General features: G+C 36.4%; 3 protein-coding genes across 3 annotated transcripts; all 3 read right to left on the reverse strand.

Annotated features, from left to right (window-relative positions):
• Positions 1-26,010: 26,010 nt before the first annotated feature.
• LOC141601651 (uncharacterized) lies at positions 26,011-26,771 on the reverse strand. The gene is made up of 2 exons (XM_074421947.1): positions 26,669-26,771; positions 26,011-26,567 (listed from the first exon to the last, which is right to left on the reverse strand). The coding sequence occupies exons 1-2, from the start codon at positions 26,769-26,771 to the stop codon at positions 26,011-26,013; spliced, it is 660 nt and encodes a 219-aa protein (XP_074278048.1).
• Positions 26,772-43,954: 17,183 nt separating this feature from the next.
• On the reverse strand, positions 43,955-44,344 carry LOC141601653 (uncharacterized). Its single transcript, XM_074421948.1, has one exon. The coding sequence runs from the start codon at positions 44,342-44,344 to the stop codon at positions 43,955-43,957; it is 390 nt and encodes a 129-aa protein (XP_074278049.1).
• Positions 44,345-44,511: 167 nt separating this feature from the next.
• LOC141601654 (uncharacterized) lies at positions 44,512-46,299 on the reverse strand. The gene is made up of 4 exons (XM_074421949.1): positions 45,742-46,299; positions 45,467-45,559; positions 45,258-45,329; positions 44,512-45,159 (listed from the first exon to the last, which is right to left on the reverse strand). Exons 1-4 carry the CDS (start codon positions 46,297-46,299, stop codon positions 44,512-44,514), a joined length of 1,371 nt encoding a protein of 456 aa, XP_074278050.1.
• Positions 46,300-72,089: the final 25,790 nt, after the last annotated feature.

Here is a 72,089-nt window from a genome sequence, read left to right on the forward strand (position 1 = left end):
AGTCAATCTCCCTTCATAAGAAAGTTTCCTGGCCCCCAAATTCCTTATTCTCTGAACAATTTTATCAATTAGAGGTTTGCAATCCTTAGCAGTCAGCCTTGTGGTTTTGATTGGAACTCCAAGGTATTTAAAAGGCAGAGAACCTTCCACTATACCTGAAATCAAAAGAATTTCCTGTTTCAATCTATCCTTGACCCCATTGAAATATGCATTTGATTTGCCTTTACTCATATTTAGGCCTGATATTTTGGAAAAGGTTGCAAAGGTCCTGAGAATAGTCATAATTGAGCAGGCATCTTCTTTGCAGAATAGGAGGAGGTCATATGCAAACATTAGGTGAGTGAGCTTCATTTGTTTGCGCATAGGTTGATATTTGAAATCATTATTAGCAGTTGAATATGTGAGTAGTCTTGAGAGGTATACCATACACACTGTAAAGAGCAAGGGAGATAGAGGATCTCCTTGTCTGAAACCTCTTTTTCCTTTGAAAAAACCAAAAACATTGCCATTAAGATTAAGGGAGTAGGTAGTAGTTGTCACACATTGCATTATCCACCCTTTAAACTGAGCTGGGAACTTAAGAGCACTGAGCATTTGATCTAGGAATTTCCATTCAATAGTATCATATGCCTTCTGCAAGTCCATTTTGAAGAGACATCTAGGTGAGACTGCCTTTCTTTCATAGAGCCTAATGATGTCTTGACAAATGAGAATATTCTCCATAATGCTCCTCCCTTGTATGAACCCTCCCTGATTTTGAGCAATCAGATCAGGTAAGATGCTGGCCAGTCTGTTGCATAGAAGTTTGGAGATGCATTTATAAATGACATTACAACATGCAATTGGTCTGTATTGGAGGACACTAGTGGGTCTAGCAGTTTTTGGGATAAGAGTAACCATAGTAGCATTAATCTGCTTGAGTAGAGAGCTTGAGTCAAAAAAGTCCATGATAGCATCATTAACCTCTTCCCCCACTATATCCCAGCTGTCTTTAAAAAATTTGCTTGAGTAGCCATCAGGCCTAGGAGCCTTGTCATTAGGTATATGAAGAAGAACATCTTTTACCTCCTCTTTAGTGACAGGGGCCAGCAATATATTCCTGCGAGCATCTGAGCAAACCCTCCCTTGCCTTACCATAGCTTTATTGACCTTGATGGTAGCAGCACTAGATCCCAGTAGCATTTGATAGTAGCCCAAAAAAGCATTTTGGATCCCTTCTTGATCCCTATGAATTTTATTCCACTGATCATTAATCTGGCATAAGAAATTCTTGTTTCTTCTAGATTTAATTACACCATGGAAATAGGTTGTATTAGAGTCACCATCCTTTAACTAGTGTGCTTTTGCCTTTTGCTTAAGAAAATCCATTTTTGCAGTAAATAGGGAGTTAAATCTCTAATGAGCTTCATATTCTTTAAGCGTAAGATCCTTATCACCTGGATTGTCTATAAGCTTCTCCAGAAGATGCTTCAGATTAATTTGGGCTATATCTGCACTGTTCTCAATATCATAGAACTGGTCTTTATTTAACTTTTTTTTAAGCTGAGGCTTTAGCAATTTCAACTTTCTGACCACTCTATACATTTTGGTGCCATATACCCATTGTTGCCAAACCTTAGACACACACTCCTTAAAACCAGTGGCTGCACCCCACATATTAAAATACTTAAAAGGTCTATTATGATTCCCTATCCTGGCTCCTTTACTCACCAGGCAGGGTGAGTGATCAAAATGCCCTTCAAGTAAAAAATTAGCCAAAAACTCAGGGAAAACATCCAGCCAATCTTGATTAACTAGAAGTTTATCCAGTCTGCTATACACCCTAGTTTCTGGTGGTTGCTTGTTGTTCCAAGTGTAATAAGCTCCTATAGCAGGAATATCCATAAGCCCACAGTCATGAAGACAGTCATAGAATGGTTCAGACTCAGCCTCTGAAACATTTCTTCCCAGCCTCTCATTTGCTTGTAAAACACAATTAAAATCACCTCCTATGGCCCAAGGAGTATTACATTGCTTTGCTATATTTTTGAGATTCAACCAAAGAACTTCCCTCTCCCCAATCCCATTGAAAGCATAGATGACAGTGTAATAAAATTGCATATGGGTAAGCTTATTAGTCACATGTAAATGAATAAATTGGGCATTATATTGTAAAAACTATATATCAAACATATGAGGCTTCCATATCACCCATACTCTCCCTCCTTTATGATGAGCATTATTAGTGGAGACACTCCAATCAGAAAAAATATTATTAACAATACTATGGAATATTTTGGACTTAACTTTGGTTTCTAGCAAGCGAAACAGTCCAATATTATTAGCATGAAGAAAATTATTCATAAACCTTTGCTTCACCTCCTTATTCATCCCCCTCACATTCCAAAACCCAAAATTCATTAATTTATATTGGGGGGGATCATTACCATTAACACCAATGCCTATTTTAGGAGAGCAATTTTCCTTCAAATCTCCCATGCAATGAGGGGTAGTTGATATCTTCCTGTTAACCTGATCACTCTCTTATCTGGGTTGCTTGACAGGGGAGAGAGTCCCACTGGTACTTATAGGGATCCTAGTATTAGGAGTCTTTATTGTATCCCCTTCAGTCTCTGTATTTATTGTGACAGGAGACCCATTAGGAGCAGGCTGAGCAGCAGGATTCATGCCTACTGCATTCTCTATTATTGTGACACTAGACACAATAGGAGCAGACTGAGCAATAGGAGCAGCAGGTTTCTTGACTGGGCGCCACACCTTCTGAGGTATGGAAGGCTTTGATACTTGCTTACCTTTCCTCCATTGGTCCTTCTCATGTCCAAGCTGCATGCATTTAGTGCACAAACTAGGTTTCCACTCATATTCAATATCAATAGACACTTATTGCTTCTTTTCATCTAAGAATTTTATGCTTTTAGGGAAAGTTTGGCCTATTTTTAGTTCAACCATGACTCTAGCAAAACCTAGTCTGGTTTTCAATTCAGTAGATGTATCACTTTTAACGTAATGGCCTACCAGATTTGCTAGTTTAGGTAAAATTTTACCCCAAAATTTGAGTGGTAATTTCTGCATTCTGATCCATGCTGGTACTGCTTTAATATTCTCCTTGGTAAGATCTAGATCTGGCTGCCAAGGTTTTAAAATTAGAGGCTTATTATCAAATAAGAAGTACCCACTCCCAAGCACAGATTGTTTCATTTCTTCAGTTTGAAACCTGGCCAGAAAGACCCCATTTGGAAGGAATGAGATTTTATCAATGACATACTTATTCCATATTCTTTTCAGGAAGCCATCCAAGATCTGCCAAGGAGGGTTGGCCCCAACAACAAATCCCACCACTGCTTGCTGCCAATAATCAAGTTCAAATTATACATCATCATCAGTCAGTTGCAACAGTTCAGGCTCATCATCCATGATCTGAATTATTTTCCTGCCATGGATTTGGTACCAAGTATCATCTTGATTGCTTTCATCTTCTGGGCTAGACTCTTCATCACAGTCTTCTACTACACCATCATTGAAGTCTATCATTGGGATACCAGTTACCTCATGGATACTTTTCATTTTTTGGCCTTCTTCCACATCTAGTTTACCCAAGATTCTTGACTTTTCTGATTGAATAGAATTAGAGACAGATGATTTGGTATTAGTATGATAAGAATTCGAGGATGAATTAGCAGATTTCTTTGTCATCTTGATCTGTAAAACGTGCCCTAGAGTTGACGGTTGCTTCTCTCTCTCTAGGATTCATTTTTTTTTTTCGTGAATAAGAATGATTTATTGTTATTACATTGTATTTTAATTCCTTGTTTTAAGTACAATTTTTGTTATGAGAGTAAGTGAGGGAGGGTCACTAATCAAGTTTGATGTGTGAAGGATTTGAGATTCAAGTGTGGGGAAGCTTCTGCCTAGGCGAAGAGAGAGCCTATGCCACCCAATGAAGGAAGAAGAAACTATAGATGAGCTAAAAGGAGGATCCCCACGAGTTGGCCTCGACTCGTGGGAGTCACAGCCAAGAGAGATTGAAACTTTTTATGCTGGAACGAAAATCGGGCGTCCTAACATCAGGATGGGCGTCCCGAATGCTCAGGACGGGCATACCATCCCTAGGGACGCACGTCCCTATCTGCTTGTCAAGAAGAATTTTTATCCTGATACAAAATTCAAGCGTCCCATGACCTAGGTCGGGCATCCCAGTGTTCAAGATGGGAGGGCCGAATTCAGGTCGCGCGTCCCCCTCTGCGTATACAAAATTTTTCTGAAGCGAGAAACGCCCAGCTCCCCCAATGAACCACGCGTCTCCCTCTCGTGCCGCTATGCTATTGGCTACAACGTTTCCTTCTTTTCCTAATTTCCACCACACATATCAAGCCACATCAACTTCTCTCACCTAGTAAACCCAAATCTCCCTCACAAATACACAAAATTACCTCATGTCATCTCCAAACAAACAAATCAACCTCTCTAAACTTGAGTTCACCTAATCTAGGGTTTTCCATAAAGCAAAGAGATCTAATTTAGAAGGTTTGATTTTACTCTCACACAATCACAAAGTGCTTAACCCAAATCAAAATTAAAACACCAAGAAGGTTCATGACCAAGGAACAAAGAAGAGCAAGGATAATTGGAAGTTCTTCAACATCACATCTCAACACAAGAAGGAGGGAAAATGAAGAGATTATTGATCTTTCAAGACTTGATCGATTCCTCCACATCGAATTTGTTAATGATGCACAAAGAGTTGTCTTCCACCGACTTTTGAGTAAGAACATCCTCCCAACTAAATTTTTTTGTCACGATACATTAAGAAAGCTAGGGATTTATCATCAAACCGAAGCATTGTTCGACTTGTTTGGACTATCTACCATGTTTCATATGCATGAGCTTACATATAGATCACTTGTGCTTGAATTCCTAAGCTTCTTAAAGCTCTCCACCCTTAACAATACCATATGCATAGAATTCCGGTTGGAAAATTCACACGAATGATGACATTAGTTGAGTTTGTGGATATTTTGGGCTTAGATGTATCAACCTCTCGAACATCCAAGCCTAGAAACAATAGTGTAGAACCGCTTTGGAGAGCCCTAATTGGCCATAATATGTCAAAGATTAAGGATTGTTCGGCCTCCTACATTCAAAACCCCATCATTCGATTCACTTACCGCTTTATCACGAGCACCCTACTTGCTCGACGTGACCTGGCCATTGTTAATGAGCTTGATCTTACCTTTATGGAATAATACTTGCAAATCCAAGGTTAAAGTGGCTACCATTTCAATGCTCCTTTGGTACTACTTGAAAGATGGGCACATTCGCGAAACGGTTGTGACAATGGGATGAAGCATATTGTGAATGGAGGCTTAATAACAAGAATTGCAAAGTAGTTTAACCCAAACTTCAACAATGATAACTAGTATGTGCATCTTTCGGACAACACTAGGCTTAATGAAAGGCTTCTTTTCCAACAACATCATTGGATAGCCTATGAGGGATATGAAAGGAAGATCAAATGGTTGACAAAGGGAAGCGCCTCCTTAACCCTTCCAATGGAAGGTTTGACAAGAATTTCACCGAGAATAGAGCCTCACTCCCGACTACCTTCCTACCTAGTGCCCGAAAACACAAGACAAGAGAACCAAGCCCCACCCCCTACTCAACAACAACAAGAGCATGCGAACAAGAATGAAGGGGAGAAGATCACTATTCTTCATTCCCCTTCCTTACTAACCCTACAACCACCCTAACCCGTTCATTCTTCCAAGGGATGACTTTGCCACGGGTCTAGTTCAAGCTATGCATCGCCAACAATATGATGATAGGGTGGATGCCTACTATGCTCTATATCCTAATTTTGATCAAATGGCCGGCCAAGGACGCATTAGTGAAGAAGGAATGCTTCCCTCTTAGGCTCAAGTCGATATACTCTTTCCAAATTTTGCCCATGGGAATGGTGGAGCAAGTGGCAATGGTGATGAAAGGGAGAGTGACAATGACACTGTGGAGGTCAATAGCGGCGGGGATGAGTTCATGGACTTCTATGAAAGTGATGAGTCTAGAGTGAATTGGAGCAATGAGCTTGGAGGAGATGATGAGGATAAGTGAAGAGTTCTTTTGCATGGTTGAGCGGGTAAGAAGTACCCACCATGGCTTATGTGAGCTTTTTTTTCCTCATCTCTTTGTCAAAATTTGATTTGTATTATAATTTGGTTTGAATAGTTATTGTTGTTTTGGGTTTTTGCCTACTGAAGTGTCCTAGCACCACCAAAGGACTTTTTACACCTGAGCAACATCGAGGTGATGACAATTTTTTTTCCCACTAGAAAAATCCAAAACGATAATTTCCATTGCATCGCATGCATGGCCTTGTGGCCAAACTTCCCCCATGAATTTAACCGGTTTAGGGAAGTTTATTCACAAGCATCCCGAGTTAATCTAAATTAGCTCTCCGAACAATAGAAAGCATGCATCACTTAGACTAGTTTAACTTGCATTATTTGTAATATATTCCATATAGTATGCATTTAGTGTAGCATTCATGCATATCATATAATTTCATGCATTTGCGTAGTTCCCTATCGTACTGTCCATTGAGGACAATGTCCATACTAGTGTGTGTTGGGAAATGTGTCCTCAACAATAGTGCGATCACATGATTTAAATATCATTATTAAATCTCATTTTAAAGAATACAATTGGGAAGTAATATTGTTACTGTCAACTGGTCAACATATATCGGTAATGATTGGCTGACTAGAGTTTAACATTACTGTCGTGTGACGGTGGTGATCAGTTGACCCCCTAGGTCATACCTAAAGGGAATACTCTTAATTGATTATTTAATTAATCGTATAACGTTGCGAGTTAATTAAATTACTTGAAAATTGACGGACGATTTTGGAAGTAAAATTTACGTATCAAATTGAAATGTGATTAAATGAGATACGGTCTGAGTAATTAAATTGTATAATTACTCGGATGAAATAATTGTTTAATGTAACAATTAAATTGAATGAATTGTTATAAATACAATCAGTTGAAATTTATAAATGGTAAAATATTTTGGCACAAGTAATTATGAAATTACTAAGTCAATTATTGTATGTGACGTATTTTATTAATACGTTGATTTTTAATATGTTAAAAATACATAACAAATATATGTGACATGTAACATGTAACATATAGACAATTGACAAAAATAATATGGAATCCATATTATAGAATGGGCCGAAAATTAGAAGGGGTTTAAGCTAATTATAAGTTGTTTGTAATTAGTGGATAAACACAATGATTAAAAAGCAACCTAGCCATGCAAGCCTATTGTTCCTTGTGAAGAACAATTTCTCCATGCATTGGCTCACCCATAAAGCTCCTCTTACACGGTTTTGGGGAAGAAAAATGATCATTGTTTTTCTCTATAATTTTACCTAATAATATACAAAAGCTAGTGTATTATTTTCATTCTAATTTACTCATCCAATATACAAGTTCTAGTGAGAAGAAAATCCTCTCTTCTTCTCTCTTGAAAACCGAAAACACATAAGAGTTTTATAAAGTTTTTGGTTCAATTTTCTCCTAAATTAATATTATACTAGATCAAATAATATTAATTAGATTAAGTGTTAAGCCTTGGGTATAAAACATAGGGAGAGATCTTACACTTAGATCTTTATTCTTCCATTGGAAAAGCTCAAGAACAAGAAGAGAAAGGTGATCTATCTTGTGCCCTAATAGCCGAAATCTACTATGTAAGGACATGATTTCTCCTCTATTTATATTATTGTTTGCATGCATAAGATCCGTTTTAATTTTATGACAAATTAGTTTTAACATATATGAGTATGTTTTATGTATATGAATCTACATTTCCTTCAATCGGTATCAAGAGCCACGGTTGTTTGCATGCAAATTGGTTAAAAGTTTTTCCGAGTTATATGAATAACAAATAAAACTTGTAAAAATTTGTGTTATTATGATATATCACGAAATTATTACATGCATGTTAATATTTCTGGTCCTAAAGTGTTTTAGGATATTTTGGTTAATTTTTCGGATTTTTATTGTTCATAATTTACAATAATGGCATTTAAATGTGATTTTATGAGTAAAAATGTCATTTTTGGTCTAAAAATAGCTATACTTCGAATTTTCACTTTGTTTTTGGATATGTTGTTACATATATGATTTTGAGATAACCTGTAAATTTTCATAATTTTTGGACTTGTTATGCTCGAAAAATGAATTTTTCATTATTAAATTCGGATTTAAGAGAAAAATAGGTTAATATGAGTTAAATTTCGAATCTGGTCATAGAAAATTAATATGTTGTCACATGAACTTTTACAAGATGTGTGTAAAATAATTGGCTATAAAGAAGTCTTTTAGCATGATTTATGAATTTTTGAAGAAAAATAGCATAAATAGTGACATTATTAGTGAAAAATTAATAAAACATAATCTATGACTTAGGAAAAACGTCTAATGTTGCATTTTATTATATTTTTCAGATCTAAAATTGAAAAGTTAATGAAAATGAGTTTTCCATATTTTTATGATTATTTTAATTAAAAATCGATAAACCGCAACATTGTTTTTCCGGAAAAATTTCGAAATTTTTAACCTAAAGTTTTTGAACATTATGAGTGTCATGGATTTTTCCAGAATGTTCATGAATTTAAATTTCAAATTTCAAATTTATTTGGAATTTTTGGATTTATTTGAAGTTTAATAGCTTATTTTGTAATTTTTGGTCCTTTTATGAACAATTATGTAAATAAAAGTTAATTATGGTCAAATTATTAGTGAAGACTAAATTTTGAGTCCTAAGAGGTTAGGGTAATTAACTTATGCATAAATATGAGTTTATGCATTTTTGTGATTATAAAATGTTGAAATCACGCAAATCCGTAAAAACCGAGTAATATACGATATTGGCTAATTAAAAGGCGATTTAGCATAAAATTGAGCATGTTCATACATATTATAATGCTGCATTTTTCTTTATGATTGTCATAATTTTAATTTATGTAATTTCGAATTATGTAATTTTACTTAGTATGGCCTTAGATTTTAATTGATATTTCCCGAAATGTATGGGAATATCGATTCGGTTGTAATTTTATTGTGATCTCGTATCACCGTTTTGTAATTTAATAGATTTATTTTATTTTAGTTACAAATGTATAATAGGAAATTATGTAATTTATTATGTAATTTTATTCATTCCGGAGTTCCTAAAGACGGATTTCTTCAAGATTGGCGATACATAAAGACGGTGTTACCTCGAGATGCGTGCCACAACCGAAGTTCAAGGGACCAATGGAGTTGGTTTCCGAATTTGTAATAGATTAATAGTTTTTCTATTTTAGGAAAGGCCATACTAGGATTTATTTATCTTTATGCTTGCATTTTATTTTATGTCACATGCATCGCTAAATCGCCATAACTAAACATGCATTGTCATTTTATCGAGTTTATCGACCGTGTCAATTCGAATTATCATAGTTCACCGCTTTAGTTCACTTATAACGTGATAGATAATAAATTGACATGACCTCTCGCAAAAACAAACAATTGAGACATAGCCTTACCAAATAGTAGAAACCATGAAAACCTATTTCGCGAGGGAGTGCACTCGGCCCTACCGGGGTACAAACCTTGTTACGTAGGGGAAGTGGGTGATGAGTGTTAATCCACCGAGTTCATGTTAATGAGAGTTTCATCGGCCATACCGTGCCCAAGTTGATGTGGATTTGGATAATGGACACATTTATTCGAAATTTGGATTGAGCTCAACGGAAGTATTCGCGACCGTAGTTGCATGTGTTCCGGGCTATAGATAAATATTAGAGTAATTTTATCGACCAAGAGTTCTAAAAGTAGAATCGATTAAAACGTTAATCCACCGAGTTATATTGATAAGGGTTTCATCGGCCATACCGTGCCTAAGTCGATATGAATTTGGGTCTTGGAATCATTTATTATAGTTGGGTAGAGGTCACTATATAAATGTTCATATCTTGTTAAATTTGCAAGTATGATTTAAAAAGACAAATGTTGATATTTCCTTTCCTCCATATTTGTAGTGCAATGAATCCATCAAATGCTACCGCACCAATTACTATTGAGTCATATCACCATGTTCTTGACGACGTATGCTCCAACAATAATTTCGATACAACTAGAGAACTTCATTTCGGGATAGGTTCGGATGGAAACCTTAATTTCATCACCACTTCTAAACCACCCACTACTACTAGACCTCGTGTGAGTCCGTCTCAGGAAGACTACCTCACACAATCTATAGGGTCTTTGTCTCTGGAAGATAAAGATGCCAAAGTTAGTGGGAGCTCTAGCAATCAAGTTCTTGCTTCAAAGGGCAAGAGGTTCAAGAAGAAGGGAAAGAAAATCAAGAACTTCAAGCAAGTTAATGATGAGTGCCATTATTGCTATGGCATGGGACATTGGCTAAGGAATTGCCCTATGTATTTGCGAAATATAAGGGAGGGACTCATTACTCCAAAAGGTACAATTCCTAAAGAAATTTATGTTATTGATATAAATTATACTTCCACTACGACATGGGTACTAGATACCGGTTGTGGTTCTCACCTTTGTAATCATTTACAGGGTTTAAGAGATGTGGAGAAGCTTAGCAAGGGAGATGTGGATCTTCGACTTGGAAATGGAGCTCGGGTAGCGGCCGAATCCAAAGGAACTTATGTTCTAGCTTTGCCAAACGGTTTTGAGTTGTATTTGCATAATTGTTTTTATGTTCCTACGCTCTCTAAAAACATTATTTCAATCGCCATGCTAGACATGGACGGTTTTTGTTTTGTCATTAAGAACAATCGTTGCTCTATTTCTAGGAATGATTTGGTTATTGGCCAAGCTTCTTCCATAAATGGCATTTACATTTTAGAGACCTCAAATCCGACAAATGATATTTATAACATTCAATCAAAGAAACTCAAAACAAGTGACCCAAGTGAAGCGTTCATTTGGCATTGTCGATTAGGTCACATAAACGAGAATCGCATCAAAAGATTAATTTCTACTAATGTGATTACACCATTTGATTATCAATCATTTGGTACATGCGAATATTGCCTACTTGGCAAAATGACTCGTAATCCTTTTAGTGGTAAAGGGACACGAGCTAGTGAGCTATTGGGACTCATACACACCGATGTATGTGGACCAATAAGTATCACCGCTCGTGGTAATTATGACTACTTTATAACCTTCACCGATGACTTAAGTAGACATGGGCATGTCTATTTAATGAAACATAAAAGTGAAGCGTTTGAGAAATTCAAGGAATTTCAAAACAAAGTAGAGAACCAATTGAACAAAAAGGTAAAAGCACTACGTTCCGATCGTGGTGGTGAATACCTAAGCCTTGAATTTGATTCACACTTGAAAGGTTGTGGTATTATATCACAACTTTCTCCACCCGGAACACCACAACTCAATGGTGTTGCCGAAAGGAGGAATCGAACCCTACTTGATATGGTTCGATCCATGATGAGCCAAACCGAGTTACCGAACTCGTTTTGGGGATTTGCGCTTCAAACCGCAATTAGGTCTTTGAACAATAGTCCCACTAAATCCACCGAAAAAACTCCATATGAGATGTGGACGGGAAAAGTTCTTAATATATCCTATATGAGAATTTGGGGATGTGATGCTTACGTCAAGACTAAAGCCGACAATAAGCTTGCCCCAAGATCCGAAAAATACACCTTTGTAGGTTACCCCTCGCATTGTCGAGGATACTACTTCTACAAACCTCAAGAAAACAAAGTGTTTGTGTCTAGTGAGGCTGTCTTCTTAGAAAGTCAATTTATTTCTAAGAGACAGAGTGGGAGAAATTTTGAACTTGATGAAGTTCAAGAGCCACAAACCGAGGTAGAGACGCAAGAAGATGTTCCTTCGTCGTCTAACGCGGTAGTACCTCCTCCACTAAGAAGGACGGGCCGAGTAATTCGCCATCCCGATCGATATGTGGGACTTATCGAGGAAGATGGAACACTCGATGTGTTGCTTATGGAAAGTGACGAGCCCGCCACCTACAAGGCCGCAATCTCTAGTCCTAATTCCAACTTATGGCTTGAAGCCATGAAGTCCGAAATGGATTCTATGCTTGAAAACCAAGTTTGGGACTTGGTAGATTTGCCTAAAGGGGCAAGACCCCTTCAATGCAAATGGATATTCAAAGTCAAAAATGGCATAGAAGGACATGACGATGTCTACAAAGCTAGGCTAGTGGCAAAAGGATTTACCCAAGTCCAAGGTCTCCATTATGATGAGACATTCGCCCACGTAGCCATGCTAAGATCAATACGGATTTTGTTAGCGATCGCCGCATTTCATGATTATGAAATTTGGCAAATGGATGTCAAAACCGCTTTTCTAAATGGGCATTTAGAAGAGGAGGTGTACATGATACAACCCGAAGGTTTTGTTGATTCTAAAAATCCTAACAAAGTGTGCAAGCTTAAGAGATCCATTTATGGTCTTAAGCAAGCATCTAGAAGTTGGAATCATCGATTCAATCATGTTATAAAAGAAAATGGTTTCACTCGAAATGTTGAGGAACCATGTTTATACATGAAATTCAGTGGGAGCAATGTTGTGTTCCTAATTTTGTATGTCGATGACATACTACTCATTGGAAATGATATTCCAATGTTGTCTTCTGTTAAGAAGTGGTTAGGTAACCACTTCCAAATGAAGGATTTAGGAGAGGCACAACGCATATTAGGTATCCGGATCTATAGAGATAGACCCAAGAGGATATTGGCACTAAGTCAAGAATCTTATGTTGATAAGATTCTTCGACGATTCAGCATGGACAAATCCAAAAGGGGTTTGGTACCTATGGTAACCGGAACGATATTGAGCCAGACTCAATGTCCCTCCGAACCCCATGATGTTGAACGCATGAAGTTGATCCCTTACGCTTCCGCTGTTGGATCAATCATGTATGCCATGATATGCACACGTCCTGATATCTCGTATGCCTTGAGTATGACGATCAGATATCAAGGAAATCCAGGTGAGAGTCACTGGATTGCTGTCAAGAACATCCTTAAGTACTTGAGAAGAACTAAGGACTCTATCCTTGTGTTTGGAGGAGACACTGAGTTGCGTGTTACAGGATACACGGACTCAAGTTTTCAAACAGATAGAGATGACATGAAATCACAAGCTGGTTTTGTTTTCATGCTCAATGGTGGTGGTGCCGTAAGTGGAGAAGCTTTAAGGAAGTCAGAATCATGGATTCGACAACGGAGGCTGAGTACATAGCAAAGATCGAAGCTGCCAAGGAAGCTATGTGGATCAAGCAATTCACGGAAGGTCTAAAAGTAGTACCTACCGCCGATGATCCCATCACTCTCTATTGTGATAATAGTGGGACGATCTTCCAAGCTAAGGAGCCAAAGTCTAGTAATAGATCTAGACATGTACTTAGAAAGTATCATGTAATAAGAGATTTCATTGAAAGAAAGGAAATTGCGATTTGTAAGGTTGGGACGGATGACAACATAGCCGATCCGCTCACCAAGCCTTTATCGCAGGCTAAGCATGATGGACATGTTGCGTCCATGGGACTTAAACGTGTGCTAAATTTTTGTTAGATTTTGAAATGAAATAAAAGTGTTGTTTTTATTCATGTTCATAATCGCATTTGTCTTTTATCTTTAATTTATACTTTGTTACATCCAAACGGGTTGTGGAGACAATTGAACCCCGTTGAAGTGAACACGGATTAACATAGTATTTGCCCATAGTCACTTGTATGGGGTGACGTCTCGAAGTGACTAGAGTGTGAGGCGATTGATGGGAAGTTCAAGTGCCATAGAGTCATGTGAGATGACTAGTCGATCACATAGGCAGACTGTTAGGAACATTTTGTCGGGCCTAATGACCGCTTATAGAGTTCTGGCAAATTTATATAGCCTGGTCGTGGCGAGAGCTACTATAGTGTTCTAATGAGTCGATTCTTTTGACTAGAGACTATTCGCCTAAGATGGCACAGTTTTAGATTAACTTTGATTTGTGTTACTACGACCTTCGTAAATGGGGTCAAATGGGCATATTTTGGCTTATGATGGCTGTGGCTAGTCGAAGGGAATGAGTGCGATAGGAATTGTCCACCCCTAGTCAGGGTTATAACAATATCTCAGGGCCACTCGAGGAGTAATCAACTGGAAATGCGTGGCCACGCTCGGAAGGTATCCAGAGTGGATAAATCCGGTCAATCAGTTATTCTCCAGATCGAGGAAACCACTCTCGATATGATCACTTGCAAGTACGACCTGAAAGACACCTTGCATTGAGTGGGAGATAGTAATAGGACAAGAGAATTGGTGACGCACACTTGTCGAGGACAAGTGGGAGATTGTTGGGAAATGTGTCCTCAACAATAGTGCGATCACATGATTTAAATATCATTATTAAATCTCATTTTAAAGAATACAATTGGGAAGTAATATTGTTACTGTCAACTGGTCAACATATATCGGTAATGATTGGCTTACTAGAGTTTAACATTACTGTCGTGTGACGGTGGTGATCAGTTGACCCCCTAGGTCATACCTAAAGGGCATTACTCTTAATTGATTATTTAATTAATCGTATAACGTTGCGAGTTAATTAAATTACTTGAAAATTGACGGACGATTTTGGAAGTAAAATTTACGTATCAAATTGAAATGTGATTAAATGAGATACGGTCTGAGTAATTAAATTGTATAATTACTCGGATGAAATAATTGTTTAATGTAACAATTAAATTGAATGAATTGTTATAAATACAATCAGTTGAAATTTATAAATGGTAAAATATTTTGGCACAAGTAATTATGAAATTACTAAGTCAATTATTGTATGTGACGTATTTTTTTAATACGTTGATTTTTAATATGTTAAAAATACATAACAAATATATGTGACATGTAACATGTAACATATAGACAATTGACAAAAATAATATGGAATCCATATTATAGAATGGGCCGAAAATTAGAAGGGGTTTAAGCTAATTATAAGTTGTTTGTAATTAGTGGATAAACACAATGATTAAAAAGCAACCTAGCCATGCAAGCCTATTGTTCCTTGTGAAGAACAATTTCTCCATGCATTGGCTCACCCATAAAGCTCCTCTTACACGGTTTTGGGGAAGAAAAATGATCATTGTTTTTCTCTATAATTTTACCTAATAATATACAAAAGCTAGTGTATTATTTTCATTCTAATTTACTCATCCAATATACAAGTTCTAGTGAGAAGAAAATCCTCTCTTCTTCTCTCTTGAAAACCGAAAACACATAAGAGTTTTATAAAGTTTTTGGTTCAATTTTCTCCTAAATTAATATTATACTAGATCAAATAATATTAATTAGATTAAGTGTTAAGCCTTGGGTATAAAACATAGGGAGAGATATTACAGTTAGATCTTTATTCTTCCATTGGAAAAGCTCAAGAACAAGAAGAGAAAGGTGATCTATCTTGTGCCCTAATAGCCGAAATCTACTATGTAAGGACATGATTTCTCCTCTATTTATATTATTGTTTGCATGCATAAGATCCGTTTTAATTTTATGACAAATTAGTTTTAACATATATGAGTATGTTTTATGTATATGAATCTACATTTCCTTCAATCGGTATCAAGAGCCACGGTTGTTTGCATGCAAATTGGTTAAAAGTTTTTCCGAGTTATATGAATAACAAATAAAACTTGTAAAAATTTGTGTTATTATGATATATCACGAAATTATTACATGCATGTTAATATTTCTGGTCCTAAAGTGTTTTAGGATATTTTGGTTAATTTTTCGGATTTTTATTGTTCATAATTTACAATAATGGCATTTAAATGTGATTTTATGAGTAAAAATGTCATTTTTGGTCTAAAAATAGCTATACTTCGAATTTTCACTTTGTTTTTGGATATGTTGTTACATATATGATTTTGAGATAACCTGTAAATTTTCATAATTTTTGGACTTGTTATGCTCGAAAAATGAATTTTTCATTATTAAATTCGGATTTAAGAGAAAAATAGGTTAATATGAGTTAAATTTCGAATCTGGTCATAGAAAATTAATATGTTGTCACATGCAATTTTACAAGATGTGTGTAACATAATTGGCTATAAAGAAGTCTTTTAGCATGATTTATGAATTTTTGAAGAAAAATAGCATAAATAGTGACATTATTAGTGAAAAATTAATAAAACATAATCTATGACTTAGGAAAAACGCCTAATGTTGCATTTTATTATATTTTTCAGATCTAAAATTGAAAAGTTAATGAAAATGATTTTTCCATATTTTTATGATTATTTTAATTAAAAATCGATAAACCGCAACATTGTTTTTCCGGAAAAATTTCGAAATTTTTAACCTAAAGTTTTTGAACATTATGAGTGTCATGGATTTTTCCAGAATGTTCATGAATTTAAATTTCAAATTTTGAATTTATTTGGAATTTTTGGATTTATTTGAAGTTTAATAGCTTATTTTGTAATTTTTGGTCCTTTTATGAACAATTATGTAAATAAAAGTTAATTATGGTCAAATTATTAGTGAAGACTAAATTTTGAGTCCTAAGAGGTTAGGGTAATTAACTTATGCATAAATATGAGTTTATGCATTTTTGTGATTATAAAATGTTGAAATCACGCAAATCCGTAAAAACCGAGTAATATACGATATTGGCTAATTAAAAGGCGATTTAGCATAAAATTGAGCATGTTCATACATATTATAATGCTGCATTTTTCTTTATGATTGTCATAATTTTAATTTATGTAATTTCGAATTATGTAATTTTACTTAGTATGGCCTTAGATTTTAATTGATATTTCCCGAAATGTATGGGAATATCGATTCGGTTGTAATTTTATTGTGATCTCGTATCACCGTTTTGTAATTTAATAGATTTATTTTATTTTAGTTACAAATGTATAATAGGAAATTATGTAATTTATTATGTAATTTTATTCATTCCGGAGTTCCTAAAGACGGATTTCTTCAAGAGTTTGCATTTAGTTTACATGGCATATTAGTTCATAGAAGCATATGCATTAGAGTTGTATATATGATATTTGCATCATGGCATGTAGTTGCATATTAGAAATTTTTTGTGAAAATGCCTATTTGGGAAGCTTGACAAGTGTATATAAGGCCCTTGTAGATAAGTTTTCTCCTTGAGACTTTGTTTACTAGAATACCCTCAAGACACCCTAGGAGGTGTCATACTAGTATCCTTTGATGCATGGACTAAGGCCTAGTCAAGAGTGCCTTGTGGTGTGATAACTCCTTGGCTGCCGTTTATTCCAAGGTGACCCTTGATGCCATGCGACCTTCCTTACGCTTCTATCATCATATTTTGTCAACAAAAAAGGGAATGGGCATAAAAATGTCAAATTAAGTTCAAGTTATCAAATGTCAAATGTTTGCAATTACATCAAATGAAATGAGGAGCAAAAAAATAGAATCCTATGCTTTAATAGAAGTACCCTTGCTACAAATGGGGTTACTTTGAAAAATGTTCAAAGAGAATGCAAAAGGTTTAAAATGCCAAACATCAAAAAATGGCACAATGTTCTTGATTGTCGAATGTTCAAAATTGGGGGGGGGGGGGGGGGGGGGGGGGGGGGGAATAAACCCAAAAGCAAACTACCATCATGAAACTCATATACTTGGAATCCCTTTTATCCTTTGATGATCCTTCTTTGTTGCATGGTGGAGAGGGGACGACCCTTCTTCTTATCTACGCAAGAGGGGGAATTCCGCGATCCTACAGTGTTTTCTAACACCATAGGGACTTGGCTCTTGACAAAAGCATTTAGCAACTGCGGATAAAGGTAACCTAGTTTAACAAAACTTGGAGTGACTTGTTTGTATCCTCTTGGACTTAGTAACTAGGAGAACCAATATCTATGATGGAGTGTGTGCCCTTGAATTGCTTCCCTTGTAGGTAATTTCCGCCACTTAGATGTGGAGAGTGTCTATTCCTTTTGGAGATGCATCCCTTACTTCTTTTTATGTGCTTAGATGTTAGGATGCATCGCCATTTTGGCAAGCCCCACCTTGCCTTGCAAGAAGGCATCATACCTCATAAGTGTCTTGTTGTGAGTTGAAGGGGCGGAGTGAGACCCGCTAATTGTCTCACATCGGCTAGTACTATTAATAAAAGTCATAGTTTTAGTCACATCTTTACTCGGGACGAGCAAAGGTTCGATTTGGGGATATTTGATGTGACTCGTATTTACACACATTTAGTCCCCGAACTAGCCTCGTTCCTATGCTTTCTTGTATGTATTAGGGTCGTTTCTATCTTATGCTTCCTACTTTGCATATTCTATGAGGTTATGTGCCTTTGGTAGGGAAGGAGCGCAAGCCTTGCGTGTATGGAGCAAAAACGGAGCTAAATTGATCGCATCTAACGACCAAACATCAAAGAGGAAACCGATACTGAAGGCCTAAGTAGATAGAACAAATAAATGGGCAATGATGAAGGACCCCCGAAGGCTCCTCAATGATCCCCATGGATCATGAAGCCGCCAAGTGAAGAAAAAGGTAATCTGTAAGGAGAGACGGGCATCCCAAGCTCAGCCCGAGCATCCTGAAAAACAAGACGGGCGTCCCAAGTCTCTGCCCGAGCGACCTACAAGTAGGACGAGCGAATTTCATTACAGCATGGGCGTCCAACAAGGACAGGTCGAGCGTCTTCTTGGAAGACATCTAAGGCATTAATCTTCATCTTAGGGACTTAATTGTCATTTAAGCCCTTAGTTAACCTAATACTTGCACTTAGTATAAATACCCGATTGTATTAGGGGATTAGACATCAATTCTTAATCAAGTCATTAGAGTAGATTAGAAATCTACTAGCTTAATTACATATTAACCCTTCCTTAATTATTGTTGAAGAATTCTTAGATCTAGTTGGGTAATTGGAAATTTTTTTGGGATTTATTGAAGAATTGACAACTCTTCATTCATCAATCAAATTCTCTTCTATTATTCTTTCCTCCCCCTTTGTTCATCATAAGTTTGGTACAATCTCTTTACTCTTTGCTTAATTATTGTTTGTTGTTTTACTCATCCATCATCTTTAGACTTTTTAATGTGATTGACACCCTTGTTAGCATGCTTTCCATGATCATGAGTGAGTAGTCTTCTAACTTGGGTTAATGGGGGATTAGGGGAGTTAATCATTGGGTAGATCTTAACTTAATAAGCTCATATGATTTCTTTCTTATTGTAGTTTCAACTTATGCACATGTTATGCTTAATGAAATGCTTGATTGACAACCTAGCATGAATCTCTTATCCATTCAACAAGACTTGTAAGACATAAACCAACTTAAGGCTTGTTAGACCATGCATATAGTTGAATAGGAAGAAATTACGTCGACTTGTAGGTGTTGTAAAGTCTTGACCGACTCGGCTCCGAGACCCAAACCTTTCTAAGAATTTAAAGATATAAACTAACTCAATTCCACTACAACAATAATTTGCTTGCATCTATGAAACTTGTTTATGTGATCTCACCATGATTCCCTTATGAACCCATGACACCCTAGTGGCTTTTACCAATTGTTTACATTCCCATTTACTTTACTTGCTTTGCTTTTCATTTGTTTCTGTTTACCTTGCCTAGTAGTGTAAATATCTCTCTCAATCCAAACTAAATTGTGACACCCTAAGGCATAATTACTTGCATTTGATAGCTTAATCCAATACCCGTCCCTCGGGATCCGACTTTTACTTACCACTCTATTAAGGGTAGTTTGTGGAGACTATAAATATTGTTTGAGGGCGTACAACGACACGACCCATCAGCTAATTAGGAATCAACTACCTTAATCACATTCAATTAATTTAATCTTTCCTTAATTGTTCTTTAATCTTTCCACATTCAAGCTTAGATCTAGTCTTATTGTTGAAGAATTCTTGGGTTATATTTGAAGAAGGTGACAATTCTTCATTAATCAAAAGGGTTTCTTCTTTATTTCCTTCATTATTATTGTTCATCTCCTTAAAGTTGGTACATTTCTTTACTCTTTTATTCTTTTACTTCTTTACTTGTTAAATCCTTGTTAATTACTTTACTTCGTTCATCATGTTTCCTCTTGCTTTGATGTTTGACACCATTAATTGCATGACCTTTATGATAATAAGTGAGTATTCATCTAGCTAGAGTAAATGGGGGATTAGGGAATGATTAACGGGTAGATTAATCTTTCAATGAGTATATTTGGTTGATTAAATTGTGTTTTTGTAAGCCTAGCTTTAGTGCACATGTTATGTTTTATGAAATGCATGATTGACGACCTTACATGATTCTTTACCTCTTCAACAAACCTTTTAAGATATAAACCAACTCGAGGATTGTTAGACCATGCACTAAGACTAGTAACGAGATCGGGTGTACGCCAAAACTCAGAAGCTAACCCAACTCGATCTATGGGTTGTAAGACCGAAAATTACGGCCCTATTCTATGATGACTTTGACCAAATAACCAAACGCATTCCGTTGGATCTATTACGTGATTACCCCTATGATCCCATGACACCCCAATGTCCTTAATCAATTGTTTATACTCCTATTTACATACTTGCTTTATTTTCGTTTATTTACGTTTATTTGCTAGTAGTTGTTAGTTGATCTCTTACCTTACCAATTAATTGTGACACCCATTGTTGCTACTTTAAACACTCCATAACTTGCATAATACAAAGCTATCGTCCTTTGGGTTCGACATTACTTACTACTTGCTAAAGTTATTTGTTGAGTACAAATATTATTTTGATAGTCTAATGACACCTATCAGTTGACTCACTTACATAAATGGATCATCAAGCCTCAACCCTAACCCGTTAATTTCATGTTGGGTTCATGTCATGTTTTCGTGTCAAGTCCATATTTGGAAAATTTAAGTGTATTTATGTGATGGAGGATCAAGAAAAATTAGGATTAATTTAGTAAACAAGTCATTCGTGTCGGGTTCGTGTTTAGAGCGCTCAACCCAAACCCAACCCAAATAAATATCGTCTCGTGTTCGTGTCGACCCACTTACATAAATGGGTCATTAAGCTTCAACCCAAACCTGTTAATTTCGTGTCAGGTTTGTGTCGTGTCATTGTTTGTCAGCTCTAACGCCACCCGCCTAACATTGATTGTTAGAGATTTAGAATGGGAATTATAAATAAATAGAAGAAATAACTTTTAATTAAATTTAGAAATAAGATCGATTAACATTGATTATCAATGATCTTAAATTAAACATAGAAAAATAAATTTGAAACATTTTAAATTAAGTCGGTATTTAGTCGTATGCAAGACTTTTAAGTGAGAATGCTAAAGATTAAATGATAATCACCATTTTCCATTTTTTTCTCAATTAATTTCGGGTTCTCGCTCTGAACTGCATCTATATGCCTCTGCCTTATTCGAGTTTGTTTTTTTACTATATATAAACTAACACGATTCTACCGCCCCTAATATTGTTATTATTTTTCGAGATTGTAAATTACTTGTTAACCGTGACCAATTTTAGATTTTTATGTGTTTATTTGGGATGAACTACTAGTAATTATTATTTTAGATTCATATTTAATATTTTCTATTAATAAGATAATTATATTGTTTCTGAGATTGGCGAGTTACGGATTTGACCATTGAAGCTAAGTGTAACACCCGCGATTCTTAATGGGTAACTAGTGTAGATCTTGTGCAAATACGCGGTTTTTTAGATAATAATATATAAAGACGTTAAATATTATAGCTTCGTAACACGCTTAAACGTTATAAGATAAGATAATTTCATAGTTTTCATACCAAATAAGATTGACGTTTTAATTGAACCTATTTATATAAATTACTTTATTATTAATAATACTATTACAATACGATTACATTTACCAAAAGAATGCCTTTATGTAATAAGTTAATTATACAACAAAATTAGAGAATTTTCAAATGGACATAGTCAACTTGTAGTACCTTTGTATCAAAAGACGGAAACATAGAATTATGAAAAAAATTGTGCAGAATATTTTGTCTCATATCATCCGTACTATTAATGTAATCCCACATGTATAACAAAATTAAAACATCCATTAATGTGTGTTTACAAATTAAAAATTAGTAGTAGTATCTCCTAATTATAGTATAGAATTAATATGATATAATGTGAGAAATGAGGACCAATTATAGACATTTCACCTAGGTGGGAAAAATTTAAAGGCTCTTATTCTTTTAGTAAAAGGGGGCCATATTTATTAAATCGCTAATTTAATAATACTCAATTATATTTGGTATATTATTTATTTGGCTTATACTTTCAAAATCGTACTTTGGTTTTCGAAAATCAATTTGGTTTTATTTCAATCTGGAAACCCTCTTAAAAGTAGAAGTATGGGCCTTTTGAGTGCAAAACCGAGTCACTGATTTGGTTTAAACTTTGTCGTCTAAGCTTACGAATCAAAACACTATTTATAATCTCAACAAACTACTCTTAGTAGAGCGGTAAGTAAAGGTCGGATTCCAAGAGACCAGTATTGTATTGATTTATCGGTTGTAGAGAGCTATGTCTTAGGGTGTCACAATTTGGGTTGAGTTTAAGGTTTTCAATCTAAACTACTTAACAAAGGAAATTTAAACAAATAAAACCAAAGCAAGTAAATAGGGTTTTTAAACAATTGATTAAGGCACTAGGGTGTCATTGGTTCATAAGGGAATCATAGTGAGAACACATAAACAAGTTTCATAGATGCAAGCATATTATTGTTGTAGTGGAATCGAGTTAGTTTATATCTTACAATTCATAGGAAGTTTTGGGTCTCGAAGCCGAGCCGGTAGAGACTTTACAACTCCTACAAGTCGACTTAATTCTCCCTATTCAACTATATGCATGGTCTAACAAGCCTTGAGTTAGTTTATGTCTTACAAGTCTTGTTGAATGGATAAAAGATTCATGCTAGGTTGTCAATCAAGCATTTCATCAAGCGTAATATGTGCATTAGTTGAAACTATAACAAGTAAGCAATCATATGAATTTATTAAGTAAAGTTCTACCTTGTAATTAACTCCCCTAATCCCCCATTAATCCTAGTTAAAGAATTACTCACTCATCATCATGGTGAACTTGCTAACAATGGTGTCAATCATCTTAACAAGTCTAAACATGATTAAAGAGTAAAACAAGGATTAAGTAAAGAGTAAGATAATTGTACCAAACCTATGATGAACAAATTGAAAGGAAAGGATAATAGAAGAGAACTTGATTGATGAATGAAGAGTTGTCAATTATTCATTAAACCCAAATAATCTTCAAATTACCCAACAAGATCTAAGAATTCGTCAACAATAATTAAGGAAGGGTTAAGATATAATTAATCTAATTGATCTCTAATATACTCTAAAGACTTGATGCCAATCTTCTATTACAAGAGTGTATATATAATAAGTATAAGTATTAGGTTAACTAAGGGCCTAAATGACGATTAAGTCCCTAAAGTGAAGATTAATGCCTTTCAAGTCCTTCATGGAGACGCCCGACCGGCACCTTTTGGACGTTCATGCTGTAAGGAAAAACGCCCGTCTTGCTCTAGGGACGCTCAGGCTAAGCCTTGGGACGCCCGTCCCACCCTTTGGGATGCTCGGGCCGAGCTTGGGATGCCCGTCTCTCCTTGCAGATTTACTTCTTCTTTATTTGGCTGCCTTATGATCTGTGGGGATCATTGAGGAGTCGTGGGGGTCTTTTATCATTGCCCATTTATTTTTTCTATCTACTTAGGCCTTTAGTATCGGTTTCCTCTTTGATGATTGGTCGTTAGATGCGATCAATTTAGCTCAGTTTTTCTCCATACACGCAAGGCTAGCGTTCCTTCCTTACCAAGGGCACAAAACCTCATAGAATATGCAAAGTAGTAAGCTTAAGATAGAAACGACCCTAATACATGCTAGGAAGCATAGGAACGAAGCTAGTTAAGGGACTAAATGTGCGTAAATACGAGCCACATCAGTCACAAACCACATGCCTTTGTAATTGGGCCTAAACAAGCCTTTGTACCATCTTTAATAATACCAAATCCCTCTTTTAGGGTTCCTCTTCCAATTTTTCAGTAACATCTCTTCATCTTCTTCCTTAGAAAAGATGAGATATACTCAATTAAAACCCATCTTAGACCTTTCTAGTAAAACTCACATAAAACCTCCAATCCTTAACCATAGTTAGATCCGATTGATGTTTTAGAATCCTCTCTCCTTCTTCTTTATTCCTAGGTAAGAAAAGTAAGGTTCTTGTAACTCTTTCTAAAACCCACCTTTCCATGTTTTTCTCCTCCTTTTCTAATGGTGTCAATGTTTACAAAAGGATGGACTTTGATGATTTGGGACAAGGAGTAATTTGGGCCGACTTGGCGGATTAAAGATTTGAAGTACGAAAAGGTAATGGTGATAAGTTACTCGATATTACATCTTTTATGTGAAATTGTATGTTAAGTTTTACTCTTTAGCTAGTAAGTTACTACATTTACATGTTAATGATGGATGTTGGTAATAATTATCACTTTACTTGTGAAATTTCGTTTCGAATCCATGTTTATACTTATCTTTTAACCATTGTTTATGGGAATTGGGTGATATATGAGATTCATGATTTTGTATTCAACCATATTAGTGGTGGAATGTTGAGTAAAGTGGGTTTGTTGTGAAATTGATGATGCCTTATGATGTGTTTAGAGGTTGTTCATGTCTCCATTATTGCTTGGTGTTGAGCATTGTTGAGTTTGCATGAGGTTCACCTTTATTGACTAATGGAAAAGATGAAGATCTATGTGTGTGACCCGTGTGACGTCGAGGGATGAAATTTTTAGGGTTCCTCTTCCAATTTTTCAGTAACATCTCTTCATCTTCTTCCTTAGAAAAGATGAGATATACTCAATTAAAACCCATCTTAGACCTTTCTAGTAAAACTCACATAAAACCTCCAATCCTTAACCATAGTTAGATCCGATTGATGTTTTAGAATCCTCTCTCCTTCTTCTTTATTCCTAGGTAAGAAAAGTAAGGTTCTTGTAACTCTTTCTAAAACCCACCTTTCCATGTTTTTCTCCTCTTTTTCTAATGGTGTCAATGTTTATAAAAGGATGGACTTTGATGATTTGGGACAAGGAGTAATTTGGGCCGACTTGGCGGATTAAAGATTTGAAGTACGAAAAGGTAATGGTGATAAGTTACTCGATATTACATCTTTTATGTGAAATTGTATGTTAAGTTTTACTCTTTAGCTAGTAAGTTACTACATTTGCATGTTAATGATGGATGTTGGTAATAATTATCACTTTACTTGTGAAATTTCGTTTCGAATCCATGTTTATACTTATCTTTTAACCATTGTTTATGGGAATTGGGTGATATATGAGATTCATGATTTTGTATTCAACTATATTAGTGGTGGAATGTTGAGTAAAGTGGGTTTGTTGTGAAATTGATGATGCCTTATGATGTGTTTAGAGGTTGTTCATGTCTCCATTATTGCTTGGTGTTGAGCATTGTTGAGTTTGCATGAGGTTCACCTTTATTGACTAATGGAAAAGATGAAGATCTATGTGTGTGACCCGTGTGACGTCGAGGGATGAAATTGTACCTGCTCAGGTAAAGTTTTAACCGGTTGGGTAAAATACGTTTTTGAGTCTTCTCGCCAAGGGGTGAGAAATTTCACCGGGTCGGGTAAAACTTTTCCTGCACTGTCGCATTTTACTAAAACAATCATATCTCCCTCGTTTATTACTTGTTTTGGACTTGTGACCTACCCCTAGAACTGTAAGAGGACAAGCTATCAATTCTAATTTGTTTTACCTCAATATCATGTCTACAACTCAGGTTTTTTTTTTTTTTTTGTGAAAGGTAAGCTTCTCATTAAATAATTAACTAAGCCCATTACAACAATTTTGTAAGATAAGCACTATGCTTATCCTAATTCTTACATATTATGTCAATCCAATGCAATGCTGTACTATTCTTACTACCAATTCTAATACTATTCAACCTTAGCCGAACTTCTTTGTGAATCTGTCTGACTAAGCTTTCAGGTCTAAGGAGAATCATATCCACCCTGCTTTTTTTCCTGCACCACCATATATTATTCATCAAGGCTGCCAACACAACTGCAAGCACTTTTTTCCTCGCCAAACATCGTGATCTCCATTTAATCCACCAGTCACAACAATGCTCTGCAGGCAGCTGAAAAGGACACCACCTGTGAACCAAATCCCTGCATTTTCTACTGTACTCACACCTGAAAAAGAGGTGCTCATGGTCCTCCTCAACCAGTCCACACAGGAAACAGAGGTTATCAGGAATGATCTGCATCTTCTTGAGCCTATCTTGTGTGAGTAGTCTCTCCTGAGCTATGAGCCACACACAGAACCTATGTCTGGGCAACATCAAACGAATTGTCACCAATGCTGCCCACCTGACTTTCTCAATATCAGGTCGAAGGAAATTGTATTCTTGCTTAATGGTATACTGCCCTTTCAGTTGTCCCACATTACCATAAAAGAGTTGATGAAAAATAGTCTTCACTTGACAAATTTTGCGCCAAGCCCAACTACTATTGATTGATGGTTCATACTCCTTTCAGGTGCATGTTTTGATATAAATGGAATGCACCCATTTGACCCACAAATGGTCTGCTTTCTTTTCAATCCACCAAACGTATTTCCCCAGTGCTGCATTGTTCCAATCAGACAGTTTCTTTATCCCAAGCCCTCCTTGGTTGAATGGACGAAATATAGCATCCCAGGCCACCAGAGCAGGACCTTCATGTTGTTCAGTACCATGCCAAAGAAATCATCTGCACACTGCTTCAATCTTGGCAATAACAGTTTTGGGAATTATAAAAATCCGTGCCCAATATGAATGCAGGGAACTAAGCACAGATTGCACAAGAACCAGTCTGCCAGAGTAAGCCAACTTTCTAGCCTCTAATCCCCTTATTCTCTCAACAACTTTCTCTACCAAACAATGACATTCCAAGACTGATAGTCTTTTAGGAGAAACATTGATCCCCAAATACTTAAAAGGAACCTTATCAGGTTTCATTCCAGTCTCAGATTCAATCTCTGTAATCAGCTGCTCAGTCATACCATTACAGTAAAAATTAGATTTCTCCTTGTTCATTTGCAGACCTGAAGCCTTAGAGAAATAGCCAAAAGCATTCAGTAGTAGCTCAATACTCTTCCTATCCCCCTTACAGAACATGATCAGATCGTCTGCAAAACAAAGGTGGGTCACTCCAATGTGTTTGCAAAGAGGATGGTGCCTGAACTACCTGTGCCTCTGAACCACCCCCAAAATCCTACTGAGGTATTCAATGCAAATGGTGAAGAGGAGGGGAGACAATGGGTCTCCTTGTCTCAAACCTCTCTTCCTCTACAACTCAGGTTATGAGCATTTAAAGTTGACCCTTGTTGTAGTCGAGTTCTAAACATGTGGTTTTGGATTGGGATATATGTTTCTTGTTAACTATGCTTCTTAATCTTGGTTCTAATACTTATGTATAGTATATTAATACTTGTTTATCTCTAAATGTAATACTCCGTATTTAAGACAGTAGAATTATATTAAAATGTGTTTTAATAATTCATAATAATTTAATTAATTGAATAATTAAGTTGTAAGACGGAAATAAAATAATTAAATAATGTTGAGACGGGAATTGATGGAACCGTGTAGGGCACACGTGTGGTATGTGGAGTATGTGTGTATGAGACAGAATTATAATTGTATACTAATTACTAATAATAAGTAATAAAAAGAAAAGGAAAAATACTAATAAGGAATTGGAATAGGGAAACTTCCTCCCTCTTTCCTTCCTACATCTATATAAATAGCCTATCTACCTACCCATAATCATATACAACATTAAAACACAAATAACTGATCTAAGGCAAGGGAGAAGGATCTAAGGCAGAAAAATAAGGGAATTCATCAAAGTATTATCGCCTCAAGGTAAGACCGTCATAATTTATGTTTATATCGTCTTATTCAATCAATTAATAGTTTATGTACCATATAGCCACCATGAACATCAATGTTGACCTTAGTAGCTACCCTGACCATCGTGATTCTAATAGGATCAACGGTGACCGTCGTTGACCACCGTGAGTGGTGGAATTGGCGTCTAATGGGGTGTTTGTTGTGAGCCTTAAGACGGAATTTATGGGTTGCGTATTTGACGAATGGTTGTGGGAGCTAGGTGGTTGGTTATGTCGGCTATGGGCGGTCTTAGTGGTGGTTTCGAGGCGGTTGCAGGTGATAGTTGGTACGGTGGTTGTCGGTTGTTGGTGTTTGTATGGTGTTTGTGTTTGTTGTGTGTGGTTGTGGGAGGTGGTGGGACCACCGCAGGTCAAGGAAGACCACGGTGGTGGCCACGGGCTATCACGGTGGTGGTAAGGGTTGTGAGTATATGTGTTTGTGTTAGGTTTGTGTTAGGTTTGAGGGGAGTGTTAGGGCGTGTTAGTTGAGGGTTGTAGGGAACGGTTGGCTGGTGGTTGTTGGTTGTCGGGATACGCCGTAGTGCGAGCTAGAGGATACAGGCTTGGGTGGTGTCGTTGGTGGTTAGTGGTGTCGTGAAAAGACGGGTAAAGGAAGGGTGTCAAACACGGTTTTGCCGTGTATTATGGGGTGTGTATGTTGGGTTGTTTTCACGTGATTTCATGGGTATTGGGTATTGGGTTTGATTTATTAATTATTTAAGACGGGTTTTTAAGTAATAATCTACACGGGAAATAATTAATATAATTAAATTATAATTGATTAAAATAATATAATGAATTGAATAAGTAATAATTAAATTATAATATTTCTTTTAGGTGACGGTTTTGCAGTGGAGTACTTATGATTATTTTCTTGGACTGCTTTATTAGATTTTGCTGTTGAGATAGGATAATCTACTCATTTAGCTAAGTCTGTTTGAATTGGCTTGAGCATGAGATATGATAATTGTTGATAATTCTGTTGTTGAGATCTGGCATATCGTTATGAGATGGATTACTAATAATGAGTTATTATTGTGAATTGGTTGAGTATGCTTATAATATATATTGCATGTTGAAATTTGGATTATGCGGATATTGGATGACAGCAGGCTGGTTCTGCAGACCATGTCTCTGGTGGATAATGTGGTTGAGTTATTGGACTGCCCCAGGCTTAGTCTCTGGTGGATCATGTTATTGAATGATTGGAAAGCCCTATGCTTAGTCTTTGGTGGATAACGTGGACAGTTGAAATTTGAATATGGCATATTGACAGTTGTGAGATTATTATTGATTGGCTATTATGATGTGTTTTATCCTACTCAACCTCGTGGTTGACAATGTATTCGTGAACACCTGTGATGAACCGTAATTGGGGAGCTGACTTGACAAGTACTTGAATTAGCTGACTTGGGAGCTTATGGGGATGCGTGAGGACTCGGTCAGTCTACCTAGAAGTCTAGATCATACAGTTCATTAATCACTTTATTTAGTTTCGCTACGAGTTGTAATTAATTTTATATTGAGTTTTTAGTTTGGTTAAATTGTAATAAACATGTAATCGCTAAATTTTATCTAAACTACTTTGGTTTGTTGTACTTTGTTATTCACTACATCGGGAAACCGAGATGGTAACATTCCTATTTATTTGAGATTGTCTTGCTAAAGGCTCCTAAATAAGGGGGGGGGGTTACAAAGTGGTATCAGAGCAAAACGATCCTCAGGCCTAATAAATGAATTTAATAATGAATTTAGGATGTTTCTAATAAAATGAACCCGGTTAGAAGCTGTTAGGAGCCCTTTTGGCTTAGGATGAGAAGGTACCATTACTCCGAACCCCGGCCGTTTCAGTTTTGAACCGGTTACCTTGAGAGATATTGACGAGTGGGGTAATTTAAAATGAATATTGTTTTGCTTTAAGATGAATTTTGTCTTCGTTAATGACCGAGGTTACGTGGACATAACCTTAATTTTAAGGAGAGTGGAATGTGATAATAGCTGCTTAAATAATTGCTAGAGCATAATATTAAGTCGATGTGTTATTACGTTATGGTGAAGAATGTAAGCTTGATTAAATTCTCAGATTTTTACCCTTGTTTGCTTTGGCTTGGCCATAAGATGGAAATTAATATTGATTATTGGATGAAATGATGATTTGACAAGGAATGAATGATGAATTGTTTTGATCATGAGCATAAAAGTAATTGTAAATTAATATTGATTATGTGGTTGGACGTTGTGTGATAGTAGTATCATGTCTAGTGATATGCGGTTATGTGAATCCCGAAACCATGTTATTTACAATATTATGAAATGATTAAACTTGTGATAGGAATACTTTAGAATAGATTTTAATCGTGTGGGAAGTTTGATGACCAAGTTGTGTTGATACAAGTATAGGAGGGTGTTAATGAGGGTTTATGACCTAGTAAAAAGGAACCTAGAGCTGAACCTTATTCCGTCAGATTTGTACCCCTATTTGATCTAGTTGCCGTTTGATCTCTGTTTATCGTCTAAGGTCGAAATTCTTATGAGTGATAACCCAGTAAGTAGCTTTCCAGTGTTGTTGGTCTCATGTTTAAAAGTTTTACGGTTTTGGAGAAATAAATATTTTAGTGGACAGTGGTCAGAATGTCCTGTACAGTTATTTTTGAAATACAATTTTGTAAAATTTCTCATTTAATATGTACGTATGATTTTTTCCTAATTCCAACTCCACGGTTTAAAAGACTCATATATGTTTTCAAATTAATAAGCCACGTTGTAAGATAGTATTTTGACATTTAATAGTTATTTTTACAAGTTGTCCCAAGTTTTTGACAAGTTGTTGATCGGTTTATGTTTGGACCAACTGGATTGTAAAAATCTTTATAAAATGGTTGTCAAAGATTTGAATTCGATTCTTTTTCTCATGTTTTGGATACTCCTTATATTTTCTGGAAAGTATAAAATCTCAAAGAGTAATGTAACGGTTATTTAATGGTAATTTTTGAAAGTTACAGCTTGATTTTGATTTCTGAAAACACGAGTTTTACCAAAAGTTCAATATAAATGCTTTATCACTTCTTAAACTATGATAGTTGAGATGTAGGAGTGACGATAGGGGAACCAAAGGAAGGCTAAGATAGGATACAGTTGACTACACCTTGTTTTGATTGTAGGTATAGAATGTTTTAAAATGTTAGGCCATCTTTCATCGGGTATAAACTTATGTTGTCTTGTTTTACTTTTCAGAACCATGCCTCCAAAGAGATCTACACCTACACCCTCTACCATGTCCCAAGAGGAGGTCGACCATTTGATATCTATGAATGAGGCTCTAACTGCAGCATTAAAGGCTAAAGGGTAATATCGTAAGTTCAGGATCCAGCAAAGATGAGTGCTAATATCGCAAGGCACAACCCGACGAATTATAACGAATTAGGTGAACCATCTTTACTTGGGGATTGGCATAGGGAGTTTGACAATCTTTTTGAATTGCAGGATTGTCCTGCGGAGTTGCAAGTAGATCATGCTGCTTACTATTTGAGGGGAAAATCGGGTTTGTGGTGGAATCATAGTAAGGAGGTCATAAGGGAAGCTTGGAGGGAGAGTGATGAATCTTTTATTACTTGAAATGGTTTCAAGGAGAATATGAGGGCTGTGTTTGTAGCTGAACATATTAGGAGTAAGATGAGAGCTGAATTTGATTCTTTTAAGATGACTGATGAGATGACGTTGGAGAGCTATCACAATAGGTTTATGAAATTGGCAGAATATGTGTCTGATTTGAACTTCAGTGAGGAGATACTAGCATTAAGGTTTTAGAAGGGGTTAGCAACCACTATTAAGAAGAGGCTTGCAGATGGTAAGCCAAGTACCATGGATGATGTTTATCAGCGAGTTGGGCACGTAGGGAAGATTGCAGATATGTTAAGGGAAGAGAGGAGGGAAAAGGAGGAGAAGAAGGAAAAGAGTGAAAAGAGAAAGGTGGAGTCTCCTAGTGAGACTATTGGGAGTAAGAAGCAAAATTCTAACCACTATCGCTCTTACTTTGTTAATAGTGCACCGATGGGAGGAGTGAGCCGTGGAGGTGATGGTCGGTCGGTGGCTAGTAGAGATTTTGTTGGTAGTTGTTTTAGGTGTGGTAAGTTGGGACATAATATCATAGATTGTGGAGTAAATTTGGGCAAGCAAGGGGGTAGCAGTGGAAATGGAAGTTATGGGAATGAAAACCAAAGGAACTACCATACTCCAGTACGGAGTGTAGGGAGCAATAGAAATGCGAGGAAATGGAGTACCCAGAGGAGCTACAACAATAGGCAAGGCAATGGAGGTGATCAGAGTAATGGTGGGAAGACATTTGGAACAGCTAGTACAGTACAAGGGAATGAGGAGACGAGTAACTAGTATTTATTGAGAAGATTAGAGTCTTATCATTTATATAAGTATTTAAGTTGTTAGTAGTTTTAATAAAGTAGTAGTAGTTCCGAAACTTCGGGACGAAGTTTATTTCTAGGGGAGTAGAATGTGACACCTCATGTTTTGAGTTTATTTTGAGAATACATTTCCGTGTTGACTTTATTTTGTGATGCATTTTGATAAGTTGATATATCTGGATAATAATAATTGGTTAATTGAATGGATGTTTATAGAGGCTTTCGTAGCATTTTGATAAGTTGATAAGTTGGAATGGTACTCAATTGAATGGATGTTTATAGAGGCTTTTGTAGCATTCATGGGTGAACTTCGGGATGAAGTTCTTTTTAAGGAGGGAAGACTGTAATACCATGAATTTAAGACGGTAGAATTATATTAAAATGTGTTTTAATAATTTATAATAATTTAATTAATTGAATAATTAAGTTGTAAGACGGAAATAAAATAATTAAATAATGTTGAGACGGGAATTGATGGAACCGTGTAGGGCACACGTGTGGTATGTGTGATATGTGTCTATGAGACGGAATTATAATTGTATACTACTTACTAATAATAAGTAATAAAAAGAAAAGGAAAAATATTAATAAGGGAATTGGAATAGGGAAACTTCCTCCCTCTTTCCTTCCTACATCTATATAAACAGCCTATCTACCTACCCATAATCATATACAACATAAAAACACAAATAATTGATCTAAGGCAAGGGAGAAGGATCTAAGGCAGAAAAATAAGGGAATTCATCAAAGTAAAGGTAAGACCGTCATAATTTATGTTTATATCCTCTTATTCAATCAATTAATGGGTTATGCACTGTATAGACCACCATCAACAGCGACGTTGACCTTAGTAGCTACCCTTGACCGTCGTGATTCTAGTAGGACCAACCGTGACCGTCGTTGACCACCGTGGGTGGCGGAATTGGCGTCTAAAAGGGTGTTTGTCGTGAGCCTTAAGACGGAATTTATGGGTTGTGTATTTGACGAATGGTTATGAGACCAAGGCGGTTGGTTATGTCGTCTATGGCGGGTCCTAGTGGTGGTGTCGAGACGGTTGCAGGTGGTGGTTGGTACGGTGGTTGTCGGTTGTTGGTGTTTGTATGGTGTTTGTGTTATAATACGGCTCATATGTCATTTTGTTTGGCCGTGGGCTGTCGTGTGTGGTTGTGGAAGGTGGTGGGACCACCGTGGGTCAAGGGAGACCGCGGTGGTGGCCATAGGCTGTCACGGTGGTGGTAAGGGTGGTGAGTATATGTGTTTGTGTTTGGTTTGTGCCGGGTTTGAGGGGAGTGTTAGGGCGTGTTAGTTGAGGGTTGTAGGGGACGGTTGGCTGGTGGTTGTTGGTTGTTGGGATGCACCGTAGTGCGAGCTAGAGGAAGGGTGTCAAACACGATTTTGCCGTGTATTATGGGGTGTGTATGTTGGGTTGTTTTCACGTGATTTCATGGGTATTGGGTATTGGGTATTGGGTATTGGGTATTGGGTATTGGGTATTGGGTTTGATTTATTAATTATTTAAGACGGGTTTTTACGTAATAATCTACACGGGAAATAATTAATATAATTAAATTATAATTGATTAAAATAATATAATGAATTGAATAAGTAATAATTAAATTATAATATTTCTTTTAGGTGACGGTTTTGAAGTGGAGTACCTATGATTATTTTCTTGGTCTGCTTTATTGAATTTTGCTGCTGAGGTAGGATAATCTACTCATTTAGCTAAGTCTGTTTGAATTGGCTTGAGCATGAGATATGATAATTGTTGATAATTCTTTTGTTGAGATTTGGCATATCGTTATGAGATGGATTACTAATACTGAGTTATTATTGTGAATTGGCATGAGTATGATTATAATATATATTGCATGTTGAGATTTGGATTATGTGGATATTAGGCGGCCCCAAGCTGGTTCTGCAGACCATGTCTCTAGTGGATAATGTGGTTGAGTTATTGGACTGCCCCAGGCTTAGTCTCTGGTGGATCATATGAGTGAATGATTGGAAGCCCCAGGCTTAGTCTCTGGTGGATAACGTGGACAGTTGAAATAGGAATATAGCATATTGACAGTTGTGAGATTATTATTTACTGGTTATTATAATTTATTTTATCCTACTCAACCTCGTGGTCGACAATGTATTCGTGAACACCTGTGATGAACCGTAATTGGGGAGCAGACTTGACAGGTACTTGAATTAGCTGACTTGGGAGCTTATGGGGATCCGTGAGGACTCGGCCAGTCTACCTAGAAGTCTAGATCATATATTTTATTAATCACTTTATTTAATTCCGCTACGAGTTGTAATTAATTTTATATTGAGTTTTTAGTTTGGTTAAATTGTAATAAACATGTCATCGCTAAATTTTATCTAAAGTACTTTGGTTTTTTGTACTTTGTTATTCACTACCTCGGGAAACCGAGATGGTAACAGTCTTATTTATTTGGGAATGTCTTGCTAAAGGCTCCTAAATAAATAAGGGTGTTACACTAAAACACATTTTTTACGTCCCATTTACATGTTTAATGACGGTTTTGGATGTTTCACCCTTTTATACCGTGTTTGCTTTAAATGGTCATTGAAATCATGTTTGGTTGTATTGGGTGAAACTCCCATGCATTGCATGCTTTTACATATGGGTGGACTTTATTCCTAAGTTACATTAGTGAATTCTATGTGTTGTTTACATATGGTAGTGTCATGGTGCATAGCATGTTAGCTTGACATTGTTTGCGCAATTTCCGATGGTCGTTCTAATACATTTGGTATGCTCATTCTCTTTACACCACTTCAGTTGGCCATTTTTCCGGATTTGGTATCCTCATTCTCTTTCCGCCCCTTCCGTTGGCCTTCTGTCGGATTCAGGGTACTCGGCTTCGTTCTATTGCATCGAGACTTGGATACAAGACGTTTATCGAATCTTGAATCGGGAAATGTTCATCCTGAAAGGCTGGATCCATGTTTAGACTAAGACCGTATTATTATCATCATCCTACCAGGAGGATTGGGTTTAGAGGATGCGAAATGTTTACCACATGTTGACTTTGGAAATGTTTATCCCAAGAGTTTGGGTACAAGTCTTGCTTAGTCGATGCTTTGCATATACTATTTATTGTGTGATTCATTGGTCCTATTGAGCACTAGAGGGTGAGATGAAAGCCACCTAATATCAATATGATCGGTGGGATTGATGTTCCCGTTCGTACATATGGTGAGATGCAAGCAATAGGTATGCATGTGACATCAGTAGTCACGTCTCGTTCATTGTATGTTAACTTATAAATGCTTTTAAAGAAAATAACTACGGTTTTAACTCACATGTATTATATTGTTGGCCTCTTGTTCATCTATGTCACATAAAGTTTGTATTGGCTTAGGGTTGTTATATCATTAGTGATGTTTTGGTTGGATATTCTCATATAAACTTCTCATATGATATTGTAAATGGTTGACTTCACATATACTGAAGGTTACTCTCATATCATGATGGTTAAGTTGCTCGACTATGTTGTATCATGTTTGAAATATTTTTGCTTAGTTGATTTTTGATGTAATATGGCTGAGAGAACCTTGAGTTACTCCTCACTAATTATGGCATTCATTTTTAATGAGTGAACAGGTTGTAGGTTGGTGCATAATTGGGGGTTTCGACGAGTGAGCTAGCGAGCCTTGTACTTACAACGATTGAACCTTATTCGCCGTAATTTATTTTAGTAGTTAATATATAATTTGTGTATTATAAAGGGATCGGGATCCCTTGAATTCATTTAATTGGTATTTTGTATCAAAAGATTTCTTAAACTCAAATTTTGGTGTATGATTTAGTGACTCCGCGATTTTTATCATTAAAGTTTTTAAAATCTCGCATTTTTCGGTGCAATATTTATTTTTACTTTATTGTATAACATCGCGGGGGGGTGTTCACATTAAGTCTTCGGAACGTTGAATAAGTGGTTTGTTTTTAAGGTTATGATTTTGTTAATAGTTAACATAATTGTGGTTTTATACATATCTAGTTTTGTGGCCCGTAGAATTCGTGGGTTGCTGACAGGGTTAGTCGTGTACCCAAATCAAATATAAATTACCCAAAAGGTCTAACCTAAGCTAGTGTAGTCGGGGTCGAACAAAATAAGACGAGAGTTGCTAAACAAGTTGTTATGGCGCGAATTTTATCAAGGGCGATTAACGAGTTTGGTTGGTAGGTGGATTTGTAAAATAAAGCAATTGAGAAAATAATAAATAAGAATAAGAAGGAAAATCTAGGGATACGGGTTTCACATGTAAACTAGCATATTAATATTGTTAAATACAGGTATGGTGATATCGGTAATTGTCTAAGTCAATGGCACATGCCTCTCGGTTTATTACCGACTATAAAACGAGTCCTAGAGGCTCTCGCTATTACTATTTCGCTTTACTATTCTTGCTTACTCTTATTCCTTTCCCATCTCTCGATCTTAGATAGAAGATTAACGAGTGTAAACAAATGACTGTGGCCACAAAGCATAGTTTAACAATTAAATCAAGCAAAGAAATTAGATAATCACAATGACGCTACAAACCTAATTCAAACAATAAAAAACGCTAATTATACATGCTAATTCCGTTCACCCTAGATTAATTAACTACTCAAACATAATAATATGTAAGCTACCCAACACAAGAATAACATGTGCAAAATAACAATAAGAAAATAAAGAGAAAGAAATAACAAAGTAAAGAGGAGAAAAGGGAAAATTACCAAATGAAACTAGAAAAGGAAGAACGGAAATGCTTGATAAAAACCCGAATTGAAAATGTAAACAAATGAGCTAAATGCATAATGGAATTATTGGAAATGTTAATAGAGTATTTTATAAAGCCTAAGGAAGACTAAAGACGGAAAACAGAATAAAAAGCATGCCAAATGACAAGTTGCAGCAGTAATTATATAGGAAATAGGCATGGGAGCTGAACAGACACGCCAAACTCCCACGATTGCTGCATCCCCGAGGAAGCGGGCAGGGCCGGCCCTATTGGGTGTTTGGGTTGACAAATGACAAGGGCCTAAGTCTAGAAGGGGCCTATTAGGGTCAAATAAAATTTATTACATATTGTGGACATGCCACCTACACGCCAAGCCAATCTGTGGACGCATAGCGGTCTTGAAAGCCACGCTCGGTGGCATAAAAATGCTTTAGACTGGATCGTTTTAGATCTGTCGGTTTCGTCTTTGCAAGGGTCTCAAAATGATGCAAGAGATGTTCAGAGTCGCCACCAAGCATTTGTGGGATGCTTGGAACCCGTTCAAATTCACTTTATACCTAGGTCAACCAAGGCAAAAAGCGGTGTTTGACTTAGGTACTAAAGATAAGGAGTCCTCCCTCTTTAGCATCCTATCTCTAGAATGACCCTTGTACGCCCTGGATAAGGTCGTCCACTATCCAAAGTTTCTGAGTAAGAGGTGAAGGTACGTATTGGGAAGCCCTTTAATCGGACACCCAATCTCTCCCGCGGCAGCGGCCTCTACTGATCGATTTTGGTTGGTTAAATGCAAAAGTTGATAAAACGGGTAAATGCATGAATGCACATCCACAAGTTTGAACCTAAAATGTGAGTTTTCTATATTAGTTGTTTATCCGAATAATAATTAATTGATGTCAACCTGGATTTAATGTTTATTTGCATGCAAGACGGAAATTAAACATCCATTTATCGAGTTAGGTTCATGGCGCATAACGTGATCAATTTGTCTTAGAAAGGCGTTTTGCAAATAAGATATAAAAGAGGCAGATTTGTCATCTCATCCGTCCTGTATTCGGGTTAACCGAAGTCGGGATCGTCCTAGACAAGTGCTGGAAAGGAAGCAGGGTCTGCATCCGGTAGCATATTGAGGCGCGAGCCGTCAGGCGATGGAAGAAAACCTGACCTGGTTTGAAAACTAGAAAACAATTGGCCTGTTTCGGCGCGAGTCAGCTGACTGTCCAAGGGACGTCTTTTGATTGTTAAAATGTTTGTAAAATGGTTTGAAAAGAGGGTGTTTGAACCCGTCTTGGTTTGAAAAGGTCGTTTAGACCGCTTTTGTGATAATATGAGGAATGGGACTTGAATAATCACCATTGTATTGATAATATTCGATGCCGGGTTCGGTTTTGCAAGCTTGACATGAATAGCTTTGAAAAATGATTACGAACTAATTGTCTTAAGTTTATTTGTTTGTAATTAGCCAATGTTTATCATCGTACTCGGGTTAAAACCAACATGGTATGTGGAACCAAGGATGACTTTGTATTTGTGACTAATATGTTTGTTTTGAAATGTAAAGAAATGAAATAAAACGTTTTAAAATACCTTTTAAAATGTGATTAACCAAGTATTATCACCGAACCACGGATTTAAACCGTCATGGTATGAGGAACCAAGGGTGAAAATGCTTTATGGTTAAGTTTATCATGAAAATGATTTGTAATATTTGAAATGGTAAAAACAGATTACAAATAAGAAATGAAATAAAAAGGAAAGTTAAGATCAAACACGGCTGGATTAAGGCCTGAGAGGGGATTGAGGCGCAAGCCCTCCTGCTATGCAAGCAACCCCTGTCTCCGGCCAAAATCCGGTTTTAGCTCATCTAACCTAAATTTGAATCATGTTATGCATGTTTTAGCATGTTATAGTCATAAAACAGATGAAAGACATGAAAGAAGAGGATTTTTACACCCTCATACTTACATGCTAGGCTTGAGACGAGAAATCGACGAAAGTGTATCAACCTGTTTGGTCGGAAAACTCGGTTAAAAACCGTTTTAGCAATGTAAAAGAGTGTTTTGTTTAGTTTAGTGATGGTGTAGTTGGTCGAAGTGGTCGGTCAAGTGATTTAATGCACGATGACGGTACCAAACAATGTGTAAGGCTTGTATTTTCGATCGTTAGGTCGAAAACACGTGTCGGTTTGTGACTTAAGAAGTCGAGTCTAGAATTTTAAGGGAGAGATGAGGGGGCGCACACTCGCGTGAGGATTATGGTGTGTGAAGGTTGGTATTTATAGAGAAATGGGTGGTTGTGTGCGTTTTGAGCGACGTGGCCGCATGGGCTACTCGAAGAGGCGCGAGCCATTTCACGGGTCTTCGAGCTGTCTTGTCACTATCACGCAATTGAAATCATGATTTGTTCTATCCTATGTTTTGGATGACATGATTTTTACTTGACCATCAAGCATTCCGGGAATACATAACATGTAAGTTTTGAGAAGTTTGTTTTTTGTGTTTGACTGGGTTTGAGTCGTTGTTGGAGTCGGGATTTGAATTTTTGAGTCGATTTTTGGTCCGGTGTCGGTTTTGACTCTAGTTAGTGTCATTGCGACCCTATCATCGTGCATTAAACACTACAGTTACTTTTGGAAAGTTTTGAAAATTTTTGTTTTCGAAATCGTTTTGAGTTTTCCGATGCATAGTTATACCAAACTGTCGATTAAATGCTTCAATTCCTAAGCATGTTGTATTCCGATAATCATCGGGTGTTTGTTGGAGACTCGACAGATACTGGGTATCTACAGAACCCCCACTTTGACTGAGGCTTGGACAAGGCGAAAGTCAAAGTATAACCCCCAGGTCAATCGAAGATTAAAACCTGGAGTCCGAAGCGGCTCGAAAGGGTTCAGGCCAAGGACTTGCCGTCGGGAAGGGCGACGCCAAGGCGACTCGGGGATATGAGTCAAGGACCTGTCGTCGGGAACAATTTAGATTCCGTCGACTGTCTGTGTGGGCCATTTAAACTCCGTTAGACTACGCTTTGTAACACCCCCATTTATTTAGGAGCCTTTAGCAAGACATTCCCAATAAATAGGATTGTTACCATCTCAGTTGCCCGAGGTAAATGATACAAATTAAAACAAACCAAATTACTTTAATAACTTTAGCTGAAGTAACGGTTTAATTACATTCCCAACTGATTAAATTGAAACCTTAACATTACAATTTACTACGCAGCGGTAATTACATAAATAAAGTTATATAAGTCAAGTAAGCGATCTAGACAGCAACTATGGTCAAAGTCGAGCTCACGTCCCAATGCTCCCAAGTCAGCTAATCTTTAGTACCTGTTAAATCTGCTCCCCATTATGGTTCATCACAGGTGTTCACGAATACATTGTCAACCACGAGGTTGAGTAGGATAAAATACTTCATAATAAATAAATAATCAATAATAATTTCACAACCGTCAATATGCCACATTCCAATTTCAACTGTCCACATGTCACATCTCAACATCAACTGTCCACGTTATCCACAAGAGACTAAGCCTAGGGCCTTCCAATTAATCACACGCGTTATCCACCAGAGACTAAGCCTGGGGCCTTCCAATTAATCACACACGTTATCCACTAGAGACTAAGCCTGGGGCAGTCCAATCACCAATCACATTATCCACCACAGACTATGGCTGGGGCCGTCTAATTCTCATAAACCATTCCACAATATAATTGTATAAAATATGCACAACTCCAACAACTAAAAATATTAATCACTCAATTAACTTAATTAAATAAGCGGTCATAAACCAATCATCCTACCAATAACATTAACGTATTAAACATGGAAACAGATATAGTTGAGTAGATTATTCTACCTGGCAAGCCATATCCAATTACCAATTACGCAATCCGAGCTAATCAACTAGTAGCACTCTTCAATAAAACCGTCACCTAACAATTATAATAGTTATTCAATATTAGTTATTTATACTTTACTTATAATTCATTATTAATTATCATATTTGTTCATAGCTTACTATTATCAATTATTATGAACCCGAGTCAAATTTACGAACCCAAGTTCACATCCCAATAAACCCGTCTCCAAAAACCCGTCTAACAACACAACAATATGATAATGATTAAAGGTTACGTGTAAAATAAAACAACCCTTAAAAATCTATATTAACGCACCCAAAAACCCCACACCCTATACTCATTCACACGACACTACCCCCAAAACCCCATAAATTCTCTCATACCCGACAACCACCCAATCCACCACCAGTCCCCACCGTGAGCCTCCTCCTCCCACAACCTAAACACGGCTCTACCACCAGCAACAACCACCCCACATGGCTGCCAAAGCGTGCCCTAGCAGCTAACACCAACAACGTTCAATCCCGACGCAACGTATACAAAAGACAAGGTTTTAACCACTATTTACCACCACCACCGCCACCACAGACCACCACCTGCAACTTCCCCTGCTAGGACACCCACCAACATGACATAACTAGTCGCAGCCATCCCCAATCGGGCCCTAACACCTCATCCACGACATAAACAACAAGGTAACTCACGACATTCAACAAACCACAACCACCCCACACCACTAGTGGCCACCACCGTGGTCTCCCCTGACCCACGGTGGTCCCACAAGAAACTACGCCTCCCTGGGTCACGGTCTAGCGAGGTCACAAGGGTGCTAATACACGAGTTCATGAAAAACACGAACAACCAACAAAACATGTGATAACTCCGGCAACAACCGCACCAACCACCACCCTTGACCACCCACGATGGTCGACTCACCCCCATGTAATCACCCAACCCAGGTCTAGGTCTGTCTCATCCAAGTATGGGTTCATAAACTATATAAAACGTGTAACTTGTGTATATCAACCACCCAACAACAACCGCTTCAAACACCCGCTTCCAGCCGGTCATAAGTGGTCAACGGTGGGTCCGGTCAAAATATGGTGTCCCACGGTCAAGGTCATGGTCTCGGGTCAGTCAACGGTGGTTTAATTAACTAGTTATAATCGTCTTAAGGTGAGTATATTAAGAGACGACAGAAAGTTACCTTGTGACGATTTCCTAGCTAGTTCTTCCTTCTCTTTTCTTTTCAGATCTCTTCTCTCTCTTCTATGAATTTTATGAGTTAATAAGGTCTCTAATTAGGTCATACCATCTATTTATAATGATAAGGTAGGTCACATAGAAAGTTATTAGGAAACTATATTATATAATAATAATATTATTATTATTATTACTATTTAGGAAATACAATTATTATTTGTATTATTATTTGTATTATTATTATTATTATTATTATTATTATTATTATTATTATTATTATTATTATTATTATTATTATTATTATTATTATTATTATTATTATTATTATTATTATTATTATTATTATTATTATTATTATTATTATTATTATTATTATTATTATTATTATTATTATTATTATTATTATTATTATTATTAGTAATTAGTATTAGTATTAGTATTAGTATTAGTATTAGTATTATTATTATTATTATTATTATTATTATTATTATTTTTTTTTTTTTTTTTTTTGCAAGAAAAGTGTACTCATCTATATTCATCCATGTAGGGAAAAAAAATAAATGAGAGAGCCCTTACAAAAAACAAAACACCACAGAGAACACGCTAGGAAAGCAAAGTACTACTCTACTTGTTTACAAACCAAGAGTGTAACTGAATAATAGGACTAACGGATAGGCGCATTTTTAAAACCCACTGCAAGTGTTTAGCAACAACCTCAGGGCCCTTCTTTTTCCCCGGAAAATTCGATTGATTCTTTCCTCCCAAATTGAGAAAACCAAGCCAGCAAAACAACTAACAACCATGACTCGTTTCCAAGTAGGTAAACCCAGGTTAAGCAAAAGATACAACCAGTTCTTCAAGTCAATATCTGAGCAAGTACCAGACAAGCCAAGCCATTGCAGCATTAATCTTCGAACCTGCCCAGACTAAGAACATCTGAAGAAAAAGTGATGATGAGATTCCATGGCTCCCTCACACAAGCAACAACGGTTCACCATAGGATAGGCACGGGTGCAAAAACTATCAATAGTAGAGAGCACCTTAAGAGTAGCCTGAATAATACAAACTTTGTGCTTCGGTAGGATTGCTGGATGAGACAAAAGTTTAGTCCACCCTAGCTTACCTCGTTTCCTCCTAAAAATGTCATATGCCTTCCCCACAATAAACTGTCCCTTCACCACACAAGAGAGCAAGGCTGCCTCAGCACCACTCTGCCCACCTGATAGTTCCAGCAGACAGTCCCTCACTTTGAGGATAGATCTCCAACTCTCAGCATGATGTGGTTTACTCTGAGCTGTCCTGATAGAGGAGTGAACCATATTTTAGGACTTAGTCTATTGGTCCCAGATTTCTTCTCTGTTTTGAGTTAGAAGCCAAACCCATTTGCAGAGTAATGCTTTATTCCAACTCAACAACTCTTTAATGTTAAACCCCCCTTCTTGCCAGGGTAAGCACATTGAAGACCAACTCTGAAATATCATCTTGCGTTTGTCCAGAGGAATGCCCCAAAAATAATCCTTACAAAGCTTATTTACCATTTTAATGACAACCTTTGGCAAGAGTGAAGCAGAGCACCAAAAATTCTCAAGCCAAAATAAAATTGAGTTTATGAGTTGAAGCTTACCAGCATAGGAAAGAAGGTTACCAGTCTAATGGTGAATGGCAGCCTGAATCTTATCCATCATGCCTCTAAACATATCAGGGGTAAGCCTACCTAGGTTCAGAGTGACCCCCAAGTACCTAAATGGAAATTTAGCCTCAGAATACCCAGTGGCAGCCTCAATTTGTTGTTTAATATCATCAGTTACCCCTCCAAAATATATGCTAGTCTTGGAAGGATTAGCATGCAGACCAGAAATGCTTGCAAACTGACCTAAACTCTCTACAACAGTAACCACAGAAGGGACATCCCCCCTCATGAATACCATGAGATCATCAGCAAAGATCAGATGGTTTAACCTGAACTGAGCACACTTAGGATGAGAGGAAACATAGGGAAGGGGATGAAGACTTCTAAGCTGTCTAGAGAGGATTTCCATGCTTAACACAAAATATAGGGAGAGATTGGATCACCCTGCCTGACCCCAGACTTACCAGGAAAAAATTCACAAATATTGCTATTACTCTTCAATGAAAACCAACTTGAAGCAATGCAACCCATGGTCCATTGAACAAAATTTGAAGGGAACCCCAGTCAATACAACATCTACTTGATGAAGCCCCACTGAAGTGAATTAGAAGCTTTTTTGATATCCACTTTAATTAAGCATCGAGGAGAAATAAGCCCTTGATTATAGCCTTTGATTAAATTATGAGACATCATAATATTTTCAAAAATATTACAACCTTTAATGAAAGCAGCTTGCTCATTACCAACCAAGATAGGCAAGACCTTCTGAAGTCTATTAGCAATTATCTTACTAATAGTCTTGTAAATTACTGAGTAGCAAGCAATAAGTCTGAAGTCTTGGACAGTAAGAGGAACCTCCTTCTTAGGAATGGGAGTAAGGAGAGTAACATTCACCCTTCTCTTCATCTTCCCAGTCTTGAAATACTCCTCAACTGCAAGACAGAAAGAATCACCAACAGTAGCCCAGGAATGCTTAAAAAACCCTGAAGAGAAGCCATCATGCCCAGGGCTTTGATTAGAAGGGATGCTAAAGAGGGCCTGCTTAATCTCAGTCCTAGTAATAGGCAGAGTAGGTTGAGCCCCAACATCATCTGAAATCCTAGGGCCAGAAGCAAAAAGAGACTCGCTAATTGGCACAACCTCAGTAGTCACACCAAGCAGACTGGTATAGTACTCCACAAAAGCAGTATTAACAGCATCAATCCCATATCTCATAACCCCATCCTTATCTTGAATCAGACCATAGAACTATGATGCTGCCTAAGAGCAATTTTAGAGAAAAGGAAGCTAGAGGAGCAATCCCCTTTCCTGATATTATGCACCTTAGCCCTTTGAAACAGCAAGTCAACTTCCAATTTACTGAGAGCTGCATATTTTGCAGTCAGAATTCGTTCCTGCTCAATTAAGGAAGCAAAAAACAAGTCTACCAGCAAAGCATTCGACAAGCATCCAATTCCTTCTTAACAGCCAGAACTCTAGCAGAGATATTTGCAAAGTGGTTCTTATGCAAAATATGAAGAGAATATTTTACAAGTTTGAGCTTGTGAAACAATTGAGCCATTGGGGATCCACAACTAGGGGTGTGCGAAGCAGTAGCAACTAAGCCTTCATTGTCAGAGTGACCCTGCCAAACATTAAGGAAGCTGAATTTCCTTTCAATATGTCTAGGAGGAGCCACAAAGACCAAAAGAGGATAGTGATCAGATATTCTAGGGGGCAGGCTTGTAGCAAAAGAGGTAGGAAATAAAGCAAGCCAATCAGGATTGACCAAAACCCTATCCAATCTAGCCAGGTTCTAGTAGTAACATCCTGTTTATTGGACCAAGTAAACTCAGACCCCATGCTATGCATGTCATCCAAGTAGCACTGAGCCAAACAAGAGTTGAATTCCATTATATCATGGTTGGAAGGAGGGTTAGGGAAAACTCTGTCACTTAATCTTATAACCACATTAAAATCTCCCAAGACAATCCAAGCTTGAGTAAGAGTGCGAGAAAGAGCAACCAATTCTTCCCACAGTCCCACCCTATCTCTAGGAGCATTCTGTCCATAAACAAAAGTAGCAGCTATAGTCTGATTGGTTTCCCTAAACAAGACATCACAGTGTAGCAGTTGTTCATGGAGGACAAAATTACTTAGAGCCACAGTGGAAGGGTTATAAAAAAGCCAGATCCTACCCTGAGTCTTATTGCTAAGAATACCATAGTGATGAAACTGAGACATTATTGAAATCTCTTTATTTTGCTTGACATGGGTCTCCACCAAGCCAAGGAGATCAGGTTTATTAAGAGAAAGAAACCTAACAACTTCCAACCGCTTAATGCTATCATTAAGCCCTCTGATATTCCAGACAGCTATCTTCATGTTTTATCAGGGGGCATAGGCTCAACAACTTCCACTAAGGACAGACTAGTCTCAATCACAAAATCCTGAGCAGCTTCTTCAGTAGCAAGAACAGAATAGGTGTTTTGCAAGGCAACCTCTATATCAGAAGCAAGGTCACCACTATCCTGGGATCCTACAGTCGTATCCACCACCTTAGTCTGTTTCCTCTTGGCCTTAGAAGAGCCAGCCTTAGAGCCTGTAGAGCTAGTACGACTAGCAGGGGGAGCTTTGGTAGGTTGTAGCTGCTGGAGCCTAAACAGGGGCTTTCTTCCTCCAAACAGCCTGAACAGCCACCCTATCCTTGTTCTGTTTATAGAAATTTTCAGTATGTCCATGTTTTTTGCAGCATTGACAGTAAAAAGGCTTCCATTAATACACAATATTCTGCACATCTGTCCATGATAAGGAGTATTAATCAAAACTTGCTCAGGAAGTTCAGTAGCCAAGTCTGCTTCCACTAACACTCTAGCAAAGGAAAGGCGGGCTTTGCAATAAATAGTCATGTCAGCATAAAGGGGCTTCCCAATCTTACTAGAAAGTTTTCTTAAAACAATGTCAGACCAGAGAACAGGGTCAAGGTCAGGAAAAAGGACCCAAATAGAAACAACAGAAAATTTGTCCATTTCAAGGGAGAAGTTTGGAGTCCACTTCTTCAAAACCAAAGAATTACTCCCTAATGACCAAGGTCCACCCTTCAAAACCTCATCCATATCCTCAGCACTGGTGAATCTAAAGGAGAACCACCCACGTCTGAAGTATTGGACAGCAGGCAGAGAGACATGGTTCCAACTTTTGGCGACATAAGCTTGCATTTGATCTGCAGTAGGTCGGGCACCCAGAACAGTCCCCATTAAAGTATATTGCCAAAACCTCAACTCACATTCAACATCATCCTCAGAAACATCAATTTCAGTAGAAGCTGCACTATGTTCCCAATAGTGCAGACTCATTCCAACTTTGGGCTTAACAACCTTATTCCAGTCTGGCTTCTCTACAGTTGCAGTAGCAGGTACAACAGTAGGGGCCTCAGACGCAGCCAAATTGATCCCCGTCCCTAAACTAAGTTCCAAAGAAGGCTTTTCAATAGGAGGGGCTTCAAACGTTGGTTCAATTTCCTCCATCAGAGCATCACCAGAAGCACGAAGGGAACTAATAACCGAATTGTAAGCCGTAGGACGACCCTGACTACGAGCAGCATAACCAATTAAACCATTAACTACCACTACTAGAAATGAGCACTTGGGCCACGGCTAAATTCGAGGCGCAAGTGTTAAATTTTCGTGGCTAAATTATTTGGCTACGGGAATACCTTCCGTGACGCAAGTGGCCGTGGCAAAGAGATACCAGGAGAAAAACAAGAAAGTGGCTATTATTAAATCTTTGGCCACGGATTCTCTCGTGACAAATAATTCCCGTGGCCAAAAAATTTCCCGTGGCGAAAAAATAATTCCCGTGGCAAAAAATATATATGAAAATTAAATAAATAAAATGTTAAATAATTTTTTTTCACGATCGATATTTTATCATATATGGAATAGTGACAATCTCAGTACTGTTTTCGCTAGTTAACTCGATTCATTTGAACGTTCTTTGGTTTCACCGGTCATGCATTCGTGCGCATCAAAGAGGCTTCCCAGGACGTCACTCATCCCAACACTATTGTCACCTGAGCACGCTTAACTATAGAATTCTTTTGATGTGCTACCGAAACTGAAACTTAACTTTGTTGATATAATTAGTACTTGGAATCCTTTTAAGTTTATTTTTTTCCTTTCAAAATTTACCTTTTGTAGTATTTAATTACAAAAATGTTACATGATTTACGAATTTTTGCGGGAAAAACATTATTTTGGCCAAAACAATCAAATTTTCGATCTTACCCTCCCTACTAATGGTTTTGACGTCATTTTTTTGCCCAAGTTAGCAAAACCATTTTCTCTAAAAAGTAAACTTAATCGTGTTTTCCTATCATTTTTTTATTTAATTAGTTTATCGACATTCTTATTTTCATTTCTCTTGTACTCATTTTTTCGTATTTTTTTTACGCAAATGCAATTGTATGACCGTCGTACATACGATATGAAAAATTATCCATTTTTTGGTAAAATATTGACCACTTTTTATAACTTAAGGTCTTTTTTCCCCCCACAAATGGGTCACTATTAACCAAAAAGTAGTCACTGTTTACTCAAAAAACACGAAAAATATTGTGGTACAACAGAATCGGTTATTTTCTTAAACTGATTTCTCTTTGTTATGATTTATCGTTTTTTTCTCAAATTTTTCACATTATTTGCACATGTGAGTTTAAATTATTATAATTTCTATATTTTCCCTCTGATGTGCTCATTTTCAGTGGAAAAAATTTCTCCATATTGAATTTTGGGTAAATTGATAAAAACTACCAACTTTAGTCATCTTTTTCATAATCAATACCAACATAATCAATAATTAGTAATCACTACCAAAATATTAACTTTTTTCTACGGTAGGTACCAATTCGCCTTCTTACTCTAATTTTTTTCCTACTTTAAAGGTGTTATCATCTAAGAGAAAGATTTTGGAAGTGGAGATTTATACTTGAATGATGGCTTTTTGGATTTTTTCAAGTAGGTTGAGATTAGATTTTCAGCCGGCTTAGTACCGATCGTAGAAAAAATTTAATATTTTGGTATTGATTATTAATTATTGATTATGTTGGTACTGATTATGAAAAAGGGTCCTTATATTGGTAATGTTTATCAATTAACCCTTGAATTTTTTATATTGATAATTTTTCCGATATGTTTTTTTTAATTGATTTGTGGGAGATCATTTTTTTCTTTCATTTCTCAGCGCACTTATTTTATTTAGTCAATTTTGAAATCTAATTGTCGTTTTTTTTTTCACTCCTAAAAATTTTTTTCCCAAACTTTTTTCCTCACCAAGTTAAATTTTATATCAAATTCAAATTATTCTATAAATATCTTACAAATAAAGATGTAAATCAAATTTTGAATGAACCAATTTGACAATATGTTAATTTTACATTTATCAAAGATAGATGCTAAATAACTTATTTATTTAATTTTATATGCTATGTCTTTAAATATGATACGATCATTTAAGATTGTTATTCAAGATTATAATGTTTTAATTAAAAAAGTAAAAGAAATTCACGACTCTAATAAACAGAATTATATATTAAAACAAATTTCTTAAATTAGAAATGTTTTGAAAAACCTGCAAAACGTAATTGTGATTTCTAAAAGAACAAAAAAATTTAGATGATAAACTTTTCGTTGCTTGCATATAAGTTTATAAAATTTTAAAATTTCTTATTAAAGTAAATAAAACTATAAAAAAATATTAATTAAATTAATCAAAGTGTTTGCAAAATTTTATATTTAAATGCATTTTCATACTCCATCCTATTCACTATTTTCTTCCCTATTTCCTTAAGCGGATTATTCAGGTTTTCTTCTTCTTTCATATTTTGGAAACTTTAACTCTTATTTTATTCATCCCTCTCTCCTATCACCAAACGCCACCTAACTTTTACTCTTATTTTATTCATCCCTCTCTCCTATCACCAAACCCCACCTAACTTTTACTCTTATTTTATTCATCCCTCTCTCCTATCACCAAACCCCGCCTTACTCACAAATCCTTATTTAATTCCTAATTATCCAATTCACAAAGCCCACCATCTTCCTTTATTCATTCTTTAATCATTCTCCTAAAATCTTGTGCCCACATCAAAGGAGAAGAAAACACCGACTAGGAGGGAGTATTATTTATATTTGATTAAATTTCTTTTAGATTTTAAGTTTGCCTTAAAATGAAATATATCTTAATTTAAGTCGGAAAAGATAATCGCCTTGGGAGTTTGTTAGTTCGTGGCTAAAATTTATTTTTGCCACGGAACAATTCGTGGTTAATTAAAATTTCGTCACGGGTGTGACATAGTTCGTGACTAAAATGATTGTTTGCCACGTGCGTAGCCTATTTCGTGGCGCGAGTGACTTTTTGTCACGTTAAAAGTTATCCCGTGACATAAATTTTTTTCCAAAATAATGAATAAATTTTTCCCGTGGCTAAGCAGAATTTAGCCACGAATTATAAATTCCCGTGGCATAATTCGTGGCGCAAGTGATAATTTGTTGTAGTGTACAAAAGGAGTACGAACATCACCTGAATCCTCATTAGGAGCATCCACCGCTGCTTGATGCAGCACCGGACGCCCACGAGCTCTACCACGGGGTCTAGCCGTGAATGAAACAAAAAAAAAATAAAGGAAAAAAAGAAGAGATTTAGATCAAAAGTGAAGAAAAATCAAGAAATCTAGGGTTTGATCACAAATCGCGTAATCGTAGAGAGAAGGCGGTCTCTCTCTTCATGGCTTCTTTTCCATTATTATTATTATTATTATTATTATTATTATTATTATTATTTATTTTTTATTTTTTATTTTTTTATTTTTTTATTTTTTTTGCAAGAAGTTATAATCCTTTTATTCATCCACAAGATGGGTAAAAAAGAAAAGGATAAAATCTTACAAAAGAATAGCCCCTATAGCCTAAAAAGAAAGGGTAATAAGAATACAAAGCATTTAGAAAACGAGAAGAGCATCTAGTAGAGGACCTAGAAATCAAGGACACAGAAATTGTTAGTTTAGCCTGATAAAGCAGCTGCTACACCGTGTGCTCTTGAGTACTAAAAACGCTGCAATTACGTTCTTTCCAGATGGTATAAATGGCACAGGTAAAACAGCTGAGAACCCAGAGGTGCTTCCAATGCCGTCTAGAATGTTTGTGCAGGCACCAGTCCAACTCCCTTCTATAGTTATTACTCCTATTAGTAAGGTGAGTCCAGGTCAGTAGCTCCTGCCAAAACTGTTGAGAGAAAGGGCAAGCAAAGAACAGATGGTCATGAGTTTCACTAGCCTGCTTGCAGAGGATACATCTATTGGAGGTGATGAAGCCCTTAATGATTAAGTTATCCACAGTGGCAAGTTTCTGTTGACAAGCCAGAGAGGAGATAATGCTATACCTGGGCACCACCACCTTATGAAAAAGACCCTTAGACCAAGGGACAGTAGGACTGCAAGGCCTAAACCAGTTATAAGCTGCAGCAACTCTGAACTTACCACCAGAACACCAGCTATTAAGTAAAGCCTTTGCATCTAAAGGGGAGCCTGTAGCAGACAGCAGATCATTTTTAACACTGAGGATGCTCCTGAAGCTTTCACTGAACTTGTCCTGAATAGTAGCATCCCAAATAGAACAATGAGAAAGATGATAAGCAGTATGCCAGACACTCCAAAGCCTCTGAGGAGTCTTATCCAGCAACCACAACCATTTGGAGATTAAAGCTTTATTCTAGGAGAGTAGCTCCTTTACTCCAAACCCACCTTCATTAGATGGAGAACAGATACTGGACCAGCTCTTAGCTACCATCTTTTTGTCAGTGGCTTGGATATTCCAGAAGAAATCCTTGCATAATTTGTTTATAGTTTTAATCACACTTTTGGGGAGCAAAACACTGGCACACCAGAAATTTTCAAGGCCAAAGACAATAGTGTTAAGGAGCTGAAGCCTTCCAGCATAAGAAAGTAATTTAGAAGACCAGTGTTGAATGGAAGCCTGGATTTTGTTATAAGAATGCCATACATATCCACAGTGGTACGAGCTGTGTTCAAGGGCAACCCAAGGTACCTGAAGGGGAAAGATCCTTCAGAGAAACTAGAGGTGAGCAGGATTTGAGACTTGATGCTAGAATGAACTCCACCAAAATAAATTTCAGTTTTATCTACATTAGCATGAAGCCCTGACCAGCAGGAAAAGTTATTGAGAGCTTGAGAAACTGCCTGTACGGAGGGCACATCCCTCCTAATAAAGACCATGAGATCATCAGCAAAGATGAGGTGAGTGAGCCCCATTTTGGAACATTTTGGATGCAAAGAAACTTGAGGTTGGGATTTGAGGCATCTCAGGTACCTGGATAAGATCTCCATGCTTAAGACAAAAATATAAGGGGATAGTGGGTCACCCTGTCTGACTCCACTTTTACCTTGGAAAAAACCATGGACAGAGCCATTGAGCTTAATAGAGAACCAACACTACTACAAATCCAGGCAACTACAACTCCCCTTTAACAACGATTATTCACGAAAATCACAATAGACGTTGTAGAATGTATGGCGCGAATTTTACTAAAATGAATTACAACGGGTATGGTTATAAAAACCGTTGTTATAAGTTTTAACAACGGGTTACACATGCACAACCGTTGTTAATAATTTGGCGCAAAATTGACGCAAAGTTAGTGAAAAGTAATAACAACGGTTGCTTTTGGAACCCGTTGTTAAAACTTATTTGACAACGGTTGTTGATTTACAACCGTTGTTAAAACTTATTTGACAACGGTTGTTCTTTAATAACCATTGTCAATACCTTCCATACTATAAACCAGACAAACACAAGTCTGCTACAGCCACAAAACACAAACCTTAATACACAAACACAAACCCAGCAGATAAACACAAACACAAACACAAACACAAAACACACTTTCTCATCGTTTCTTTCTCTCTTTCTCATCATCTCTTTCTCTCTTTCTCATCGTCTCTTTATCTTCTCGCCGTCACTTTGTTGATTTCATCGTCTAATTATCGTGTAAATCTCGCCGTCCTTTGTTGGTTTCATCGTCTTTCATCGTCATTATTTTCTTTTTCTAATTATTTCATTTGCATGTGTATGTGTTAGTTTTTATCGACCAATATGTTATTTCTTTAAGTATTATTCGCTTAATTAGCTAGTAAAACAAATTAAATAAACTAAAACAAAGATGAAGCAAGATGATAGAGAGGAATGCATGATAAACATAATTAATATATATATATATATATATATATATATATATATATATATATATATATATATATATATATATATATATATATATATATATATATATATATATATATATATATATATATATATATATATATATAATAAATACATAAATAAAAAAAAAATTACATTAATAAAAATGCAATTCTTATATTTTCATAGAGGGTCTTATTCTCCTCTATGATATCCATCCTCTCCTCCTTGTCTATTTGGAGGTTCCGTTCGCCAGATTGCTATATCGTCATATAGCCGCAATCGCTCAACTTTGCTCCCGTCAAGCCATCTTCTTTGGCGTCCTTCAGAATGGATCGAGCATCCGCAAGGTAGCTCCTGAAACTTTCCTCGATGTGGAGCAACCGGCGGATGAAACTATTGTTGTTCTCGATCATAGTAAGAGTCTTAAGGATGATATCATTCATTTTGTTGGAGTTTGGAGTTTGTTTTGAAAGATTAAGTAGGGTTAATTTATTTGGAGTTTGTTTTAGCAGTTAGGGTTTGGAGATGTATATAGTGAGATAATGGAATGTTAGTTGAGATAATGCATGTATTTATACTAAGCAATGTGTGGGTTGAGTTGTTTTTTAATTAATATATATGTTAGGAAGTTGTGCCATAATCATCATCATATCTCTCAATGCTGCTTCAAATCTTATTACTAACCCTTCTCATTCCATATTGTCCGTTCATATGCACAGTGATGGCAGTAATAATGCATGCATCGGAATTATAACGGGCCGTAATTATGCATGCATCTAGTAATATTTAATTTAATTTTTTTTTATTTTTTAAGAACAAACAACAACGGTTATTTATTAAAAAACCGTTGTCTTTAGTTATAACAACGGTTTTGTATATTACAACCGTTGTTATAACTTTCCCCCCAAAATTGAGTCACACTTTCCACAACGGGTTTTTATACTTAAAACCGTTGTTAATAGTTTTAACAACGGGTTCCTTAAGAAAACCAACCGTTGTTAAAACCTTTTACAACGGACGCTTTAACAACGTCCGCTTTTTTATATAACAACGGTTTTTAACCGTTGTTATAGCCTGTATCTGTAGTAGTGCAGGAGTTAGTAAGGCATCCCATAATCCAGCAAATGAATTGCTGGGGAAAATTCAGAACAGTCAGCATATTCTCAATAAAGGACCACTGAAGAGAGTCAAAGGCTTTCCTAATATCCACTTTAATCAAGCACCTAGGAGTAAGATATTTACTGCCATATCCTTTAACTAAAGATTGAGACAACATAATATTTCCATGAATGCTTCTCCCTTTCACAAAAGCTGCCTGCTCAGGTCCTACTAACTGAGGGAGCACAGTGCTGAGTCTGGTAGAGATAATTTTGGAGATAGTCTTGTAAAAGGTAGTACAACAAGAGATTGGACAAAAATCCATGACACTGGAGCTTACCTTCTTTTTAGGAATAAGAGTAAGCAAGGTAGAATTGGCCTGCTTACTCATCCTACCAGTAAAGAAGAAGGAATGTACAGCTTTACAAAAAGTCTCCCCAAGAAGAGGTAAAGAAGGCAGAGGAAAATCCATCAGGTCCTGGACTTTTATTAGAACCAATAGTAAAAAGAGCAGTTTAATTTCTTCATTAGTGATAGGAAGAATCAAAGTAGCAGCAGCTTCACTAGAAACAATATGACTCAGCTGAATGAATTCTTTATCCAAGGGGGAGATAGGAGAACTGTCACCAAGAAGACTTTGATAGTAGTCCACAAAGCCAGCAGCAACATTGTCCAAGCCAATTCTATCAGTGCCATGCCTATCTTTGATCTGACCAATAATTTGTTGTTGCTTTCGTTCTTGACTTTTAGAATAAAAGAATTTTGAAGAGCAGTCATCATGAATGATATTATGAACCTTAGCTTGTTGTTGAGATATGCTTTTCTCAATATGCTTGAATTTGTAGTAAAGAGACAAGAGCTCTTTTTCCTTGGAAATAAGTTCAGGAGAAAGAATATCATCTCGCAAATCCAGTTGATAGTCCTTAAGCTCTTGCTTCAATCCCTGAACCTTAAGAGAGATGTTATTAAAATTCTCCTTATGCATAAGTCTGAGACTTTTCCTAACATTTTTCAGCTTAGCAAACAGCTTGTAAGTGGAAGAACCATAAACTGGACCATTCAAAGCTTCCTGAACAATGCTATCATAATCAGGGTGATCAAGCCAACGGTTTAAAAAACTAAATCTAGGCCTTCTGCATTGCTCCTCAAAGATAGTAACCACCACAGGAAAGGGGTCAGGCACACCAGGTTCAATAAAATTAGCAGAAGAAGCAGGGTATTGAGTGAGCCACTGAACATTAGCCATAGCTCTATCAAGCGTAGTCCAGACTCTAGAATCAGTATGCTGCTTGTTATTCCAAGTAAAAACACATCATGTGCTAGTAAGATCCTCCACTTCACAGTGATATAGACAAGAGTTAAAGTCCATAATATCAGCTAAGTTAGGGAGAGTACCACCAATCTTCCCAGTGACATCCCTAATAACATTGAAATCACCCAAAATTAACCATTTATGAACCACATGCTTTATACTAGATAAATGAACCCAGAGGCCATCTCTTTTTCTGGCATCATTGCTAGCATAAACAAAAGTGATGTGAAAGTGCTGGCAAGTAGCATTGTGAAAGACCTCACAATGTATAAATTGTGAGTGAACTTGAATGGGAGTAACAACAACAGTAGAAGCATCCAAAGCAACAAGATTCTACCATTAGAATGGGTATCAAGATTGCAACAAGATCCCAAATTACTAAAGTAAGAGTTAATAACCCTACCATAGTTCTTCTTCTTTATTTTGGTTTCCACAACACCCAAAATATCCAGCTTATTAACCCAAAAGAAGTCTTTGATTTCCTGCAACTTTAGAGGGTCATTACACCCTTTATTATTCCAAGAAGAGACTTTCATTGTCCACCAGTATCAAAAGGATGAGCATCCCCTATTTGCCCAACCAACAAAGTGTGGGAGGGCAGAATGTCAGTAGCTATGGGAGTAGCAGCCAAGTTGAGAACCATATGGGTGCCACCAGAGGTATCCTCCACCAAACAGTGAGTATCAGATCTATGCCCTTGCATAAAAGAACTAGTAAGATTGTCCATAGGAGCAGACTCAGTTAGATCCCCTCTCTTCATGGCTATTTAAGGCTGATCTACTTCGTCCATCTTGTTGCATTCTGAGTGCATTTCAGCATTCAAAGAAGAAAATTCAGATTCAGAGGCCTGGTGAGAAGAGCCTAGCAGCAAGCATTCTGAGCTCTGCACCAGACACTGTGAATCATAATGCAACTTCTGTGAATCTGAGGTACCACCTAGCAAACAAGGTAAAGGGGTGTTAGGATCCTGCACAGTGGTGGACTCCTGAACATATAGAACAAGGTCATCTTCAGAAGGGAGAATAGGGAGGGGCTCATCCTCCTCCATAGGAGCAAGAGAAGCAAAAGTGTTGGCCATAGGAATATCCATAGTAGCTGGAGATGAACACCCTCTCTTCAAGGCTATTTGAGGGCTATTCATACTCTCCTTCTGGTTGCTTCCTCAGTGCATTACAGTATTCAGAGAAGAAGGGCCAGTCCTTGTAACCAAGGGGTCAGATTGGACCTGGTTCTGGGGAGCAGGCACTTGCTTCTTTGAACCCGAGGTACCACCTAGCAAACCAGAAGTGGAAGGCTTAGCACTAGATTTCTATTTGTGAAGTTTACAGGAACTTGATTTGTGCCCCATCTTGCCACAATCAGAGCAATAGAAAGGAAGCCATTCATATTCGATCCTCTGGTTGGAAGGACCAAATGGTGTGTTTAGAGAAATTTCCACTGGTAGAGATGAAGAAATATCAACCTCAATCAAGACCCGGGCAAAAGAAAGCTTAGCTTTACAAGTGGTAGGGACATCAGCAAACAAGGGTTTTCCTATTTTACTAGCCATCTTGCTCAACACAGTATTACACCAAAGATAGGGATCTAGATCATGAAAGAGGACCCAGACAGGAACCCAGGAAAGCCTTTCCATTTCAAAGGAGAAGGAGGGAGACCAATGCTTCAGGATTAATGAAGATGAGCCAATTTTCCAGGGACCCTTCTGAAGGACTGTATTCATTTCAACCTCAGAGGACAATCTGAAACTAAACCATCCTTTCTTATAGTATTGAACCACTGGTGAAGCTATAGATGCCCAATGCTTAGACACAAAATCAGAAACCTGAGTTAGGGTAGGCCTAGAACCAATCAAGTGAGCAATTAAGGTAAATTGCCAGAACTTCAATTCATCAGCAATGTCCTCAAGACCAACATCAATTTCAGAAGCATGTTTACTCTCATGATGCATGAATAAGCTCATTCTAACAGGATTCTTTGGCTTAGCAATGTCAGACCAAGTGGGGTTAGCCTTAGTTGGCCCTTCTGAGTCTGGTATTACTACAGTAGGAACCTCATGAGCAGCAGATGGAACCTCCTGAGCAACTGAAGAGGCCACCTGTGTAACAGAAGGAGTCTCCAACACAGGGATTTGAGAGACAATCGTACTAGGCGTTTCATCAGAAGCAGTTTCAGTAACCGGAGAGACCAAAACAGGTTCAGAAACAGGGACAACAATGGCGGTAGGGTTTTCACAATTGGACATAGAATTGTCCAGATTCAAGGAAGAAACAATGGATGTTACAGGAGAATTATGCTTGGGAGTTGATCGAACAGCACCAACAAGATAATCATTCAAGATCACAGGTTGACGAGGTGGAGAAATCAAATCTTCACTAAAAGAATCCAAAGTGGAAGAATTGGGGACAAAAGATGTACCGTGAGCCGCGGAAAGAGATGGAGAAGCCATTGGTGGTCTTCCTTTTGGTGGACGACCTCGGCCTCGAGCCATGGAGAGAGCTGAAGAAATTTGAAAGGGTAAAAATGGCGGGGAATTTCAGAGAATCTGTTTTTCCATTATTTTTATTATTATTATTATTATTATTATTATTATTATTATTATTATTATTATTATTATTATTATTATTATTATTATTATTATTATTATTATTATTATTATTATTATTATTATTATTATTATTATTATTATTATTATTATTATTATTATTATTATTATTATTATTATTATTATTATTATTATTATTATTATTATTATTATTATTATTATTATTATTATTATTATTATTATTATTATTATTATTATTATTATTATTATTATTATTATTATTATTATTATTATTATTATTATTATTATTATTATTATTATTATTATTATTATTATTATTATTATTATTACGGAAAATTCACGTGGTACCCCTAAAATTTGTCATTTTGCACGTGGTATCCAACTTTTTAAGTTTGTGCATATGATAGTCTTGAGGTTTAATTTTCAAGTACGTTGTGCCCTTTTTACCGTTCTTAAAATCTTCAATTGAGCATAAATCGTGTACTAGAAATCGGAATTGGCCAATTTTTTTAAAAAAATTGATTAATTCTTTGAGAGCTATAATTTGATGATACAAAAAATGGTCCTTAGAAAATTTAACATCGAAATTATGGTCGATTTGAGGTTTTCAGGGAAAAAAAACCCTAGAAAATATCAGCCGATAATGTTTTTTTTCTCAAATCGTAGATTACGACAAGATAATCAGTTTAGAACAAAAAATTGACCAATTCTGAGTTCTTATGCAGGTGTTTTGTTAAATTGAAATTTTAATAGCGACAAAAAAGGGCATGTTGTGCATGAAAATCAAACATGAACGACACGATGTACACAAACTTATAATATTGGGTACCATGTGAAAAATTGCAAAATTCAAGGGTACCATTATTATTATTATTATTATTATTATTATTATTATTATTATTATTATTATTATTATTATTATTATTATTATTATTATTATTATTATTATTATTATTATTATTATTATTATTATTATTATTATTATTATTATTGTTATTATTGTTATTATTATTATTATTATTGTTATTATTATTATTATTATTATTATTATTATTATTATTATTATTATTATTATTATTATTATTATTATTATTATTATTATTATTATTATTATTATTATTATTATTATTGTTGTTGTTGTTATTATTATTATTATTATTGTTATTATTGTTATTATTATTGTTATTATTGTTATTATTATTATTATTACTATTATTACTATTATTACTACTATTATTGTTACTATTGTTACTTTTGTTACTTTTGTTACTATTGTTATTACTATTGTTATTACTATTGTTATTACTATTGTTATTATTATTATTATTATTATTATTATTATTATTATTATTATTATTATTATTATTATTATTATTATTATTATTATTATTATTATTATTATTATTATTATTATTATTATTATTATTATTATTATTATTATTATTATTATTATTATTATTATTATTATTATTATTATTATTATTTATACAAGGTCCACACAATGTCAAAACAATTTTATTTAAACTTTTACCGTAAAACTTGCATTTACAAAATGTTATAAATCATGCTGTAATTCCCAAAAATCACGAATAAATAACCGTTCAACTTAATCTTGAGTTTTTATACTTTTTAGAAAATAAAGAGAGTTAACTAAACACGAGGGAAAGAATGAGGTCCAAAGCTTAGAAATTCGATTTTAAAACTGTAACACCCCGTGTTAAACCACTACTAATTAATTGACTTAATTATATATAGATCTGCTTTTATAATTTTCCACACATATTTTAAAATTGTTTTCGTCACATTTCCATTTTAATTTAAATTATTCATACATCGTACAAACAATTTTGTTAATTTTACCTTTGATCTAAAAGATTTACATAATGTAACACCCGTGTTAAACTGCTACAAATTAATTTGATTTAATTACAATAAAAACTACTTTTATAATTTCCCAATTATATTTGTTCTCAATTTAAATTTTTATAAATGATTTCGTTTATTTTAATTATAATCAAAAGCTTGTCTTGAATAAAAATACGATGACGATCGTTGCCCTATTTGATAATGTTTCTTCACATCACTCCAAACTTTTACATTACTCACTTTGTAGTGTATCAAACATTTGGCTATGTCAACCTTGCTTCTCTTGTTTTTCCATGCATGTAGTTTTGTCATTCCCACTGTACACATTCACATGCCTTCTATAGTTTCACATGTCTCCTGTATAACTTCACATGTATCTCTTCCCCTTGCTTATATCTTGTCCTTACCATTTCACTTTTACCATCTCCTTCACCATTTCATTACCGTCATCATCTACCTTATAACTATCATCAATTTATCTTCGTTTTGGTAATGAACATCATCAAATCACCCATTCAACTTTTGCAATGCACTCGGCCAAATCCGAGTCAATATCGACCCGACACCAACTCGCCTTCACTACCGCTGTGGGCACCTCTCCTCCGTACTCCTACCCCTGCTCTCCGTCTCTGTTTCAAAACGGAAGCCATGGCCAACACATAAACTTTCAACCAACCTGACCACCTCGACTATCAAACCACAGCCCTTACTTTGTTTTGCTCCTCTGTTTTCCTCTATTTCGGAAACGGAATCTATATCCTATCACCTCTGTCACCCCGTGGTCAGCAACCATCATCATCGACGGACACCCATCACCAGTCATCTCCGTCTCTGCCACCATCAGAGTTGTTAATCATACCTCTCTTGCTCGCGCGTCACCTCACCATCCATCATCACCGGAACACCAAATCCGGGTCACCCGAGCTCTGACCATCACCCACTCGGTTGTGTGCCTCTTGTTCCTTCTCGGTTTTATGCGCTAGGGCCGGTGACCTCCTTCACTGTCATCTTGCGCGCCTTTATCAGCTGCCATCAGGACAACTCCTGTTGTCATCAGAACAGCACCACCATCGTGAGCCTCCTTCTCCTCGCCCTCCTTCTCTTTTTCGATCTTTCTTTTGTTTCCGTCCTCGGATCTGCCTCACCCTGTTCTGTTCTTCAACCGTGCTGCAGTGCCACCGCTGCCACCTTGCCTGATGTTCTGTCGCCGTCCTCTCCGCTTCACGCTGGTAGTGTGAGGGGTGAGTTTGGTCTGCGTAAAACCCAAATCAATTTGGGGGAAACGTTGAACTCCGTTTATGTTTACGCAATTAATAAAGATTCGGGCCTGACCCGATTTACTAACTTAAACTTTCGTTATGCAAGGTTTGCTTGACGGGATTCGGACTTGGACTTTTCTTGCTTTAATGACGGATTCAAGACGGACTTGTGACTTTATTAATAACGATTATTATTTAATAAATCGGATTAATAAACACATCCTTTTATTTCACTAACTTCGGTAACCCGACCTTCTTCTATCCCTCCTCAATTTTACAAAACTCGATATGCTAATGTGAATGAATATGTTTAAATATGAGTTATGTAACTTGTTGACAATTAAATATTGAGTAGAAATACTAGACCGCTAAATTATTAACAATGTCATGAAATATACATATGCGCTAGTTAATTACTCAGTTAGTTGGATTTGTATGTTAAAATTTCATGATAACAAGTGATTTATCGTTGTCCTATTTTCTCACCTAGAAACATGATTAGGAAATATAATTGAGTAATATCTTAATCGTTGTGCTATTTTCTCACCTAGAAACATGATTAGGAAATATAATTGAGTAATATCTTATTTGGCTATATTTATTTACTGTCGTGTGATGCATGTTCCGATATGATTACATTATGATTTTTGCACTCACTTTAGTTAGTAAGTATGCAGTCTATTGAGATGTTAACTTTTATATGAGTACAAACATTTTCGCTCTTAACTACTAGCCTAAAAGAATTATACCTTTCCTCTTTAAATACAGTTAAGGCTAGAATTGATAAGTTTAAATTTTATTAAATATTAAAGTTTAATAACAACTCTTTTAAATGTTTGAAAAATTAAAAACATTCGATAACGTTTTCAAAACCAAGTTGGTTTACGTGATTTAAACGTTTCTCCAATTACAAGGAAAGTTACTTAATAAATAAGTGTCTTAATTCATATCTTCTATAAAAGTTTTACACCTATAGTTGGTAAAAATATTTAAAATGATTTGATAATATTTTCAAATGATTTACATAAAATGTTTATTAAATAACAAAATTTTATTAAAAAGAAGATTGAATAAGCTCTTTAAAAACGAAGCTTAAACTTAAGCTTACTATAGTAAAAATCTAAATACCTTCCTCAAATAACGAATTTAGAAATAATAAATTCCAAATAAGATTTGCCAAATCCTAAAGATTTCAGAAAAGATAAATCAAGATCAATTTATGTATGTTTACGTTTCTTATTCAAAAGTTTCTAGCACTCTGGGACATGTCCCTTGAATGGGACCGTTGAGACCAGAATATCAGTAAACGGTAACCTGGCTATGCCTCTTAAATGGGACCTCTGAGCCATGGAATCTTTCCCCGGTTTACTTGGGTATGCCCCTTGAATGGGACCTCTGAGCCAAGTGCCGTTGTTTTGTCGGTATGTCGGGATGGTCCGCATATCAACGTATCATCGTCTCTATGAGACACTTGTGAGTCTTTCGTGTTACATGTTGGGCGCTACCTTGGTAAGGTTTAGGGATAGACGTGACGGAAGAATGCTTAGAGAGCTTATGCTATACAAGTATGGACAGCACATCCCGAAGTTGCGTGTGGAGGGATTGTCGTTAGGATAGTAGTCGACCAGCTGCCACTGAGGAGCTGCGTGTTCCAAGAAGTTGTGGAGTGGGTATATGCGCATATATTTTGACAGGAGCTTGATCAGCTTTACTACCTTTTAGATATCTTGGCAATTTTTATTTCACGGTTGCGATCGTGTGCAGACCTTGACGGTTGCGATTGTCTTGGTGCCTCGAAGTGTATAGGACATGTCACTTAAATGGGACCTCTGAGACCATCCATTAGCAGTCTGTTCTTCCCCACGGTTCTGGTTGTTAAACCAAGTCAACTTAGTTGTCCGGTCCTACTGAGCACTAGGGGTGAGATGTAAACCTCCTAGAATCGGTATGATTGGCGGGATTGATGTTCACATTCGTACTTAAGGTGAGATGCAAGCCGTGAGTATGCGTGTGACATTAGTAGTCACGTCCCGTGCTTATTTGTTAAGAAAACAAAGGTTTTTTTTAAAGAAATGACTACAGTTTTTACTCACATGATACATGTTAGACTTATCGATGAAATTGTTATATGGTGAATTATGTTACTGCACGATAAAGAAAGATCAAGGTAATAATGTCACATGTTTGATGATTGGGACTTGTTGTGCTCACATGTGCTTAACTTTGTTAAGTGTTGTTGTATTACTAAAATGGTTTCTTAATATCTTTGAGTAATACTGTTGTATCATTTGAATATCCAGAATGTTGTGATAAGAGAACTTATGTGATATATGCTTTACGTGATTCTTATTTATGCATTCCATTTCCATTCGCATGCCTGCTTTTGAATGATTAAGGCGATGATAGGAGAATGGTTAGGTTACTGTCGCTCAGCGACTTTTGTTTTAATGTTTTCCAGGTACCAAGAACGAGTTAAATGGAGACACCCTTAAAGGGCATTCTGGGTTATGAGAGGAGCTTTAAATGTTGGTTTAAGTTGTAATTAAATCTCTCGACTAAATTATTTAGTCAGGTATAAGTGATCCATGACGATCTGGATTCATTTTTATAGCAATGATTCAGTTTTATTCCGCTTTTATCCCTTAATTAAGTCATTAAAAATCCGGGTTGTTACAAAAAAATTTTTACAACTCAATTGGTCAAAACAGAAACTTAATTGCAATTTGTCAGAAACTTGGGTCAATTTGCAAAAATTACCATTAATTAACGACACATCAAGAATTAATGTGGCTTATCAATTTGAAAACATATGCGAGTCTTTTAAACAGTGGAGTTGGAATTATGCAAAAATTATAGGTACGTTTTCAGTGGAAAATTTATAAAAGCATAGGTCGAAAACAAGACTGCACAGGAACATTCTGACCACTGTCCACTAAAATATTTATTTCTCTCAAACTGTAAAACCTTTAAACATGAGACCAACGGCATTGGAAAGCTAACTCACGAGGCTATCACTTATAAAAATTTCGTTCATATATAATTTACAGGCGATAAATGGCAGCCAAAACAAACAGAGCTAAAATTCAAAGAATTCCAGTTTCCAGCACTAGTACACTCCCGACTAAGTCATATGCCCTCATAAGCAATCTACCCATGCTAAACTATCATAACTTGACATCTCACTCTACATACCTCCATTGCTAAACAATAATAATTATCATGGTTCAGGGATCACATAACCGTATAGCACTAGACATGATACTACTAACAACATATCACACAACATCAATTTCACAAATACTTCATGCTCATGATCAAACAATTCAACATCTCATCCAATTCTCACTTCATCCAATAAACAATATCAAACTCCATCACAAATATCATATGGCCAAGCCATCTTTCATATAAAATACTTACCGTAATGCGCCCTGTAACAAGATTAGTAATTCTATATTCAAGCATTCATCAACCTCCCTTAAATCCCAAAATTCCTCCTTCTAACTACCCCACGCACTCAAATTTCTCTCAGAGTACCCGGTTCAAAACTGAGAGGGCCAAAGAGTACGAATTAAGGCTAGCTTCTTAACCGCACTAAGAGGGGCACCTAACAGTTTCTACCCGAGGTTCATTTTATTTAGACACATCCTATATTCATTATTGTTCATTGGTTTAGGCATGAGGATCGTTTTGCTATGATACCACTTTGTAACATCCCCATTTATTTAGGAGCCTCTAGCAAGACATTCCCAATAAATAGGACTGTTACGATCTCGGTTGCCCGAGGTAAATGATACAAATTAAAACAAACCAAAGTACTTTAATAACTATAGCTGAAGTAACGGTTTAATTACATTCCCAACTAATTAAATTGAAACCTTAACATTAAAATTTACTACGCAGCGGAAATTACATAAATAAAGTTGTATAAGTCAAGTAAGTGATCTAGACAACAACTATGGTCCCAGTCGAGCTCACGTCCCAATGCTCCCAAGTCAGCTAATCTTTGGTACCTGTAAAATCTGCTCCCCATTATGGTTCAGCACAGGTGTTCACGAATACACTGTCAACCACGAGGTTGAGTAGGATAAAATACTTCATAATAAATAAATAATCAATAATAATTTCACAACCGTCAATATGCCATATTCCAATTTCAACTGTCCACATGTCACATCTCGACATCAACTATCCACGTTATCCACTAGAGACTAAGCCTGGGGCGTTCCAATTAATCACACATGTTTATCCACCAGAGACTATGCCTGGGGCAGTCCAATCACCACCCACATTATCCACCACAGACTATGCCTGGGGCCGTCCAATTCTCATAAACCATTCCACAATATAATCGTATAAAATATGCACAACTCCAACAACTAACACTATTAATCACTCAATTAACTTAATTAAATAAGCGGTCATAAACCAATCATCCTTCCAATAACATTCACGTATTAAACACGGAAACAGATATAGTTGAGTAGATTATCCTACCAGGCAAGCCATATCCAATTACCAATTACGCAATCCGAGCTAATCAACTAGTAGCACTCTTCAATAAAACCGTCACTTAACAATTATAATAATTATTCAATATTAATTATTTATAATTTACTTATAATTCATTATTAATTATCATATTTGTTCATAGCTTACTATTATCAATTATTATAAACCCGAGTCAAATTTACGAACCCAAGTCCACACCCAATAAACCCGTCTCCAAAAACCCGTCTAACAACACCACAATATGATAATGATTAAAGGTTACGTGTAAAATAAAACAACCCTTAAAAACCCATATTAACGCACCCAAAAACCCCACAACCTATACTCATTCACACGACACTACCCCTAAAACCCCATAAATTCTCTCATACCCGACAACCACCCAATCCACCACTAGTCCCCACTGTGAGCCTCCTCTTCCCACAACCCAGACACGGCCCTACCAACAGCAACAACCACCTCACATGGCTGCCAAAGCGTGCCCTAGCAGCTAACACCAACAACGTTCGATCCCGACGCAACGTATACAAAAGACACGGTTTTAACCACTATTTACGACCACCACCGCCACCACAGACCACCACCTGCAACTTCCCCTACCATGACACACACCCACGGCATAAACAACAAGGTAACTCACGACATTCAACAAAACACAACCACCCCACACCACTAGTGGCCACCACCGTGGTCTCCCCTGACCCACAGTGGTCCCACAAGCAGCTACGCCTCCTTGGGTCACGGTCTAGCGAGGTCACAAGGGTACTAATACACGGGTTCATGACAAACACAAACAATCAATAAAATATGTGACAACTCCGGCAACAACCGCACCAACCACCACCCTTGACCACCCACGATAGTCGACTCACCCTTATGTAAGCACCCAACCCAGGTCTAGGTATGTCTCATCCAAGTATGGGTTCATAAACTATATAAAACGTGTAACTTGTGTATATCAACCACCCAACAACAACCACTTCAAACACCCGCTTCCAGCCAGTCATAAGTGGTCAACGGTGGGTCCGCTCAAACTATTGTGTCCCACGGTCAAGGTCATGGTCTCGGGTCAATCAACGGCGGTGTAACTAACGAGTTATAATCGTCTTAAGGTGAGTATATTAAGAGACGATAGAAAGTTACCTTCTGACGATTTCCTAGCTAGTTCTTCCTTCTCTTTTCTTTTCAGATCTCTTCTCTCTCTTCTATGAATTTTATGAGTAAATAAGGTCTCTAATTAGGTCATACCATCTATTTATAGTGATAAGATAGGTCACATAGCAAGTTATTAGGAAACTATGTTATATAATATTATTATTATTATTATTATTATTATTATTATTATTATTATTATTATTATTATTATTATTATTATTATTATTATTATTATTATTATTATTATTATTATTATTATTATTATTATTATTATTATTATTATTATTATTATTATTATTATTATTATTATTATTATTATTATTATTATTATTATTATTATTATTATTATTATTATTATAATAATAATAATAATAATTATTATTATTATTATTATTATTATTATTATAATTATAATTATAATTATAATTATAATTATAATTATAATTATTATAATTATTATAATTATTATTATAATTATTATAATTATTATAATTATTATAATTATTATTATTATTATTATTATTATTATTATTATTATTATTATTATTATTATTATTATTATTATTATTATTATTATTATTATTATTATTATTATTATTATTATTATTATTTAAAAATTCACGTGGTACCCCTAAAATTTGTCATTTTGCACGTGGTATCCAACTTTTTAAGTTTGCGCATATGATAGTCTTGAGGTTTAATTTTCAAGTACGTTGTGCCCTTTTTACCGTTCTTAAAATCTTTAGTTGAGCATAAATCGTGTACTAGAAATCGGAATTGGCCAATTTTTTTTAAAAAAATTGATTAATTCTTTGAGAGCTATAATTTGATGATACAAAAAATGGTCCTTAGAAAATTTAACATCGAAATTATGGTCGATTTGACATTTTCAGGGAAAAAAAACCCTAGAAAATATCAGCCGATAATGTTTTTTTTCTCAAATCGTAGATTACGACAAGATAATCAGTTTAGAACAAAAAATTGACCAATTCTGAGTTCTTATGTAGGTGTTTTGCTAAATTGAAATTTTTAATAGCGACAAAAAAGGGCATGTTGTGCATTAAAATCAAACATGAACGGCACGATGTACACAAACTTATAATATTGGGTAGCATGTGAAAAATTGCAAAATTCAAGGGTACCATTATTATTATTATTATTATTATTATTATTATTATTATTATTATTATTATTATTATTATTATTATTATTATTATTATTATTATTATTATTATTATTATTATTATTATTATTATTATTATTATTATTATTATTATTATTATTATTATTATTATTATTATTATTATTATTATTATTATTATTATTATTATTATTATTATTATTATTATTATTATTATTATTATTATTATTATTATTATTATTATTATTATTATTATTATTATTATTATTATTATTATTATTATTATTATTATACTCGGCCCGACACGTCTTCCCGACTCGTCTTATTTGCAATTATTAATATACATGCTATTAAATTAATTATTGAATCACATAAATTATTCCTATAAATACTTATCAAATTACGGGGTATTACAGTACAAAGGCTCGCCAGCCATAAGAAGGAGTCATACCCGAGTCATCTTTGGGATACGTCCTTGGGTTGTTTCTTGTTTGCGTGCAATGGCTCGCCAGCCGTGTTGCGGATATGATGGGGCTCGCCAACCGCGTCGAGGTTACGTTGTGAGGCTCGCCAGCCATGTTGGATGTGCGTTGTGAGGCTCTCCAGCCATGTTGGATGTGCGTTGTGAGACTCGCCAGCCATATTGAATGTGCGTTGTGAGGCTCGCCAGCCATGTTGAATGTGCGTTGTGAGGCTCGCCAGCCATGTTGAATGTGCGTTGTGAGGCTCGCCAGCCATGTTGAATGTGCATTGTGAGGCTCGCCAGCCATGTTGAATGTGCGTTGTGAGGCTCGCCAGTGATGTTGAATGTGCGTTGTGAGGCTCGCTAGCCATGTTGAATGTGATTGACTGTGGGAAACAGCCGTGTTGGACGGGCCTATTTCGAGAAGTCGTTTGAGTTTAGCGGGCTCCGTGGGGAGGCCTCCGATATCCTGCTGAGGAATTTCGGTGTTTATATTGGTTGTTTGTGGTGCCGGAAGGGGATAGGTTTGTGAGCTTGGCTCCCGTGGTCGGCGGTGGTTTTGAATTTTGAAGAGAAGTAACGACTTTTATTGTCGTTTGTTTAAATTTGTCGAAATAGCGTACGTGAATTCCGCCATCCAATGTTTGTTTAGGGAGATAACGGTTTTCGTCCCGTCTTCTTGTGATTTGTAATTTGTGATGATTAGTGAATTTGAATTTCACCATCTTGTTCGACGGTGTGGCGGTTTTTAATGACGTTGTTTTGAATTTTGAAATTTATGGAAATAGCGAATTTGAATTTTCACTACTTCATTTTTTTGTGATTTGAAAAATGGCGATTTTTAATTCCGTCGTTGGAAAGTTGTGAAAATATCGAATTAGAATTTCACTATTTTGTTTTTGTATTTGAAAAATGATGGTTTTTAATTCCATCGTTGAAAATTTGTGAAAATAGAGAATTTGAATTTCACTATTTTGTTTTTGTATTCGAAAAATGACGGTTTTTAATTCCGTCATTGAAAATTTGTGAAGTGGTGTGCGAATTAGGCTAAAGCCCAAAATTCCGCTGAACAAAGCAGGGAACACCTTATTGAGGCGCGAGCCTTCCTGCGAGGGAAAGGGGCCCCCCTTTTTTTCTTTAAAAAGACGCGAGAGCAGGTTGCTCTCATTTCACTTCGTCTTCCTCCTTCAAACAAACGATAATCACAAAAAATCGCCATTTTCGATCTTGTTTTCTCGCTTTCATTTGTGTTATTGTCTTTATGTCATCCCAAGGTATGTAAATCCTCTTGAATCCATTTGAATTTATTTGTCTTTTGTTGATTGAATTTGGGCGAAACCCTAACCCTTCGAAAAATCGATTTGGGCGTTTTGGTTTGGCTGACTTTTGAGTGAAATAGATGATTGCATTAGGTTAGAAACCTATTTAGGAGTATAAGGGTTTTTTTAGTTTGCATTTTGGTCCCCGTTCCTGCTCCCTAGGCTCGAAAAACGTGAATGAGACGGAAAATCGTCTTATTTTACAATGCCATGTTTGTTTGCTTAAGTTGTGTGCCACACTAGGTTGCATTGTAGTTGAGGAAGACCGTCTTTGTTATAGTGGAACTTTGTTGGACGTTGTGGGCAAAATTTGAATTCTTGCCTTTGTGAGACGGTCTTATAATGATGAAATAAGCGTCTGTCTGGGCTCAAATTGAACCGGGTTGTCTTGAAATGGACCTTAACGGAAGTTTAGGTCACTTTGAGATGTGATTAAATCACGTTGTTTTATCGTGGTTATATTTTGAGTTTTTGACCTGTCTGTGCCCGAATTGGCGAAAAATTGCCTTTTTTGAGCTGTGAAAAAAATACCCAGTTGTGTCGGGAATTTTTATTATCTATTTTGCGGGCCTTGTGTGGGCCTCGAGGTGTTGGGTAATTTTTGTAATTTTTATCGTTGTTTTGACTCGTCTTTTGCTTGGAAAGAAGGGCGAGTCGTTTTTTTTTTTGTGCGATTTCTGTGAAGTGTTTTTGTTGGATGGGTTTGCCCTTGCTGTTTGTTTTTTTGCATTTGCAGGTGGTTTGATTTTTTTTTTTTTTGGATTTTGTCCATTTTGTGCCGTCGTAATGCCAAAATTTTGGTTGAAATTTTTTTTGTTCTGATTGCAGGTGAGTGTTCTGGGCCCACTGGGTCCGTTGCTGAGGCTCTAGAGGCCTTATTAGAGGCCTCCTCCTCCTCCCGTGGAGTCTCGCGGGGGGAAGAGACAGAGAGTAGAGACGGAGGCGGATGCCGTCTTTGTCGAGAACTGGGAGGCTAGACGGGTTACAGCCCCACGGGGGTTGAACCTGCGCGCGACGCCTGCTTGGGCCGAGGGTTTTGACGGTAGCCAGTTGTTGTTGTAGCTAGACACTCACATCTCTTACCATGCACACGAGGGCTTAGTGAGTTTGGTGCTCTATTGAGATTTTGTTGTTTTTCTTTTTTTAGACCGGAATAGGTGTTCTGATGCAGTTTGTTTCCCAATTTCAGGAGATTTCTACCATGAGGACTTTCTCAGGCTTCTCGACTTACATGGGTTACGGCCGTTGGTGGCTGCCTGGCGCGAGATTCACAGGGCTTCGATTAGGTCGAACCTGTGTTTGATTCGCGCCATGTTGGACCGTTACTGGGTCACGCCGTCGTCGTTCCACATGGAGTTTGGGGAGGTCGGTGTCACCTTGGTGGACTTTGCCATGATATCGGGCCTTCCCTGTGGTAGGACGCCTGTTGAGTTCCCGGAGATGCCGGAGAGAGTGTCTTCCGCCGTGGTCACGGGTTTGATCGCGCACATCACTTCTTTCCTGATAGCGAACTCTTATGTGAGGGATCACTTTAGGGGGAGAGTGGCTGGTGATGGTAAACGTGGTCATCACACGCCCAATTAAACACATTTATAATCTCAACAAACAACTAGTTAGTGGTTAAGTCGAGGTCGATCCACGGGACGGTGTGCTTTGGGTTCTAAGTCTATCTATCTCAATTTATGCTAGTGTCACAATTGATTTGGGTTTGATGATTCTAAACTAATAAGAGCAACGGAAGTAAAACAAGCAATAAAGCAAATAAAGATGTAAATAAATAATAAACCAACACCTACAAGTCGACTTAATTCTTCCTATTAAACTACATACATGATAAACCAAATCCTAGGGAAACTTACGTCTCGGAGCCGAGTCGATTAAGACTTTACAACATCTACAAGTCGACTTGGGTTATCCCTATTCAACTCTATGCAAGGTCTAACAAGGCTTGTGTTGGTTTAAATCTTACTAGCCTTGTTGAATAGATACGAGATGGGTAAAAAATGCAAGGTTTCATAGTCTAGCATTTCATCAAACATGATATGTGCATAAGTTGAAGAACAATAAGCAAGCATTCATATGAACTCATTAAGCATAAATCTATCCCATTATTAACTCCCCTAATCCCCACTAATCCTAGTTAAGTAACTACTCACTTATTATCATGGAAAACATGTCATCACCGGTGTCAATCATCACAACAAGTATAAAC

The sequence above is a fragment of the Silene latifolia genome, chromosome 9 (assembly GCF_048544455.1).
Source record: "Silene latifolia isolate original U9 population chromosome 9, ASM4854445v1, whole genome shotgun sequence".
In the NCBI taxonomy this organism is placed as follows: domain Eukaryota; kingdom Viridiplantae; phylum Streptophyta; class Magnoliopsida; order Caryophyllales; family Caryophyllaceae; genus Silene; species Silene latifolia.

What these genes read in the sequence shown, in the direction of transcription:
- LOC141601654 (XM_074421949.1), bottom strand. Translation starts at nt 46,299, where the DNA reads ATGAAGATAGCTGTCTGGAATATCAGAGGGCTTAATGATAGCATTAAG. An exon ending in CTTGGTCCAATAAACAGGAT is followed by an intron (nt 45,560 to 45,741) that starts GTTACTACTAGA and finishes AATGTTTGGCAG; the next exon opens with GGTCACTCTGACAATGAAGG. An exon ending in TGTTTCACAAGCTCAAACTT is followed by an intron (nt 45,330 to 45,466) that starts GTAAAATATTCT and finishes TTAATTGAGCAG; the next exon opens with GAACGAATTCTGACTGCAAA.
- LOC141601653 (XM_074421948.1), bottom strand. Translation starts at nt 44,344, where the DNA reads ATGGAAATCCTCTCTAGACAGCTTAGAAGTCTTCATCCCCTTCCCTAT.
- LOC141601651 (XM_074421947.1), bottom strand. Translation starts at nt 26,771, where the DNA reads ATGCAGCACTGGGGAAATACGTTTGGTGGATTGAAAAGAAAGCAGACC. An exon ending in AAAACATGCACCTGAAAGGA is followed by an intron (nt 26,568 to 26,668) that starts GTATGAACCATC and finishes GACAACTGAAAG; the next exon opens with GGCAGTATACCATTAAGCAA.